The sequence below is a fragment of the Pelecanus crispus genome, chromosome 18 (genome assembly GCF_030463565.1).
Source record: "Pelecanus crispus isolate bPelCri1 chromosome 18, bPelCri1.pri, whole genome shotgun sequence".
Lineage (NCBI taxonomy): Eukaryota > Metazoa > Chordata > Aves > Pelecaniformes > Pelecanidae > Pelecanus > Pelecanus crispus.
In genome coordinates, this window is record NC_134660.1 from 2,467,112 (window position 1) to 2,517,984 (window position 50,873).

Genomic DNA, 50,873 nt, shown 5'->3' on the forward strand with positions numbered 1-50,873 from the left:
CCCCGATCCCCCGTGGGAGCACCCCCGGCCCCCCCCGGGCGCTCGGCGCTGTGCACCGGCTCTGCCCCCGGGGCTCCCCCGCCGCCTCCGCAGCCCCTCGGGGGGAGCAGGACCCCCACCCCCACCCCGGCGGGGCCAAGGTGCCCCCTCCCGCCGCAGCCTCCCCGCCCGGTACCGGCATCGCTTACTCGGGGAAACCCGAGCCGCGGCGGGCAGCGGGGCGGGCAGCAGCCTGCCGGTGCCCCCGGGGGGGCCGGAGCGGGCCCCCAGCCCCACCCCGAGCTGCCCGGGCCGGGGGTCGCTGGGCCGGGCAAGGGCTCGGCGCTGCTCGGGTCCCACCCCGCCCCCGCCGCCCCGGGACACCGGTGGGGCCGGCTCAGGACCATGGAGAGCGGCCGCCGTTACCGGGCCGGGCCCCGGTGCTCCCGGGACGCCCCGAGAGGGGCCAGGGCTCCCGCTGCCCTGCCCGGGGGTCGTCGTCTCCCCCCTCCCGCTGCTCGGGGCATCGCTGGGGCCGCTCCCTGCACCCCACCAGCACCGGGGGGGTTCGCCCCGGTGGGACACCGGGCAGCGGGGCCGGGGGCCGTGCCCTTGCCGTGCCGCAGCAAGGACGGCGGCGGCCACCCGCGCCCCGTCCCCGGTTCTCTGTGGAGGGAGAGCCCAGCCCTGCGCGCTGGCATTCTCCCGCTGCTCGGGGAGGATAAACCGTTTACGAGGCGCCTGGCCTGGATCTCGGCTCAATTAGGAGAACAAAACCTGACGGGAGAGGTGCAGCCAGGCAAGGCCGGAGCCAGACGTTCCCCCGGGACCCCTGCACTCCCCCCGGGAGACCCCTGCCCTCCGGCTGGGGCCAGGCGGAGAGGACGGGGCCAAGGCCGAGCCGGTGGCGCAGCGGGAGCCCGGCTCCGCACCTCAAAGCGCTGCAGCCAGCGAAGGTTTGCCGGGGCGGAGGGTCGGCAACCACCGGCTTGCCTCCCGTCCGTGCGCCGGGGCCAGTGGTCCAGAGGGGCTCAGGGGCTGCCGACAGGGCCCGCGCCGGTCTGTCCATCGCTGGGGCTGGCACCGGAGCCAAGCCCGACGCCAGGCTGGGGCAGGGCTGGCTTGGAACGCGGCTGGGAGCCCGGTGGGCAGTAGCCGGTGGGCCACGGTCAGTGCTCTTGGGCACCTTTGCTGGCGTCTCCCCGTTTGGCCGGGGAGCGGAGAAGCCCTGCGCTGCCCGTCACCATCCCAGTGCTGCCGGGAGCTGTGCATGGAGCGGCAGCCGGGGCCAACTCCGGATGACACAGCTGCCTGCTGCTGGACGGAGCCTGCAGGGATCGAGGAGCCAAGGTGGCAGGCAAGGGCTTGGGAGTGCTCGAGCTTTCGGCGAGTCCCAGCTCACGCCGGGACCTAGAGAGGAGGAGGGTCACCGCCACCACAGCAGCGGGCAGAGACCCGGGAGCCGGAGCAGCACCACAAGGTCCCACATGTCGGGACACGGCACCCACCGGCCCAAAAACCCAGCGCCTGCAGTGCAGCACGACCCTGCGCGGACCCTTCCTCGCCGCAGCCGCGGCAGGGCTGGCTAAAAATAGCCGGCACTGGCTCCTTGCTGCCATCACGGTGCTAAATATAGCCGGCATCGACCAGGCAGCGGGACCGGCAGCCTGGGAGAGCGGGAGGGGAGCACGGCCCCCCAGCACGGAGGGAGGCCGGGAGCGAGCGAGGCCTGGGAATCCACATGGGAACAGCCCCACTGAGCACGGGGAAAATGCTGGTCCAGGCAGCTGCCAGCCGGCTGCAGATGGGGCCGGATCGTCCCCCGGGGAACCCCCCGCCCCCGGTGCTGGGGTTCCCTGGGTGGGTGAACCCAATTTGGGGGGAGCCCAGAGAGCGGGTGTCGTCCCCCCCGGCGCGCTCGCCCCAGCAGCGAAAGGCTGCCTGCTGCATCACTGAGAGGGATTAATATTTATGGGCGTTTAAAAATAGCTGTCGCATTGTGCTTCCCCCTCACGTGCGGAGTCAGCGGGGTGCGGGGAAGCTGCTAAATTAGATGTCACCGCGCAGAGGGAGCTGCTCAGTCAGGCAGGAGAGGCGATAAAAATAGAGCCTGCCGTGCATGCGTGGCTCTCCTGCAAAGCAGGGCCAGCTCCCGCGGGATCCCCCGCCTCCGCACGCCGGCATCCCCACACCTTGTCCTGCTGGCAAGGGCAACCGGAGAGGCCGGGCATGGACCGGGTCCTCCCAGCCGGTGGCTGCAGAGCCCGGCAGCGGCCCTGCAACTGCTTTAACCTTGTGTGCGTGTCCCACGGTGCCCAAAACCCTCCGGGAGCAGCGGCTGGGGAGCTCTGGCTCCGGGAAGCAGCCACGGCCCTGCCAGCAGCACGGTGCCAGCGTGTGGCACCCAGGCAGCCACGGCCCCGGCAGCCGGCGGGGTCTCCGTGCCCTCGCCGTGCCCAGCCGGCACAACCGCCCGCCGAGAGCCGGCTCAGGCCCGGGGCCGGGTGTGCAGCCGGTGCCGAGGCCAGATGGATGCACGCCGGGTCAGGACGCAGAGCTCAGCCTGGGAGCCCCGCGGGGACGCTGGCACGGGGGCCCCCGCCTCCGGGGAGCGCCAGGGGAATCCTCGATTTCCTCCGCGCAAAGCAGCGCTGCGAATCCACCCGGGCCAAACCCGAAATCCCACAAATGGGCTTTGCCGAGCGGCCAGGGAGGGCTGGGAGCGGCCGTGCGAGGCTGGGCGTCGTGAGCGGCGCTGGCAGAGCCACGCGGGCAGCCGGGGAGCACCACGCTGCCGGGCTCCGCACGCAGGGCCGGGGGCTCTGCTCGGCCTGGGACCCCAGCGCAGCTCGGGGCATGGGGTTTGGGGCACAAAGCGGCTTCGTCGTTGGGCACCGGCGCTGCACCCTCTCCTGCTCCCGGGCGGAAGAGCTGGCGGCGGCTGGCGCGCACAAAGCCCTGCACAGATGGCTGCGCGCGCCGAGGGGCCATGGCAGCACCACGCTATTAGCTTTGATCGCTGTGCAAACAAAAGCAGGGCCAGATGGTCTCCCCGCCGCGCTCCAGCGCAGGAATCCTACGCTCCCAACCCCTGACCTTGGCCGGCTGCCCCGGCAGCACCGTGCCTAACGCAGGTCGCTCGCACAACGCCGGCCGCTGTGGTTTTCCATTGGGAAGAGCGGCAGGGGAGGGAGCTGACCCTCCCCGAGCAGGGTGGGAGCACCCAGCTGGGCTCTGAGCCCCCCCACCCCGGGGTGCAGAGCGGGGTGGCCCCAACCCCCAGCGATCTCCCGGGGCCGCTCCCCCGGAGGGGGGGGCCAGGGAGGGCAGAGATGGGACCCCCGGTGCCCGGAGGAGCCACCGGACGGTAGCGGAGGGGCCGCGGACCCTTCCCTCGCCGCCCCCCCCCCCCCCCCCCAGGACCCGCACCCCGTCCCTAAAGCGGCCCCGCACGGTGAGCACGGCCCCGCCCCCGGGGCCGGGCCTCTCCCGGTGCTACCGGGACTACAGCTCCCGGCGTGCCGCGGCGGCGGGGCGGGCCGGGCCGCGGAGCCCGCCGGGAGCAGAGCCGGGGCGGCGGGGTGCGCGACGGAGGCAGCCCCGGCCCCGCCGAACCGGGCCGGGCCGGGCCGAGCAGCGGTGAGTACGGGCCGGGAGCGGTGGCTTCTTCTGCGGCTCCCCCGGGGGTGCGGGGCCGGCCCGGAGCCCGGCGGGCCCGGGCGGGAGAGGCCTCGCCCCCTCCCCGGGAGAAGGCGGCGGCCGAGCCCCGCAGCCGGGCCCGCGGGCGGGGGCAGCGGGAAGGTGCCTTGCGTGGGCCCCGGCCCGAAAGAAAAACGCCCGCTACAGAAAAAAACCCAAAAACCAACCGCCCCCCCCCCCCCCCCAAATAACCCCTAAAAAAAAGCAGCTGCCGCGATGGAGGCAGAAAGCTCCAGGGGAGCGGGGGTCCCCGCGGGGGGGGGGTCCCCGCAGGCACGGGGGTCCCCGCGGGGAGCCCCGGTAGGAGCGGGTCCTGCCCCAGCACCCCGGGGCGCGGGACCTTGCCACGTCCTTGTGTCGAGGCAAGCGGGGTCCGGGACCCCGAGCAGCCACGCGCGCCTGGAGAAAGCCAACGCGCGGCGTTCCCCGCGCGTCAAAACTCTCCCTCTCAATTTCGCAGAAAAGGCTGAGAGGGAGGCAGAGCCCCAGCTGCCCCCGCTCCCATCTGGGACGGGCTCGCCCTTCTCATCCCCGCGCCCCATCCCGGGAGCTGCGCCGCAGCTCTGCAGCCCCAGCTTTCTGCTCGCTCTTCTGCCAACTCTGCCAGCTCCGGGCCCTCCCTGCTTCCCGAGGAGGAACCTGGCAGCTCTGGAGTTCCGAGGTGTTAAAGTCCGTCAGCGACTCCGGGCTGGACCGGGACGTAAAGCAGCGCTGCCTTCGTCTTAACCTATCGCTCGGCTCCCTCCCTATCAGCTGCCTCTAAACACAGCCGTGCTCGCTCCCATCTTTGATGTACTTGATGCTCTGGTTGAAATGCTGATGCCATCTTGCAAAGAAGGGTTTAAAATATTTATTTGCTTGGGAGACGGTGATTGCTGATGCTGCCAGAGATAGGGATCTCAGCTCCTCGGCGGCTCTGTGGGATCATAATTGCTTGCATTCTGGGAACACTCAGGAAGATGGACCAAGATAAGCACCTGCAGCCCTCCTTCCCTCCGCCGGCCCAGATGAAGTTCCTGCAACAGGCTGAGGCACAACGGGGTGCCAGGCCCAGGGTGCGATCCTGCGGCACCCCGGGGAAGCGCTGCGGGAAGAGGGATGTCGTTGCCGAGCACTGATGGGGCCGGAGCGCCGCTGAAGCGCGAGAGGACGGGAACAGACGGTGGTCGCGCTCCCCTTGGGGCGAAAGCAAAGGTGGGGAAGGAGCTGCACCTTGGGGTGCTGGCAGCACGGCTGCAGTCAGAGGTTGCGGGTCCTCCAGCGGTGGATGGATGACAAAGTGAGCGGGGGAAACTGCTGATGTCGTTTTTGCTTCCCCTTTCCTCAAAAGCGGGGAGATGCTGTCACGCCAGACGCTGAGCTGGCAGCCCCCATGCTTGCTCTGAGCCCCAGAACGAGAATCTTTCCCAACAGAGCCGTGGACAGGGAGCTGGCGCAGCGGCGGCGGGCGGGAAGTCGGGAACAGGATGCGAAGGATCGGGCGGAGGAAGGGCCCAGCTTCATCACAGCTTGCTGTTTGCCTCTGACCACAGTTACAACTTTTCCCCTCCTTGGATGGACACCGTCCAACGTCAGCGCAGTCCCGACCTTCACACTCAGTTTGGTGAAACATTACAGCTTTTCTGTCCTGAAAAAACCGGTGCGCAACTGGGAAAGCAGAGCTTCGCAGCCAGCTGCTCCAGGCGGGGAGCTGGAGCTCCTTCCACCGTTGTTTTGCCTTGTTTTTCCTACAGGTGAACAAATCCCCAGTGTAAAATCAGAAAGCAAACAACATGGGATCTGGGATGGGGGTAGGAATCAGAGCTTTGAGATCTTGCGCTCCCTCAGCCAGGTTTTTGCAACGCCGTGCAGAGCTGCGCGTGCAATCTGAAGTGGGCACAGAGCTTGGGCAAGGGCTGCAAACACCAGTTCAGAAATGGAAAAGATTCGCAGATGAAGTATTTTTAAGGTGGGGAAGGACAGAACTGGAGAAACACACAGAATTATCCTCATCGTAGGACCTAACGCTCGACATCTTCCTCTCTCTCTTGCAAGAACGAATTAGCCTCTTGTACGTTCTAGCATTTCACCCGTCTAATCCTCGTTTTTCTAAGCAAGGAAACTGAGGCACAGGGAGGAGAATTGCTTCACATACAGCTTCTAAGTTTGGCCCTTTGCCACCCAGCTGCAAGTTTGCAACTGCCCTTGTCTGCAGAGGGGACCAAGTAAAAGTTGCTCATTACTTTTTGAAAAAATTACACTTGTGGTTGTCCTCAAATGGAAATTCCACTTTACTGCTACACAGGCAGGGCGCAGGAAGGTCTGCTAGCTGCTGTAGCCTTGGGATAACAGCATCATTTCAGGAAAAAGAGGGTCCTGAAGACGCCACCTGGTCAACCCCTCATTCCAAAAAGGAATCTTAATTTTTTAACTGTTGATGAAACTTGACGTTAAAGCCTCCAGTGAGACTAGCGATCGCTTTCCGTGGGCAGTCTGTTCCAACAGCCGCATTATCGCGTTGCTCCGCGTCTCAGTCGTGCGGTTCACTGCACAATTTGCCTCCCTTCTCAGCGCAGCTATCTGTTCAAAGCGCTTGAGGACTATTCCTCACGCCTCTCTCCAGCCTTCTTTAGACTAAACAAACCCACTTCCTTCAATCTGTCCTTGTGGGTCATGTTTTTCCTACACCTCTGCTCATTCTCACTGCTCTCCCCTGGACTCCCTCCAGCTCCTCCCAGAACTGGACAGTATTCTAGCTGAGGCCTTACCAATACCTAAGAGAGTTATTCCCTACGTCTGGCAAACAGCACTCCTGTTTATGCACTCCACAGGGGCGTTTCGTTTTTGGTTGGTTTTTTTTTTTTTTTTTTTGTTGCAACAATCTGACTTTTCGACTCATCTTATGCTTCCCTGCAACCCCTAGATTTCCTTCTGAAAGCCCTTAGGAATTGCACCAGATTAAGGCTGGAGCTGCTCCCCCTGCTAGGACTGGAGCGTTGAACTCCGGCTCCAAGTCCTGCTTCCAGACCAAGCTTCAGGCTTTTCTCTGGAATATCCAGTAGCCGATACCTTTGACCCAGGAAGATGGGTGACGAGAAAACGAGCACTCCGCAGGCCTGCAAGCCTCTTTTCTGGTAACAAAAACCCTCTCTAGATATAAATGCCCTGATCGACACCTGGATAGCAGAGGTAGGCGAGTGTCTGTTCAGCTCCCCTAGCAGCCCTGCCTCACCGGAGCTGCTGCCTGCAGCCCCGAGCAACAGCTGCCTGCACAGTTGAAAGAGGCTTGGAAGTTACAGCAAGCGTCCCGGGAGCTGCGGAGTCAAGCGTTCACTTTGTGTCCTAGCCCTGAGCAGGAACAGGGGAAAGCGCCAGCTTCTGAAACAAGCCAGACCCAGCGCTCTGCAAGGGAACTCGCAACAGCTGGCAGCGTAATGTTGGATCTGGCTCGGACTCGCCTCCTGAGACCGAAGACTGTGAGAGCTAGAGAGAACAGCAACGCCGTCTTCCAGCTGTGGGAACCAAAGCAGCAAAAACACAAGGCTAGACATCAGGAAACAGCCCTTGCCTTGGGGTCCTCCGTACAAGGAGGGACAGACCGTATCCTCTAATGAAACTACATTTCCGTGGGACACGGACAAAGATGATTTTACGCAAGAACCTCCCTGATCTTGGTGTAAAGATACTCAGCTTTACAGCAGTTCTAATTTGTGCTGTTTCCTGTAATCCCTGGAAACAGGTAAACCAGAGCTCTCGTCTTCCCAGAAAGCTTTAAAGCTGACCGATACCTGCTGCCGCTATCAGTGCGGCAGTCCAAAAAGCCACTCCGATACCTGTGCTGTCCCCAGGGCACCGCTCCAAAGACTCGCTCGGAGCGGATGACACTGTCTTGCTTCCTCGCATTGTTTAGAAAAACATCTCCCTGCATTCCTCGTACGCGGCAGCTGTTCCTTCCAGGTAGGGGAAGAGCCATCTCCTCTGCAGCTCTTGCTACTGAAACTTCCTCCTAATGCGCTTTTCTTTGTTATCTCTAACTTTTTATGTTCCTCAAGAAAAATCTCACTCGTTCCCTGTGGGGGAATTTTTTTGTTACTCTCCCCCCCCCCCCCCCCCCCCCCAAGTCTTAAATTGGAAGGCAAAACACGTAAGCCAGACCAGGAGACCAGCAAGTCTCTAGAGCTGTGCAGAACCCTGTTAATTCAGTTGAACTAATTGGGAGATCTGGTGATACAGAGCTGCTGTGCCTTTACTCTGCAAATACTTGTGTTCTCTTTTTGAGTTTAAGGTATGCCGAACCTGTAAACGTGCAAGAAGCTTCATGTGCAGAGTGCTTCTGTGATTAACACTGTGATGATGATTTAAAAAGCACTTAAAAGTATTCATTTGAGACTTGTCAGGCAATCGCAGGATCGAACCTTGACTTCTTGGTTCCAGGAAAACATTTCAGCAGATCACAAGTAGCTTCTGTCACAGGCAGGCTTCCCACACATTATTCCCAAACCTCAACCGCTCCTGGATTTATCTTCCCCTCAGAAACATCAGCTCTACAAATGGAAATAATGAGGTGCAGAGAACTGAACTGACTTGTAATTTTTATAGCAAACAAAAGATTTCAGGTTTGCTTAACAGCAAGAGGGTGCTCGAGCCCTGCCGTGCTTACCTGAGTCATTCAGATGGAGGGCTACTGCAATCCGAGTACTGACCAGACTCTGCTTTAGTTTCAGGGGTGCCCGTTTGACACAAGAGCCAACATGAACGTGGGAACAGCACACAGCGAGGTGAATCCCAACACCCGTGTCATGAACAGCCGGGGCATCTGGTTGTCCTACGTCCTTGGAATTGGCCTGCTGCACGTCGTGCTCCTGAGCATCCCCTTCTTCAGCGTCCCTGTGGTTTGGACTCTTACCAACATCATTCACAACATGGTAAGGGAACACGGCTGGCTGGCTTGACTTCCCGGGGCATGGAGAGGTAATCTCTCAGCACCAGCTGTTCTTTTGAGAGCAATCTAGTTAAAGAGTCTTTTTGAAACGATTCCTTTCTCTGTATTTCCAAAGATGCAGGGTAAGTTACTCAACCTCCACCCCTCAGACTGCACCTTTGCCTCTAGGTCATGTATTTAAATCCAGCCTAGGTAGCGATGAGACAGCAAACATCTGGTGAGGCTGCTCAGAGGGGACACTAAATTCATTTGACTGCAGGGTAAGTCCCTTTGTCACGTCCCCCTTAACAGAGGACTAGCTGTGACAGGCCACAGAAACTGGCAAGGCAGCTTTCACTTTGGTTGATACTATCTGAATTGGTCTCATCAGAGTTAAGAAAACAAGATTAAAACCCGCACTTTGTTCTGCTTAAAGGAAAAGATTAGTCCAGGAACAGATTCTTCCCTTCTAAGGATCAGGTACCCAAATGAACAGGTGTCAGAGCGTTGTGCTAGGGCTGCACAGGTAAGCACACCAGACAGACACACATGCAGACAGACACAGGACACCTGAGCTCTCTGCAATGCCAGAAGCTTCTGTGTTTGCGCAGCGCTGTCCTGTGCTGTGCCCTGACAAAGCTGCGGCCACAGAGTGACAGCTTCCCTAGCGAGCAGGAGAAAACCGTGCTCCGTGTAACTGCTCGCTTCTGTGCCTCTGCCATCCCACTGCGCAAGTCCTGGCACGCTTGGGTCCTACAGCTGAGAAGACCTCTGGGCAGCTGTCCACCCTTAGGCATAGAGGACAGAATACTTCAGAGATGCAGCAATCGATTTTGTATCCTTTATTTTAAGTAATATCTCAGGCTGAGACTATTCCAGAGACAAAAATTACACCCTTATTGGGGACCCTCATGCTCGTGTTATTGATGTTGCTAGCGGGGCGGGGGGGGAAAAACCCAAAAAACCACTCACAGAACCACCAACTAGAGCTGCTTGGGGCTCAGTTCACAAGCTGCCTGCTTCCCCTTCTCTGGCAGCTTAAACAATTAGGTCCTGGAAACAGAAAGGAGTTTAAAGGCCAGCAATGGCTACACTTAAAAGACACGTGATGTAGCCAGGCACTTGCAATCAGAATGGTAACAGACCGTCGGGGCCTCAAGTTCTACCAGCACTTTTTTAGAAAGCATTTAGCATTGCTGCTGCATGGTAGAGCAAGTCCATGCTAATCTCCTGATCCCAGAGATCTGAGTGCCGTAATCTTGCAACCACCTTCTTGGCTTATGCCCAGGAGCTGAACAAGAGGCCTCGCGTTTAACGGCCAAGCCTGAGCTAGCCCCAGCTAGCGGTCTTCCTCCCGAACTCTCGCTGCTTTGTTAGCTGCTGTGAGTTCGAGCGCCTTTTCCAGCAGCGACGATACATCCCTCTAGTGGAACAGCGCGCTGGTGCAAGCTCCCACAACTGTGCTGTCCTTGCTGAAGTTGAACACTTGTGGTGGCGTGGCAAGGGGCGTAGAGAACGCTGTGCATGCCTCACACTGCGTTTGTATTTGCTACAGAGTATGTACATCTTCCTACATACCGTGAAAGGAACTCCTTTTGAGACTCCGGACCAGGGGAAGGCTCGGCTGCTCACACACTGGGAGCAGATGGACTACGGCGTGCAGTTCACAGCATCGCGCAAGTTCCTGACCATCACACCCATTGTCCTGTGAGTACTTCGGGGCAGCTGAGCTCCCTCATGCGCCTGTACCGGTCAATGCTTCTGCTGCATGTGCTGTCCTGGGAAACAAAAAACACAAAGTGCTATAATTCAGTTCCACCCCCCCCTCTCTTTTCCCCTCCTTTCTAGGTATTTTCTAACCAGCTTTTACACAAAGTATGACCGGATACACTTCATAATCAACACCATCTCCCTTATGAGCGTCCTGATCCCCAAACTGCCTCAGTTTCATGGAGTCCGGATCTTTGGGATCAACAAGTACTGAACTGCGTGGCTAGAGCGAATTGAAGAGGAGCAGGGGAGAGGGGGAAGTTCCTTCTCTCTAGTCCTGTTTCTTCACCCCCACACACACTGGGATATAATTTCACAGCGGCTGTTTAAATGCAGTATCCAATAGACATATACCGCATGCTGGATCCTCATGCCCAATAAACCTAAACAAGCTCCAGAGTAGAGTTTAGTGCGGAGCAGGATGCATGACGCTGGGTTTCTTTTATTCCAGTGTCATAAATAGATGCAGATACACTGAGACTTCAAGGTACAAAGAGGATGAATTCTGGGGAGATTTTCATCTATCCCAGACATTGACAAGACTAGGGATGAGGGGAAAAGCTTTTAGTGCTGGTACTATTGCTGTGGTAAATGCACTTTAAAATACATTTCCCCTTCTGAAGCTAGGTGCTTTAAGCGATACGTGGGGGAAATTCAAAGGGATACAGCCAGACTTTCCCAATACTTGATTGTTTCAGGGTTTGAGTTCCATTTTTGGGCAGGGGAGCAGGAGGGGGAAGAGAATGACAGATTTTTATTTTGCAATCTTTTACACCATCAAGAAAGGAAGTTCTTTTACTAAAACCAGTATGGGAAGGAATGACCTGCAATTTGACAAAGCTTTCAGTTTTCTGCGGTACTATTCATGTGGTTCAGGGAAAAGGTCAATAGATCCTAAATCATACTTGTTATTTTCAGCTTATACCAGAAGCTGTCTGGGTAACTCTGCTCCCCACCCCAAATCGCTAATTTTTTTAAGTGCAGTCTGAGTGCTCAGGCAGTACAGCATTTGGATTAAGGGCTGGGGTGCAGGTCATTTTAATGATTGACAACAGATGCCACTGAGCTACTTGGTACATGGAGACTGCACAAGCATGGGAGAAGCTGAAGACTGATAGGTATAGGCCAAACAAGAGATGGATGGCTGCTTGCTCTAATCAGTTAGTGACTAGAATTGGAATTTTTCTCCTCAGTCCAGCTCCTTGGTCTCTTAAGTCTGTGTACGTGTCACTGAGTTAAGTCCACTGGCAAATCCCATTATCTGACTCAAGGCAAGTGAGCGTTTGATTTCTGGCTTACCTGGAAGTCTGTCACCCAGCTCCACGCACAAGTGCTGCGGCAGCATCCCCTCAGCCCTTAGGTGATCGCTGGCCAGGGCGAGGGAGCTGCGGGAGGGCAACGCTAACGAGCAGCGCCAGCAGCAGACTGAATTGACCAACACAAGGATGCAATGGCTCGCTGGAAGATAATAGATTATTTAGTATAGGAACAAAATTGAGCCTTTTTCCCATAAAGTTACCACCTAAATAAAGGAGGTTTGCAGGTTTAGATTTCCTGGCTGAGATAGCTTTCTACTGTTCAAAGCAATCAGTTTTTCTTTTGGGTTGTGTGCCAGATGAAATGTGTTTTTCCTCATGCTTCCCCTGTAAACTCATGAAAGCCTGTATTTTTGTTGTCTTAGTGCTTATATTGGCTCACACTTTTGACAATGGTATAAACATTTTAAATATGCTATTTTTGTTCCTGCATTAGCCTATTCTAGCTTTAGAGGTCATAGTGGATATTGTTGAGTTCTGTTTGATGGTCTGAGCATAGGACATGGCTAGGGGAACTTCAGGTTTGCATATAAGATCTAGTGCTACTCCATGCATAATTTTAGGCAAGCTACTTTACTTCTCTATCTCGGACTTACTATCGGACTGCTGCAGAGAAGGGAAAAAACCATTTAGTGTACCTCAGAGGGCTGCTGGAACGCATAGAGAATCATTACCTAATATGTTTGAAAAGTGGAAATATTTTAAGTGAAAAGGAAGTTTTCAAGAAGGTAGAAAGAGAAAAGAATCTGGCTTGATACCCAAGTGCTGTTCTCGAGCAAGGGAGTTTGACAGATGTGCAATTTACTTGATTGGGGAGTTAAACCTTTTAACCACCATGACATAAGGACTGCTGCTTTAGTTAAGGTACTATATACCCTAAAGCAAAGATACTCTTTAAGCTACTAGACAATGACTTTTGAGAAAAAAAATACCGTTTTCAAAATAGAGCTATTTCCTCAATCAGCTAAGTACCTTTGAAATGACTAAGAAATCCACAGTGTCAATGCCCAGAACGCTTATGGAAAGACCGCTGCCCTCAGAGCTCTTGAGTCTTGTCCTTAACGTGACGGCTACGGCTGTATCCGTAATGCAGACTGTATGTTGCTTAACAGATCTGAATGTCTGCCTGCAGACACAGCTTACGTGCCAATGGTAAATCTCCAGAGGAAAGAAAACTATGTATTTATTTTGTTAGAAGACAAGGGGAGAAACATCAACTTTTTTGCAACAGAAGCAGTTGCTATATGCTTAAAATCGTTACTCCTATATAGACAGATATATACTGACTACTCCTAAGTATAGGCACATTACACAAAGTCAAAGCAGTTTTGATATTTTCAGCATAAGCATAAACTGCAGGTAGGGGTCAGCTCTTTCGATGAAGCACAGCACTTCACACCATTTCGTTGAAGGCCTTGGCATTACAACAGCTGAGAATTTGAACATGATATTTGTGCTGTTAACTGACACTATGGGCATCTGATTCTGTTTTGATAAATTAAAGATCAACTGCAAAACCAGAATGGGATTATCAACTTCTCAAAAAGGCAGTTTTTAAAGCCTAAAGTCTAAAACTTGTTAGACAAAGCCTTAATTTTAATAGTAAGCTTTTCTGATTTATCTTGTTCACACGAAAGATTAAAATAGCCGTTACGCAGATATGTGTTACATGGCAAATGAAGTTCTTTAAAACGCAGGGATAGGATTTTTGCCACGCAATAACTGAAGTTAACTTGGACTCATACAGTTAAACCAATCAAGGGAAACATAAATGAAAACTGGAGAAATATGGAAAGAAGTGAGAGAGTTGAAGAAAGTTTTCATGTTAATGTGGTGTGTTAAGTATCTACTTAATTGATAATTACTTGAACAATTACACATCTGATAGTATCTTCCTTAAGATCCCATCTTAAGGGCAAGTATCAGAATTAATTAAACATAGAAAAGAAACCATACATTAATTGTAATTAAACCAAAGTTGCTACTTGTTAGCTGTACCTAAGATAATTTTAAGTGAAAGAGCTTTGGGTACTGCTGGTCAAGCCACCCTCATACGCTAGCTGCATGGCTCCTTCCTGTCAGTGTCACAGGAGCCAGCTGCACCCGACTAAGTTTCCACTTGGAAACCACCACTGCAGTGGTGTGGAAGTAATGGACACAGTTCTGGGTCTCCTGGAACTCTGTACTGAATCCACTTCTACTGCATTTGTGTTTGCTGAATTCATGGAGAAGCGAGTTCAGCACTCAAAGGCTCATCTTGCACACACGCAAGTTACACAGCAGAGTCAAGACACTGAAACTCTCACGGGATAACTAATTTCTGAGGAAAGGGAGATCGGGACAGCGTGGGCAGGATGAGGGATTTTCAGACGCGCACTTGCAGCTAACATAGCAGCGATCCAAGGGTGAAGCCTACCTTTTGCCTGGAGAACCAGAACGCGAGTACAAGGACTGTCCGTTTATTCTTTTAGACTGTAGAATTTTCTCCAAGTACCTGTGTGAAGGAGATAATTGATTGTTATTGATTTTAAATGGGATTTTGATCACATCGCACTTAAGACAGATTTTCCTCTCAAAGATGTACTGGCTTCCTGTATAGTGATTAGGGCAAACCTCAGCTGGAGAATGAAAGGTGGGCTCCACCCTGTGACTGAGAAACAATTACTAGATAAATAGGTACTTAAAATGCTTTTCTGCTTTGTTCTGCAATGAAAGCCAAAGGAGAAAAGCTTTTGAAAACCACCACTTGACCTGGCAGAAGCCTTTGCTCTGCCCATCTTGTCCTGGGCAAAGCCTCTCCTAAGCCACTGGCAAGACCAGCATGGATTCACACAGGACAGCAGTCACTGCAACAGGAAAGTCAGAAAACAAGTCCAGGCTAATCAAGTGATTTGTTTAACATAGCTAACAGGATGTCAAACAGCCCAACCCTGCCTAGGAAAAAGCCTTTAAAAAAAAAAAAAAAAAAACCCACTGAGATCTAGGGCTACTGAATTCCTGAGTACTTTTTTTTTTTTTTAATAATTGTTTAATTTTTTGTTTAACAGAAGCATGGTACTGGCCCTGGGAAAGGGGACAGCAGCTGGTTACCATTGTTAACACATTCATATTTCTCATTGTGACTTACGTTGCTTTAACATTGCCTATAATATCTTTTAAGCATGCAAGTGTTTGTGTCTATGCATCCTCCTTGCATCAGTTTAAACTGAGCTAAATTAGTTGGGGTTTTTTTAATGCAACGTTCTGACATTGTACACAGTTCTGGGTTTTTTTTTTTCCCAGTAGCCCTTCTTTTTGCTGTGTATACACAAGTCTCATGTAGAGAACTTTCTAAAATAAAGTGTGAATATTTTTATTACTCCTTTGTACAGTATTCTAAGAGAAACTAATAAAGTGAGTATTCATGTAAAAACTTGTGTTTGATTCCTTGAATTTTCACACGGACAGGGCTTGCTTTTAAACAAGCACAGCAAATGAATCCTGTATGGCAATTCCAAGCCCACCAAGTGATGGACTGCACTAAAGCAAAGAGCTTGCAGCCCACTGCCTGGATCCCTTCGCAGGGTACCACACCGGTGAGTCACGCAAACCCTCTGCTGCTAACAACGAGCCAGAAAGCATGGCAACGTGTGTGCATCACTGGTCAATGTAAGTTAATAAAAGGGTCTCCAATAACATAATACTCTCCCCTGGCCTACACCACGCCTAATTAGTTAGCTCTCTCACAGGTTTAGTGAAATCCTCCTAAATCGGAACACACCGTTCCTCATCCTAACAGAGCAGAACTATAAATGAAAACAAGAACCAGGCTAGAAATTAAACAAATCTTACAGGATCGATACATCTGTAGAACAAGTTAAGGTTATTATCCACAGCCACTGTAACAAGTCATGACAGGCTGACTCAGGTCAATGACTGAAACTTTTTGGAGGAAAAATTGTGCAAGCAAAAGGCTTTTTGTGCCCTAACTTCACAGATGTTTCCGGATCTCTGAAAGGAAAGGCAGCAAGAGTGTATTTCCCCCGCCTTGCTGCTTTAGAGAGGCCACATCACTTCAGAAGCACAGCAGACTGCTCTGCACATTGCCCAGGGACGGCAGAGGAGAAGCCCTTCACTCCACAAACAGGCAAGTACATTTTTAAGAGCTTTCAGTCTGGAAGAGGGATGGAGCAAACTGCCTGTTAAGTGTTCTGGTTTAGTTTTTATTCCCTTGGGAGACTTCAAAAAGAGATGAGCCCTGCAGGCACCACTAAAGGGATCCTACACTGAGCACACAAGACTATCTCCCCTCCCCAGCTCCATCGCATACAAACACCATCCTTTGTGGTGTGACAGTCTTCCTACTTTCTGGAAGAATCAGACTAGGTCACCCTTTTATTCAGATCCCTGTGGGACATTAGGGAGGGGCAAGATACCCCCCCACATCCACTCATCTCTTCTCTAACAAGACTTGATAACCTAGGGTGCAGAAGAGGGGAGAGACCTGCACACCTTTTTCTTCTTCTTCGTCTTGGTAAGTACAGGAAGTTTTTTTGTTTGTAGATCAAAGTTATTCTTCAACATATTTTATGTACACCAACTGAAGCAAGAAGCAAAACCGAAACCTTGGAGTAAAACCAAGCTGCAACAGGAAGCCACAGTGATTTTGTTTCTGCCCCTCAAACATCCAGCTTTCCTCTGCAGGGGATACAGGCAGAGCACCAGGGCATACCCAAGTAGCTCTGCTGGGATGACTTTTATATTTTGGGGGAGATCTGCCATAGAACAAGCTCTCCTACTTCCCCCCTCAACCCTCAATTCAGCTCTCGGCACTTTCACTTCCTTGCTGTAACACTTTGACTAAACCATTTTTCTAATGCTCTATTTCAAAACAATGCTAAACCATTCCTGTCTGCCAGGCAACAAGAAGCAAGCAGAAAATGGCAAAGCAGTGCAAAACAGCACGAAATTGCTCAAGCTTTTTTCTTTTTCAACTTCCACCAGGGCAATGGCATTAATTAAAGATTAAAGCATTTTGAACAATGATAGGGCCTAACTTAAGGAGCAATGTCTACTTTACTCAGGAAAATTATTATAGTATGTACTGCTATAGGCAACAAAACAGCTTAACTGAAAGAACAGTAACAGACTCCAGTGCTGAAGATCCGTACGCTCAGAAACTGCTCGCTGCGTTCTCAGTCTGCACGATGACTGGGAGTTACCAGCAAAGGGGGACGAGTCTAAGCCAGCCTCATTAGCAAGCCACAGCTCGTACTCCTACCTCTCCAAATCCTCCCCTATACCCAATCCCGTCAAAGTGCCGTCCTTGTACTAATGTGGGCTTCTTTGGGTTATCATCAACTGTGAAAAGTTCTTAAGAATTAAAGCAACACATTTTGTTACAGCCTTCTGCTTGTATTTCAAGTAATCTTGCTTAACTTGTCTTGCCTCTTTCCTAAGGCACAAGTACACTTTCCTTTGGTTCAAAAACTCATCCAGCCGCAGCAGAAATGTTTAAACAAGTCACCCAATCCGTAGTACATCAGATGGATCCAAAAGGAGACCTGGTCCCGGTTCATGGCATCTTCGACCATGAACATTTCAGACCCCTCTGTCTACTGACAAGAAAAAGAGAAGCCATATTCCGCCCATCTCCCCGCTACAAACCGTCAAGGTACAGACTTGACGACGTGCTGCTGTCTGGAGAAGACAATAAAAGCACAGGTAAAGCCCACGTTTATCAATCTTAAGTTCACCATTTCCATAGACAAAACATCTGGATCATTTGTGGCTGAACTCTACCATGTTTCATCCTTCTTGTGTGTGCAATAGTTACAATATTGAGTCGGTATAAACATGCTTAAGCTTATCCATCAAATTATTTCAGAGTCCCTCTTTCCCAACGGAGGTGGTGAAGCTTCAGGGCAATTTGCAGTCAATAAAAGCACCACCGACAGAGTTGATGGGAGTCTAAGCCTTTCTGTTGCGCCTGCAAGCATAGACGTGAAAGGAGCTGCCTCCTTGTCCAAAGGGTGGTCCATCAAGCTGGATAAGAAGTACATACCACTACCAAAACTTGAGGCACTGAAAACAGTAAGGTAAGTGTCGTGGTTTAACCCCAGCCAGCAACTAAGCACACCGCAGCCGCTCGCTCACTCCCCCTACCCTGATGGGATGGCAGAGAGAATCGGAGGAGAAAGAGTGAGAAACACTCCTGGGTTAAGAACAGTTTAAAAATTGAAATAAAGTAAAATGGTAATGATAATAATAACAATATAATAATAATAATAATAATAATATACAAAGCAAGTGATGCACAATGCAATTGCTCACCACCTGCCGACCGATACCCAGACAGTTCCTGAGCAGCGATCGCTGCTCCCCGGCCAACCCCCCCCAGTTTATATACTGGGCATGATGTCACATGCTATGGAATGGCCCTTTGGGCAGTTTGGATCAACTCTTCTGGCTGTGCCCCCTCCCAGTTTCTTGTGTACCTGGCAGAGCATGAAAGCTGAAAAGTCCTTGACTAGCATAAGCAGTACTTAGCAACAACTAAAAACATCAGCGTGTTACCAACATTCTTCTCCGACTAAATCCAAAATACAGCACTATGCCTGCTACTAGGAAGAAAATTAACTCTATCCCAGCCGAAACCAGGACAGTAAGGCAGACACAAAGGGACAACGCGCTCCTCCTCTCCTCCTCATCCTCCTCTACCCCACCCCAGGTCATGCAATGTTTTTTCAGCAGCCGCAAACCAAGATTAAGACCCGAGAGCATGCATTCTCCCTAACTGTGCATACTTCTGGGAGACAGGACAGAGAGGTGATAAAGATTCCTTGCACAGCTCTCATGCTTATAGGTGTCTTTGTAATTCAGAAAGTGGGAACACCTCAACACAGTCTCAAGCCATCTTTTCTCATGGTTGGTACCTAGACAGGCGCACACAGATCAGGACAGGTCACCTGTATGACCAGCCAGGCCACGGCCTCGCTGCCCCGCTCCCCCTCAGACACAGAAAGGGGATGCGTTGAGGACAGCAAGAATTGCAGCCCTTTCTCTGCCGCCTTTTTCCCCCAGAAGCCCCTTATATTGTGACATTTCCATGTACTCATGCAATGTGAAGGGATGCAACCATGTGGCTTTTGGCTCTAAGCAGGCTACAGTACTTTTGTCATAACTCACAGGAAAACAGACACTTTCAGCCAGGATATTGCATCCTTTTTCTCTTTTAGAAAAATAAATGTGAATCACTCCTTCATTCAACAACTAAAGAAAACACGACAACATTTATACGTGGTCCATGAAATAATAGAAACCTTAGAAGAGGCCAGCTGCGAGGAATCCACCATGGCACAAGGGAGCTTCATGGCCCGGATCTACACCAAATTTTGTGCAAAGGTTTGATTTCTCTCCAGCCTCAGGAGTCAGTCCTTCCCAAACACCTGCATGCCAGCCAGGCCTAGTAACACGATTTTTTTTTTTTTTTTCTTCATTGACCAGGGCACCAGAGAGGACAAACAAAGCATAACTATACCCAAGGGCTGCACCCTGGCATTCAGGGCAATCCAGCTGGACATTAGAGACGCACTATGGGGTAAGTAATGATCGGACTGATGATCTTAGAGGTCCTTTCCAACCTTAATGGTTCCTAGTTTTTACTTTCATTATAAATAATCCAGCCACCAAGGCAGGAAACATGAAATTGCTACTCTACCCTTACTTAGTTTAGTGGCAGACTTGGTAATGTTAGGTTAATGGTTGGACTAGATGATCTTAAAGGTCTTTTCCAACCTAAACCATTCTATGATTCTGTGACTCCTCCATTCAGGAGACAACACAGAAGAAAACCATTTTCTCAAGTACCCCTCAGCCTCATGGCCACCCTTCACTCATTTTCAAGGGCATGAGCACATGCAATATGAGCAGCAGAAGTCACCTGGGAAAGGGCCGTACGCAGGACCTAGGTTACTTGGGAAAGAGATGCAGTTTCAGGGCAGGGGGTGCTGCAGAAATGGAAGGGGGATACTGGAAGTCTCAGCTCTGAACTTGAGGAACTGCAGAGCTCCTGCTGAAAAACAGCACGGGGACAGAGGTTTGGTTTGTTTTCCTTTCTCTACCTACTCAGAAGAAGAGAGCCAGGCAGAAAACAGGGTGCCCGACCCTTCCACCCTTCCAGGTGGCAAGGCTGGTGTAAAAGACACTTATGCTGGAGAGGTAGAGAAAGAGAGGACCGAGATACACAAAACCTGCTGCAGCATTGGAGAGACCACATTTGCCTTGCTTCCCCTGTGCTCTGTGCTTCCCACGTCTGCATGCATCTGGTTGAGCATAAGTTTTCATTTCAATTTACCGGTCTTTTAACACACCTATTGGCCAATACAGACCCTAACATAAGGCGCACCACAGCAGGGAATGAGGTCTAGAAATAACGAGCTTTAAATGAACGGGCAGAAGACAGATGTGCTGCAGGAGAGTGCAAACACCAGTCTGACCTACAACTGGCATGTGAGATTTCAGACCTGGCACACCAGTATCTTCAGACTTCAAAACAACAAATCTGGTTAAAAAAAGAAACATACCTATCCAGCTTTAAGTATTTCTCTTAATCAGTAATGTCTTCTTTCTCTTGTGACAGACCTTTACTATTTCAAACAAGAAAGCTTAATGTTCGTATCTGACGGTAAGCAATGTATTTTACTACTTTGACTTGTACTACTTTTAACCCCTCTGGATACGATAGAATCCCTCAGGATAAACACAAACCACCAAGAGAGATGTGTTTACTGTACATTACCTGAGACGTGACAATTGACCAACTCAAAATTGCGTATCGCTTTTGAAAATATTCATAGAAATGTTTCAAATTCTAAATTTAGGGGTGCCAGGGAACTTACTGTGGGCTTCTCCAGTTTACAAGTGACATATTTGGACTCTGGTCCAACCTGAAATCTGGTTTTCAGGTTCCTCACGAGGAAGATTAGGAGAAGTGGAGAAAGAAGTTAAAGAGAATTGTCAAATTCTCTCCAACTTGTCTTCTAAGCTGTTCGTTGCAGTTTTAAAAGCCATCAAAGCTGTGATGAGAGACAGGAACCTCTTTCAAGAGCTGACCCAGAAAGTAAGCAAAGTTTTTCTTACTGCCAGCACTTATACAGACATCCAGGTTCATACCTCTTGCCCCAGAAGTCCTCTCTCCTATGCCACAACCATCAATCCAAAAATCCCTCACTCAGCACGTCTGTCTGCTCTTCATCCCCATGCAGGGAAAGCAGGTGCTCAGGACAGAGTCAACTGCTGAACTATGTCCTGAATATAGCCCAGCACATGTACCTGAAGGCTCCAAACCATTTAAATTTCATATTCCATCTTTAACTGGAGCCAGCGTGAATGCTAAAGCCTCAATTACAGCCTCATAAATAGCTTAGGGAGGGGAGACACATACTACATGACCGGTCATATGCTTCTGTAGTTAGATTGCAAGGGACTAGCAGCAGCCTCTTCTCTGAAATCCTGACATTTACTTTTTCTTATCCCCTTAGATGGAAGCAGTTCTTGATGAAACTGGTAGTTGTGAGCTGAAAACAGAAAGCCCGGACTTAAAAGACCTGCTGAGCAGCCTACAGGATTCAAGTCCTCTTGTCCTCAAGCTGGCAGAAGCCATCACCTACACTCTTGACGCATTAGATGGTAAGGCTTTCTGGCATTTTAATAGAGAAATCCGGCAGCACCAGAATACATGAAGAGCATTCCTACCGACAACACTAGCAGAATACAGAAAGCTTGCAGAGGATTTATGCAATATCATTTCCTAGATTGTGGGAACGAAGGGGGTTTATGCCAAGAGCAGAGACCTGACTGTAGCAGCCGCTGTTCAGCAGCAGTTGGAGAGTCGCAAAGCAGCGACTGCCAGGAGCATGACACCGAGTTACCACTCGGTCCAGGAACAGCGTACACGAGGGGATCCTTGAAAAGAGGGCTTGAAAGCAGAATTAAAGCCTGGGTAGAGGCAGCAAGATCACCTTACAGAAAGAGCAGCGCACATTCCAGGGTTCTTCTTCCCAAGGCTGCCACAAAACATGGTTTGAACCTCCCCTCAACCCCCTTGGTCTCTACATGCGATGGTACAGTTGTCCGTACACAGTAACAGCTGTGTTCCTCTCACAGGGAAGCTGTACTAATAATTGAGTTTAAAACATCTGAAGAACTTTTGACCAACCAGGCACTCCCTGCAAGACAGTTGATGGTCACCCTTCACATCTCACCAGTTGTCTCTCAAACACTGGGGGGGGGGTGTGGGGGTGTGGTGGTACAAACCTGTTTTAATTCTGCAGAGCTAAAGGAGGATCAGCTGCTGCTATTGCTGGAGTCTTTGGAAGAGAAGATTGTGTCCCAACAGCTCAAGCTGGTGAGTGAGCATGCATCACATTGGGCTGAAAATGAAGGGGCAGGGGAGTGTTACTTTAAGTAAAGAAGAAGAAAAAAAAAACAACAAAAAAACCCCACCACCACAAAAACAAGCTACAATTTTAATTTCTTGGAAATAATTACTTCACAAGAAACTGGGAACTGAATACATGAACATGAGGGTCTTTCAGGGTGAAAAGTCCTATATATAAACGTGGATTATTTAGTGCTCCTGTAAGACAGTAAAGCACCTCACCAGTCAAAGGCATCACTGACTGACTTAACAACTTCCACAGACAGCACTATTAAAATACTGATTCTGCTCTTTTTTCTGTTGCTGCAAAGGTTGGGAACATCTTGGAACACGACATAAAACGTGGCAAGGGGCCTTTCAGCATGGATACCACCTTGCTCTCCTTCTCACGAGAGGAGCAACAAAAATTAACCTTTGCAATGGTTGAGATGAGTGGAGTGAAGCTCCAGAAGGACGGATCTGCTGTCTGTACAGGAAATGCCTTCCCAGCCACAGCAGCCCTGTACACATCTCTCTACGTCCTTAACCTTCTGAGTAACTCAGGTTAGGTTGCAGGTGTCCTCCCATCAGGAATCATTTAAAGGGAATCACCTGGCACCATATTTGAAGGTCTCTTACTGCAAGCCAGCTTCTCCCTCCAAGCTTCACCCCTAAATAGCTGAGGCATTCTTATCAGTACAGAAAGCAGCAGTGGGATCTCAGAGCATTTTAATGATGCTCACCTGGTAAAACCACACCTCCCTCACATGATTACACACCCCACCAGCAAGGAATAACTTACAGCATCTCAGAACAACATTACAAATGCTCTGATGACTGCTTTAGAAATAACGAGAGCCATTTCTTACTCAATAAACTTAAAGGCAGGTTTTTTTAATCTGCAGGTACTTTCAGCCACTTAGCAGTGCTGCCTGCCCGGAGGTACGCGTTTAGCAAAAGCCACCTGGCTGGTCCACAGGAGGGGATCTGCGGATCCAGCGGCCCTGCCCAATCAATACTGGCTTCCTGTATAGCGATTAGGGCAAACCTCAGCTGGAGAATGAAAGGTGGGCTCCACCCTGTGACTGAGAAACAATTACTAGATAAATAGGTACTTAAAATGCTTTTCTGCTTTGTTCTGCAATGAATGCCAAAGGAGAAAAGCTTTTGAAAACCACCACTTGACCTGGCAGAAGCCTTTGCTCTGCCCATCTTGTCCTGGGCAAAGCCTCTCCTAAGCCACTGGCAAGACCAGCATGGATTCACACAGGACAGCAGTCACTGCAACAGGAAAGTCAGAAAACAAGTCCAGGCTAATCAAGTGATTTGTTTAACATAGCTAACAGGATGTCAAACAGCCCAACCCTTCCTAGGAAAAAGCCTTTAAAAAAAAAAAACAACCCACTGAGATCTAGGGCTACTGAATTCCTGAGTACTTTTTTTTTTTTTAATAATTGTTTAATTTTTTGTTTAACAGAAGCATGGTACTGGCCCTGGGAAAGGGGACAGCAGCTGGTTACCATTGTTAACACATTCATATTTCTCATTGTGACTTACGTTGCTTTAACATTGCCTATAATATCTTTTAAGCATGCAAGTGTTTGTGTCTATGCATCCTCCTTGCATCAGTTTAAACTGAGCTAAATTAGTTGGGGTTTTTTTAATGCAACGTTCTGACATTGTACACAGTTCTGGGGTTTTTTTTTCCCAGTAGCCCTTCTTTCTGCTGTGTATACACAAGTCTCATGTAGAGAACTTTCTAAAATAAAGTGTGAATATTTTTATTACTCCTTTGTACAGTATTCTAAGAGAAACTAATAAAGTGAGTATTCATGTAAAAACTTGTGTTTGATTCCTTGAATTTTCACACGGACAGGGCTTGCTTTTAAACAAGCACAGCAAATGAATCCTGTATGGCAATTCCAAGCCCACCAAGTGATGGACTGCACTAAAGCAAAGAGCTTGCAGCCCACTGCCTGGATCCCTTCGCAGGGTACCACACCGGTGAGTCACGCAAACCCTCTGCTGCTAACAACGAGCCAGAAAGCATGGCAACGTGTGTGCATCACTGGTCAATGTAAGTTAATAAAAGGGTCTCCAATAACATAATACTCTCCCCTGGCCTACACCACGCCTAATTAGTTAGCTCTCTCACAGGTTTAGTGAAATCCTCCTAAATCGGAACACACCGTTCCTCATCCTAACAGAGCAGAACTATAAATGAAAACAAGAACCAGGCTAGAAATTAAACAAATCTTACAGGATCGATACATCTGTAGAACAAGTTAAGGTTATTATCCACAGCCACTGTAACAAGTCATGACAGGCTGACTCAGGTCAATGACTGAAACTTTTTGGAGGAAAAATGTGCAAGCAAAAGGCTTTTTGTGCCCTGATTTAGAAGATACTTCCGGATCTCTGAAAGGAAAGGCGGGGACAGAGCATTTCCCCCGCCTTGCTGCTTTAGAGAGGCCATATCACTTCAGAAGCACAGCAGACTGCTCTGCACATTGCCCAGGGACGGCAGAGGAGAAGCCCTTCACTCCACAAACAGGCAAGTACATTTTTAAGAGCTTTCAGTCTGGAAGAGGGATGGAGCAAACTGTCTGTTAAGTGTTCTGGTTTAGTTTTTCTCTCTTTTTCAAGTCTCCCAAGGGAATGAGATTAAAGTATTTCAGACCATGATAGGGCCTAACTTAAGGAGCAATGTCTACTTTACTCATGAAAATTATTATAGTATGTACTGGTATAGGCAACAAAACAGCTTAACTGAAAGAACAGTAACAGACTCCAGTGCTGAAGATCCGTACGCTCAGAAACTGCTCGCTGCGTTCTCAGTCTGCACGATGACTGGGAGTTACCAGCAAAGGGGGACGAGTCTAAGCCAGCCTCATTAGCAAGCCACAGCTCGTACTCCTACCTCTCCAAATCCTCCCCTATACCCAATCCCGTCAAAGTGCCGTCCTTGTACTAATGTGGGCTTCTTTCGGTTATCATCAACTGTGAAAAGTTCTTAAGAATTAAAGCAACACATTTTGTTACAGCCTTCTGCTTGTATTTCAAGTAATCTTGCTTAACTTGTCTTGCCTCTTTCCTAAGGCACAAGTACACTTTCCTTTGGTTCAAAAACTCATCCAGCCGCAGCAGAAATGTTTAAACAAGTCACCCAATCCGTAGTACATCAGATGGATCCAAAAGGAGACCTGGTCCCGGTTCATGGCATCTTCAGTCATGAACATTTCAGACCCCTCTGTCTACTGACAAGAAAAAGAGAAGCCATATTCTTCACATCTCCCCGCTACAAACCGTCAAGGTACAGACTTGACGACGTGCTGCTGTCTGGAGAAGACAATAAAAGCACAGGTAAAGCCCACGTTTATCAATCTTAAGTTCACCATTTCCATAGACAAAACATCTGGATCATTTGTGGCTGAACTCTACCATGTTTCATCCTTCTTGTGTGTGCAATAGTTACAATATTGAGTTGGTGTAATCATGCTTAAGCTCATCCATCAAATTATTTCAGAGTCCCTCTTTCCCAACGGAGGTGGTGAAGCTTCAAGTAAATTTACAGTCATGATCACAAGCAACACCATTGGCAGAGGTGATGGGAGTCTAAGCGTTTCTGTTGACCCTGCAAGCATAGACGTGAAAGGAGCTGCCTCCTTGTCCAGAGGGTGGTCCATCAAGCTGGATAAGAAGTACATACCACTACCAAAACTTGAGGCACTGAAAACAGTAAGGTAAGGCAAACACAAAGAGACAACGCGCTCCTCCTCTCCTCCTCTACCCCACCCCAGGTCATGCAATGTTTTTTCAGCAGCCGCAAACCAAGATTAAGACCCGAGAGCATGCATTCTCCCTAACTGTGCATACTTCTGGGGGACAGGACCGAGAGGCGATAAAGATTCCTTGCACAGCTCTCATGCTTATAGGTGTCTTTGTAATTCAGAAAGCGGGAACACCTCAACACAGTCTCAAGCCATCTTTTCTCATGGTTGGTACCTAGACAGGCGCACACAGATCAGGACAGGTCACCTGTATGACCAGCCAGGCCACGGCCTCGCTGCCCCGCTCCCCCTCAGACACAGAAAGGGGATGCGTTGAGGACAGCAAGAATTGCAGCCCTTTCTCTGCCGCCTTTTTCCCCCAGAAGCCCCTTATATTGTGACATTTCCATGTACTCATGCAATGTGAAGGGATGCAACCATGTGGCTTTTGGCTCTAAGCAGGCTACAGTACTTTTGTCATAACTCACAGGAAAACAGACACTTTCAGCCAGGATATTGCATCCTTTTTCTCTTTTAGAAAAATAAATGTGAATCACTCCTTCATTCAACAACTAAAGAAAACACGGGAAAACTTATACCTGGTCCATGAAATAATAGAAACCTTAGAGGAGACCAGCTGCGAGGAATCCACCATGGCACAAGGGAGCTTCATGGCCCAGATTTACACCAAGTTTCATGCAAAGGTTTGATTTCTCTCCAGCCTCAGGAGTCAGTCCTTCCCAAACACCTGCATGCCAGCCAGGCCTAGTAACACCATTTTTTTTTTTTTTTCCTTCATTGACCAGGGCACCAGAGAGGACAAACAAAGCATAACTATACCCAAGGGCTGCACCCTGGCATTCAGGGCAATCCAGCTGGACATTAGAGACGCACTATGGGGTAAGTAATGATCGGACTGATGATCTTAGAGGTCCTTTCCAACCTTAATGATTCCTAGTTTTTACTTTCATTATAAATGAAATGCTAGCCCTTGTTCTTGTGGGGGACTTCAACTTGCCGGACATCTGCTGGAAATACCACACAGCAGAGAGGCAGCAGTCTTGGAAGTTCCTAGAGTATGTGGGGGATAACTTTCTAATGCAGCTGGTAAGCGAGCCTACCAGGGGAGGTGCCCCGCTTGACCTGCTGTTTACCAACAGAGAAGGGCTTGTGGGAAATGTCGAGGTCGGAGGCCGTCTCGGGCTTAGCGACCACGACATGATAAAGTTCTCAATTTTGGGTGATGCTAAGCGGAGGGGCAGCAAAACTATTACCATGGACTTCCGGAGGGCAGACTTTGGCCTCTTCAGGACCCTGGTTGGGAAAGTCCCTTGGGAGGCGGTCCTGAAGGGCAAAGGGGTCCAGGAAGGCTGGGCCCTCTTCAAGAAGGAAGTCTTAAGGGCGCAGGAGCGGGCTGTCCCCGTGTGTCGGAAGACCAACCGGCGGGGAAATCGACCGGCCTGGCTGAATAGGGAGCTTTTGCGGGGACTCAGGGAAAAAAAGAGAGTCTTACCGCCTTTGGAAGAAGGGGCGGGCAACTCAGGAGGTGTACAGGGATCTTGTTAGGTCCTGCAGGGAGGAAATTAGAAAAGCAAAAGCCCAGCTAGAACTCAATCTGGCCAGTGCTGTAAAAGACAATAAAAAATGCTTTTATAAGTACATCAGCAATAAAAGGAGAGCCAAGGAGGATCTCCATTCTTTGCTGGATGTGGGGGGGAACATTGTCACCGAGGACAAGGAAAAGGCTGAAGTACTTAACGCCTTCTTTGCCTCTGCGTTTAACAGCCAGACCGGTCATCCCCAGGGTACTCAGGCCCCTGAGCTAGAGGATAGGGATGGGGACCAGAATGGAGCCCACATAGTCCAGGAGGAAGCAGTTAATGACCTGCTACGCCACCTGGACGCTCACAAGTCTATGGGGCCGGATGGGATCCACCCGAGAGTACTGAGGGAGCTGGCGGAGGAGCTTGCCAAGCCACTCTCCATCATCTATCAGCAGTCCTGGTTAACAGGGGAGGTCCCTGATGACTGGAGGCTTGCCAATGTGACGCCCATCTACAAGAAGGGCCGGAAGGAGGACCCGGGGAACTACAGGCCTGTCAGCCTGACCTCGGTGCCGGGGAAGATTATGGAGAGGTTCATCTTGAGCGAACTCCACAGGCAAGTACAGGTCAACCAGGGGATCAGACCCAGCCAGCATGGGTTCACAAAAGGCAGGTCCTGCTTGACCAACCTGATCTCCTTCTATGACCTGGTGACCCGCCTGGTAGATGATGGAAAGGCTGTGGATGTCATCTACCTGGACTTTAGCAAAGCTTTTGACACAGTCTCGCATAATATCCTCCTCGGGAAGCTGGCAGCTCACGGCTTGGACAGGCATATTCTTCGCTGGGTAAAGAACTGGTTGGGTGGCTGAGCCCAGAGAGTTGTGGTAAATGGTGTTAAGTCCAGTTGGCAGCCGGTCACGAGCGGTGTTCCCCAGGGCTCTGTTTTAGGGCCAGTCTTGCTCAATATCTTTATCAATGATCTGGATGAGGGGATCAAGTGTGCCCTCAGTAAGTTTGCAGGCGACACCAAATTGGGTGGGAGTGTCGATCTGCTCGAGGGTAGGATGGCCCTGCAGAGGGACCTGGACAGGCTGGATCGATGGGCCGTGGCCGACTGTATGAGGTTCAACAAGGCCAAGTGCCGGGTCCTGCACTTCGGCCACAACAACCCCATGCAACGCTACAGGCTTGGGGAGGAGTGGCTGGAAAGCTGCCTGGCCGAAAAGGATCTGGGGGTGTTGGTAGACAGCCGGCTGAACATGAGCCAGCAGTGTGCCCAGGTGGCCAAGAAGGCCAACAGCATCCTGGCTTGTATCAGGAATGCTGTGGCCAGCAGGAGCAGGGAGGTGATTGTGCCCCTGTACTTGGCACTGGTGAGGCCGCACCTCGAATACTGTGTCCAGTTTTGGGCCCCTCAATACAAGAAACACATTGAGGTGCTGGAGCGTGTTCAGAGACGGGCAACAAGGCTGGTGAAGGGTCTGGAGAACAAGTCTTATGAGGAGCGGCTGAGGGAACTGGGGTTGTTTAGCCTGGAGAAGAGGAGGCTGAGGGGAGACCTTATCGCTCTCTACAACTACCTGAAAGGAGGTAGTAGTGAGGTGGGTGTTGGTCTCTTCTCCCAAGTAGCTAGCGATAGGACAAGAGGAAATGGGCTCAAGCTGCGCCAGGGGAGGTTTAGGCTGGAAATTAGGAAAAATTTCTTTACGGAAAGGGTGGTCAAGCATTGGAACAGGCTGCCCAGAGAGGTGGTGGAGTCACCATCCCTGGAAGTGTTCAAAAAACAGGTAGATGTGGCACTTCGGGATATGGTCTAGTCTAGTCTACCCTTGATTGGTTTAGGTGGGCTTGGTAGTGTAGGTTAATGGTTGGACTGGATGATCTTAAAGGTCTTTTCCAACCTAGACGATTCTATGATTCTATGAAATAATCCAGCCACCAAGGCAGGAAACATGAAATTGCTACTCTACCCTTACTTAGTTTAGTGGCAGACTTGGTAATGTTAGGTTAATGGTTGGACTGGATGATCTTAAAGGTCTTTTCCAACCTAAACCATTCTATGATTCTGTGACTCCTCCATTCAGGAGACAACACAGAAGAAAACCATTTTCTCAAGTACCCCTCAGCCTCATGGCCACCCTTCACTCATTTTCAAGGACATGAGCACATGCAATATGAGCAGCAGAAGTCACCTGGGAAAGGGCCGTACGCAGGACCTAGGTTACTTGGGAAAGAGATGCAGTTTCAGGGCAGGGGGTGCTGCAGAAATGGAAGGGGGATACTGGAAGTCTCAGCTCTGAACTTGAGGAACTGCAGAGCTCCTGCTGAAAAACAGCACGGGGACAGAGGTTTGGTTTGTTTTCCTTTCTCTACCTACTCAGAAGAAGAGAGCCAGGCAGAAAACAGGGTGCCCGACCCTTCCACCCTTCCAGGTGGCAAGGCTGGTGTAAAAGACACTTATGCTGGAGAGGTAGAGAAAGAGAGGACCGAGATACACAAAACCTGCTGCAGCATTGGAGAGACCACATTTGCCTTGCTTCCCCTGTGCTCTGTGCTTCCCACGTCTGCATGCATCTGGTTGAGCATAAGTTTTCATTTCAATTTACCGGTCTTTTAACACACCTATTGGCCAATACAGACCCTAACATAAGGCACACCACAGCAGGGAATGAGGTCTAGAAATAACGAGCTTTAAATGAACGGGCAGAAGACAGATGTGCTGCAGGAGAGTGCAAACACCAGTCTGACCTACAACTGGCATGTGAGATTTCAGACCTGGCACACCAGTATCTTCAGACTTCAAAACAACAAATCTGGTTAAAAAAAGAAACATACCTATCCAGCTTTAAGTATTTTTCTAAATGAGTCATGCCTTTTTTTCTCCTGTGACAGATTTTAACCATTTCAAACTACGACAAATGACAGAGACCATATCTTACGGTAAGCAACATAGTTTACTACTTTTAACCCCTCTGGATACGATAGAATCCCTCAGGATAAACACAAACCACCAAGAGAGATGTGTTTACTGTACATTACCTGAGACGTGACAATTGACCAACTCAAAATTGCGTATCGCTTTTGAAAATATTCATAGAAATGTTTCAAATTCTAAATTTAGGGGTGCCAGGGAACTTACTGTGGGCTTCTCCAGTTTACAAGTGACATATTTGGACTCTGGTCCAACCTGAAATCTGGTTTTCAGGTTCCTCACGAGGAAGATTAGGAGAAGTGGAGAAAGAAGTTAAAGAGAATTGTCAAATTCTCTCCAACTTGTCTTCTAAGCTGTTCGTTGCAGTTTTAAAAGCCATCAAAGCTGTGATGAGAGACAGGAACCTCTTTCAAGAGCTGACCCAGAAAGTAAGCAAAGTTTTTCTTACTGCCAGCACTTATACAGACATCCAGGTTCATACCTCTTGCCCCAGAAGTCCTCTCTCCTATGCCACAACCATCAATCCAAAAATCCCTCACTCAGCACGTCTGTCTGCTCTTCATCCCCATGCAGGGAAAGCAGGTGCTCAGGACAGAGTCAACTGCTGAACTATGTCCTGAATATAGCCCAGCACATGTACCTGAAGGCTCCAAACCATTTAAATTTCATATTCCATCTTTAACTGGAGCCAGCGTGAATGCTAAAGCCTCAATTACAGCCTCATAAATAGCTTAGGGAGGGGAGACACATACTACATGACCGGTCATATGCTTCTGTAGTTAGATTGCAAGGGACTAGCAGCAGCCTCTTCTCTGAAATCCTGACATTTACTTTTTCTTATCCCCTTAGATGGAAGCAGTTCTTGATGAAACTGGTAGTTGTGAGCTGAAAACAGAAAGCCCGGACTTAAAAGACCTGCTGAGCAGCCTACAGGATTCAAGTCCTCTTGTCCTCAAGCTGGCAGAAGCCATCACCTACACTCTTGACGCATTAGATGGTAAGGCTTTCTGGCATTTTAATAGAGAAATCCGGCAGCACCAGAATACATGAAGAGCATTCCTACCGACAACACTAGCAGAATACAGAAAGCTTGCAGAGGATTTATGCAATATCATTTCCTAGATTGTGGGAACGAAGGGGGTTTATGCCAAGAGCAGAGACCTGACTGTAGCAGCCGCTGTTCAGCAGCAGTTGGAGAGTCGCAAAGCAGCGACTGCCAGGAGCATGACACCGAGTTACCACTCGGTCCAGGAACAGCGTGCACGAGGGGATCCTTGAAAAGAGGGCTTGAAAGCAGAATTAAAGCCTGGGTAGAGGCAGCAAGATCACCTTACAGAAAGAGCAGCGCACATTCCAGGGTTCTTCTTCCCAAGGCTGCCACAAAACATGGTTTGAACCTCCCCTCAACCCCCTTGGTCTCTACATGCGATGGTACAGTTGTCTGTACACAGTAACAGCTGTGTTCCTCTCACAGGGAAGCTGTACTAATAATTGAGTTTAAAACATCTGAAGAACTTTTGACCAACCAGGCACTCCCTGCAAGACAGTTGATGGTCACCCTTCACATCTCACCAGTTGTCTCTCAAACACTGGGGGGGGGGTGTGGGGGTGTGGTGGTACAAACCTGTTTTAATTCTGCAGAGCTAAAGGAGGATCAGCTGCTGCTATTGCTGGAGTCTTTGGAAGAGAAGATTGTGTCCCAACAGCTCAAGCTGGTGAGTGAGCATGCATCACATTGGGCTGAAAATGAAGGGGCAGGGGAGTGTTACTTTAAGTAAAGAAGAAGAAAAAAAAAACAACAAAAAAACCCCACCACCACAAAAACAAGCTACAATTTTAATTTCTTGGAAATAATTACTTCACAAGAAACTGGGAACTGAATACATGAACATGAGGGTCTTTCAGGGTGAAAAGTCCTATATATAAACGTGGATTATTTAGTGCTCCTGTAAGACAGTAAAGCACCTCACCAGTCAAAGGCATCACTGACTGACTTAACAACTTCCACAGACAGCACTATTAAAATACTGATTCTGCTCTTTTTTCTGTTGCTGCAAAGGTTGGGAACATCTTGGAACACGACATAGAACGTGGCAAGGGGCCTTTCAGCATGGATACCACCTTGCTCTCCTTCTCACGAGAGGAGCAACAAAAATTAACCTTTGCAATGGTTGAGATGAGTGGAGTGAAGCTCCAGAAGGACGGATCTGCTGTCTGTACAGGAAATGCCTTCCCAGCCACAGCAGCCCTGTACACATCTCTCTACGTCCTTAACCTTCTGAGTAACTCAGGTTAGGTTACAGGTGTCCTCCCATCAGGAATCATTTAAAGGGAATCACCTGGCACCATATTTGAAGGTCTCTTACTGCAAGCCAGCTTCTCCCTCCAAGCTTCACCCCTAAATAGCTGAGGCATTCTTATCAGTACAGAAAGCAGCAATAATCCACTTACCCTGGTCACACCTGTGATTCAGGTGTAACTCAATCCCTGATAAATGTTAGAAAGCTGTAGGATCTCAGAGCATTTTAATGATGCTCACCTGGTAAAACCACACCTCCCTCACATGATTACACACCCCACCAGCATAGAATAACTTACAGCATCTCAGAACAACATTACAAATGCTTTGATGACTGCTTTAGAAATAAAGAGAGCCATTTCTTACTCAATAAACTTAAAGGCAGGGGTTTTTTAATCTGCAGGTACTTTCAGCCACCCAGCAGTGCTGCCTGCCCGGAGGCCCGGCTCCCCTCAGGCTCCCGGGGGAAGGGGGTGCCCTCGGCGAGGGGCAGCCCTGCTTACCTGGCCCGTCACTGATGGCACCGCCAGCACCAGTGGCCTGGCCATGCCCTGCACCGGCCACGGCGGAGCCCACACCCGCCCCACACACCCCCAAAGGCCGGCGCGGGGGGGAACGGCGGCCGCTCCGTGGGGCAGAGGCCGCAGACGAGCCCGGGCAGCGCCAGGGCCTCGGGCCTCGCGCCTCGCCTCAGCGTGGCACGCCACAAACGCCCGCGCATGCGCCGCGACACGTGCTGCAGGAACACCTGAGCGCCCGCCGGAAACACCCGAGAGGGTCTCGGAAACACCCGAGCGCCTGCCGGAAACACCCGAGAGGGTCTCGGAAATACCCGAGCGCCCGCCGGAAACACCCGAGTGCCCGCCGGAAACACCCGAGAGGGTCTCGGAAATACCCGAGCGCCTGCCGGAAACACCCGAGCGCCCGCCGGAAACACCCGAGAGGGTCTCGGAAACACCTGAGCGCCCGCCGGAAACACCCGAGAGGGTCTCGGAAACAGCCGAACGGTGCCGTGCTCGGCGCTCGACCGCCCGGGCCTGTGAACTCCTGGCGCGCCCCGCGGTTGTTGCAGTGTCACGGCCGGCCCGGCGCATCCGGCCATGAAGCAGGAGGGCGCGTCCCGCCGCCGCGGTGACAAGGCCAAGGCCCCCCCCCGACGTGGAGATGCAGGAGGAGGCAGCGGCAGCCGGGGAGCGGCAGCCGCGGCGAGAGTTGACACCGTCACCTTGGAGGGTGAGGGGAGGGGCGCGGGGGCCCCGGGTTGGAAGACAGTCTGGGCTATCCCTGCCTCGGGCGAAGGCAAACCCATCCCTGGGATTGCTTTTCCTCAAGGACCGGGGTGCGCTTGGTGGGTGACGCCGAAGGATGGGGAAGACCAGTGTGTACCTCAAGGGAATCTGATTTTGGGTGAAAACAGCCAATGAACCCAACTGTATGGTGTTAATTACCACATAATAGTTTGTCATCGCTACTGTGGGTGCTACATGCCGTATCAACGGGATTACAGGCAGAATCACCCAGATTAACCAAGAATGAACTTTGAGGAAACCGAGCAAAGCGCACCGGCGATGGAACCAGAACTGGCTTTAGCATGCAACAGCCCAACGCCGCGCAGCATCTCTGCTGCCCCGAAAACTCTGATGACAGATGGAGCCCAAGGTCACGGACTGACTGAACTCAACGGACATTTCAGAGGCACAGCCCACGGACGAAGGGAACGGTATCTGTGCGTACATATCAAAAGACAGGGAAAGTGGTGGTGATTCGTGGGAATGTATCGGAAAGGGTAGGACCTGGGCATGACGGAGATGGTACAGAATAAAGGGTGGATACTGTCCCGGTTTCAGCTGGGATAGAGTTAATTTTCTTCCTAGTAGCTGGTTTTGGACTTAGTATGAGAACAATATTGACAACACACTGATGTTTTAGCTGTTGCTAAGTAGTGTTTACACTCATCAAGGACTTCTCCGCTTGCCGATGCACAAGAAGCTGGGAGGGGGCACAGCCAGGAGAGCTGACCCCAACTGCCCAAAGGGCCATTCCATACCATACAGCATCATGCCCAGTATAGAAACTGGGGGGGCTGGCCGGGGGGCAGCAATCGCTGCTTAGGGACTGGCTGGGCATCGGTCAGCGGGTGGTGAGCAATTGCATTGTGCATCACTTGCTTTGTATATTCCTGTGTTGTTGTTATTGTTACTATTATTTTCTCTTCCTCTGCTCTCCTATTAAACTGCCTTTACCTCAGCCCATGGGTTTTAGGTTTTTTTTCCCCAATTCTCTCCCCCATCCCACCTGGGGGGGTAGGGTGAGTGAGCAGATGTGCGGTGCTTGGCTGCTGACTGGGGTTAAACCACCGCTGCAGTGGTGTGGAAATAATGGACACAGTTCTGGGTCTCCTGGAACTCTGTACTGAATCCACTTCTACTGCATTTGTGTTTGCTGAATTCATGGAGAAGCGAGTTCAGCACTCAAAGGCTCATCTTGCACACACGCAAGTTACACAGCAGAGTCAAGACACTGAAACTCTCACGGGATAACTCATTTCTGAGGAAAGGGAGATCGGGACAGCGTGGGCAGGATGAGGGATTTTCAGACGCGCACTTGCAGCTAACATAGCAGCGATCCAAGGGTGAAGCCTACCTTTTGCCTGGAGAACCAGAACGCGAGTACAAGGACTGTCCGTTTATTCTTTTAGACTGTAGAATTTTCTCCAAGTACCTGTGTGAAGGAGATAATTGATTGTTATTGATTTTAAATGGGATTTTGATCACATCGCACTTAAGACAGATTTTCCTCTCAAAGATGTACTGGCTTCCTGTATAGCGATTAGGGCAAACCTCAGCTGGAGAATGAAAGGTGGGCTCCACCCTGTGACTGAGAAACAATTACTAGATAAATAGGTACTTAAAATGCTTTTCTGCTTTGTTCTGCAATGAATGCCAAAGGAGAAAAGCTTTTGAAAACCACCATTCGTGTAACATAGCTAACAGGATGTCAAACAGCCTTAAAAAAAAAAAAAAAAAAAAGCCTGAGATCTAGGGCTACTGAATTCCTGAGTACTTTTTTTTTTTTTAATAATTGTTTAATTTTTTGTTTAACAGAAGCATGGTACTGGCCCTGGGAAAGGGGACAGCAGCTGGTTACCATTGTTAACACATTCATATTTCTCATTGTGACTTACGTTGCTTTAACATTGCCTATAATATCTTTTAAGCATGCAAGTGTTTGTGTCTATGCATCCTCCTTGCATCAGTTTAAACTGAGCTAAATTAGTTGGGGTTTTTTTAATGCAACGTTCTGACATTGTACACAGTTCTGGGGTTTTTTTTTCCCAGTAGCCCTTCTTTCTGCTGTGTATACACAAGTCTCATGTAGAGAACTTTCTAAAATAAAGTGTGAATATTTTTATTACTCCTTTGTACAGTATTCTAAGAGAAACTAATAAAGTGAGTATTCATGTAAAAACTTGTGTTTGATTCCTTGAATTTTCACACGGACAGGGCTTGCTTTTAAACAAGCACAGCAAATGAATCCTGTATGGCAATTCCAAGCCCACCAAGTGATGGACTGCACTAAAGCAAAGAGCTTGCAGCCCACTGCCTGGATCCCTTCGCAGGGTACCACACCGGTGAGTCACGCAAACCCTCTGCTGCTAACAACGAGCCAGAAAGCATGGCAACGTGTGTGCATCACTGGTCAATGTAAGTTAATAAAAGGGTCTCCAATAACATAATACTCTCCCCTGGCCTACACCACGCCTAATTAGTTAGCTCTCTCACAGGTTTAGTGAAATCCTCCTAAATCGGAACACACCGTTCCTCATCCTAACAGAGCAGAACTATAAATGAAAACAAGAACCAGGCTAGAAATTAAACAAATCTTACAGGATCGATACATCTGTAGAACAAGTTAAGGTTATTATCCACAGCCACTGTAACAAGTCATGACAGGCTGACTCAGGTCAATGACTGAAACTTTTTGGAGGAAAAATGTGCAAGCAAAAGGCTTTTTGTGCCCTGATTTAGAAGATACTTCCGGATCTCTGAAAGGAAAGGCGGGGAGAGAGCATTTCCCCCGCCTTGCTGCTTTAGAGAGGCCATATCACTTCAGAAGCACAGCAGACTGCTCTGCACATTGCCCAGGGACGGCAGAGGAGAAGCCCTTCACTCCACAAACAGGCAAGTACATTTTTAAGAGCTTTCAGTCTGGAAGAGGGATGGAGCAAACTGCCTGTTAAGTGTTCTGGTTTAGTTTTTATTCCCTTGGGAGACTTCAAAAAGAGATGAGCCCTGCAGGCACCACTAAAGGGATCCTATACTGAGCACACAAGACTATCTCCCCTCCCCAGCTCCATCGCATACAAACACCATCCTTTGTGGTGTGACAGTCTTCCTACTTTCTGGAAGAATCAGACTAGGTCACCCTTTTATTCAGATCCCTGTGGGACATTAGGGAGGGGCAAGATACCCCCCCACATCCACTCATCTGAACCGGAATCAGTGTCTCTTCTCTAACAAGACTTGATAACCTAGGGTGCAGAAGAGGGGAGAGACCTGCACACCTTTTTCTTCTTCTTCGTCTTGGTAAGTACAGGAAGTTTTTTTGTTTGTAGATCAAAGTTATTCTTCAACATATTTTATGTACACCAACTGAAGCAAGAAGCAAAACCGAAACCTTGGAGTAAAACCAAGCTGCAACAGGAAGCCACAGTGATTTTGTTTCTGCCCCTCAAACATCCAGCTTTCCTCTGCAGGGGATACAGGCAGAGCACCAGGGCATACCCAAGTAGCTCTGCTGGGATGACTTTTATATTTTGGGGGAGATCTGCCATAGAACAAGCTCTCCTACTTCCCCCCTCAACCCTCAATTCAGCTCTCGGCACTTTCACTTCCTTGCTGTAACACTTTGACTAAACCATTTTTCTAATGCTCTATTTCAAAACAATGCTAAACCATTCCTGTCTGCCAGGCAACAAGAAGCAAGCAGAAAATGGCAAAGCAGTGCAAAACAGCACGAAATTGCTCAAGCTTTTTTCTTTTTCAACTTCCACCAGGGCAATGGCATTAATTAAAGATTAAAGCATTTTGAACAATGATAGGGCCTAACTTAAGGAGCAATGTCTACTTTACTCAGGAAAATTATTATGCTATGTACTGCTATAGGCAACAAAACAGCTTAACTGAAAGAACAGTAACAGACTCCAGTGCTGAAGATCCGTACGCTCAGAAACTGCTCGCTGCGTTCTCAGTCTGCACGATGACTGGGAGTTACCAGCAAAGGGGGACGAGTCTAAGCCAGCCTCATTAGCAAGCCACAGCTCGTACTCCTACCTCTCCAAATCCTCCCCTATACCCAATCCCGTCAAAGTGCCGTCCTTGTACTAATGTGGGCTTCTTTGGGTTATCATCAACTGTGAAAAGTTCTTAAGAATTAAAGCAACACATTTTGTTACAGCCTTCTGCTTGTATTTCAAGTAATCTTGCTTAACTTGTCTTGCCTCTTTCCTAAGGCACAAGTACACTTTCCTTTGGTTCAAAAACTCATCCAGCCGCAGCAGAAATGTTTAAACAAGTCACCCAATCCGTAGTACATCAGATGGATCCAAAAGGAGACCTGGTCCCGGTTCATGGCATCTTCAGTCATGAACATTTCAGACCCCTCTGTCTACTGACAAGAAAAAGAGAAGCCATATTCTTCACATCTCCCCGCTACAAACCGTCAAGGTACAGACTTGACGACGTGCTGCTGTCTGGAGAAGACAATAAAAGCACAGGTAAAGCCCACGTTTATCAATCTTAAGTTCACCATTTCCATAGACAAAACATCTGGATCATTTGTGGCTGAACTCTACCATGTTTCATCCTTCTTGTGTGTGCAATAGTTACAATATTGAGTTGGTGTAATCATGCTTAAGCTCATCCATCAAATTATTTCAGAGTCCCTCTTTCCCAACGGAGGTGGTGAAGCTTCAAGTAAATTTACAGTCATGATCACAAGCAACACCATTGGCAGAGGTGATGGGAGTCTAAGCGTTTCTGTTGACCCTGCAAGCATAGACGTGAAAGGAGCTGCCTCCTTGTCCAGAGGGTGGTCCATCAAGCTGGATAAGAAGTACATACCACTACCAAAACTTGAGGCACTGAAAACAGTAAGGTAAGGCAAACACAAAGAGACAACGCGCTCCTCCTCTCCTCCTCTACCCCACCCCAGGTCATGCAATGTTTTTTCAGCAGCCGCAAACCAAGATTAAGACCCGAGAGCATGCATTCTCCCTAACTGTGCATACTTCTGGGGGACAGGACAGAGAGGCGATAAAGATTCCTTGCACAGCTCTCATGCTTATAGGTGTCTTTGTAATTCAGAAAGCGGGAACACCTCAACACAGTCTCAAGCCATCTTTTCTCATGGTTGGTACCTAGACAGGCGCACACAGATCAGGACAGGTCACCTGTATGACCAGCCAGGCCACGGCCTCGCTGCCCCGCTCCCCCTCAGACACAGAAAGGGGATGCGTTGAGGACAGCAAGAATTGCAGCCCTTTCTCTGCCGCCTTTTTCCCCCAGAAGCCCCTTATATTGTGACATTTCCATGTACTCATGCAATGTGAAGGGATGCAACCATGTGGCTTTTGGCTCTAAGCAGGCTACAGTACTTTTGTCATAACTCACAGGAAAACAGACACTTTCAGCCAGGATATTGCATCCTTTTTCTCTTTTAGAAAAATAAATGTGAATCACTCCTTCATTCAACAACTAAAGAAAACACAGGAAAACTTATACCTGGTCCATGAAATAATAGAAACCTTAGAGGAGACCAGCTGCGAGGAATCCACCATGGCACAAGGGAGCTTCATGGCCCAGATTTACACCAAGTTTCATGCAAAGGTTTGATTTCTCTCCAGCCTCAGGAGTCAGTCCTTCCCAAACACCTGCATGCCAGCCAGGCCTAGTAACACCATTTTTTTTTTTTTTTCCTTCATTGACCAGGGCACCAGAGAGGACAAACAAAGCATAACTATACCCAAGGGCTGCACCCTGGCATTCAGGGCAATCCAGCTGGACATTAGAGACGCACTATGGGGTAAGTAATGATCGGACTGATGATCTTAGAGGTCCTTTCCAACCTTAATGATTCCTAGTTTTTACTTTCATTATAAATGAAATGCTAGCCCTTGTTCTTGTGGGGGACTTCAACTTGCCGGACATCTGCTGGAAATACCACACAGCAGAGAGGCAGCAGTCTTGGAAGTTCCTAGAGTATGTGGGGGATAACTTTCTAATGCAGCTGGTAAGCGAGCCTACCAGGGGAGGTGCCCCGCTTGACCTGCTGTTTACCAACAGAGAAGGGCTTGTGGGAAATGTCGAGGTCGGAGGCCGTCTCGGGCTTAGCGACCACGACATGATAAAGTTCTCAATTTTGGGTGATGCTAAGCGGAGGGGCAGCAAAACTATTACCATGGACTTCCGGAGGGCAGACTTTGGCCTCTTCAGGACCCTGGTTGGGAAAGTCCCTTGGGAGGCGGTCCTGAAGGGCAAAGGGGTCCAGGAAGGCTGGGCCCTCTTCAAGAAGGAAGTCTTAAGGGCGCAGGAGCGGGCTGTCCCCGTGTGTCGGAAGACCAACCGGCGGGGAAATCGACCGGCCTGGCTGAATAGGGAGCTTTTGCGGGGACTCAGGGAAAAAAAGAGAGTCTTACCGCCTTTGGAAGAAGGGGCGGGCAACTCAGGAGGTGTACAGGGATCTTGTTAGGTCCTGCAGGGAGGAAATTAGAAAAGCAAAAGCCCAGCTAGAACTCAATCTGGCCAGTGCTGTAAAAGACAATAAAAAATGCTTTTATAAGTACATCAGCAATAAAAGGAGAGCCAAGGAGGATCTCCATTCTTTGCTGGATGTGGGGGGGAACATTGTCACCGAGGACAAGGAAAAGGCTGAAGTACTTAACGCCTTCTTTGCCTCTGCGTTTAACAGCCAGACCGGTCATCCCCAGGGTACTCAGGCCCCTGAGCTAGAGGATAGGGATGGGGACCAGAATGGAGCCCACATAGTCCAGGAGGAAGCAGTTAATGACCTGCTACGCCACCTGGACGCTCACAAGTCTATGGGGCCGGATGGGATCCACCCGAGAGTACTGAGGGAGCTGGCGGAGGAGCTTGCCAAGCCACTCTCCATCATCTATCAGCAGTCCTGGTTAACAGGGGAGGTCCCTGATGACTGGAGGCTTGCCAATGTGACGCCCATCTACAAGAAGGGCCGGAAGGAGGACCCGGGGAACTACAGGCCTGTCAGCCTGACCTCGGTGCCGGGGAAGATTATGGAGAGGTTCATCTTGAGCGAACTCCACAGGCAAGTACAGGTCAACCAGGGGATCAGACCCAGCCAGCATGGGTTCACAAAAGGCAGGTCCTGCTTGACCAACCTGATCTCCTTCTATGACCTGGTGACCCGCCTGGTAGATGATGGAAAGGCTGTGGATGTCATCTACCTGGACTTTAGCAAAGCTTTTGACACAGTCTCGCATAATATCCTCCTCGGGAAGCTGGCAGCTCACGGCTTGGACAGGCATATTCTTCGCTGGGTAAAGAACTGGTTGGGTGGCTGAGCCCAGAGAGTTGTGGTAAATGGTGTTAAGTCCAGTTGGCAGCCGGTCACGAGCGGTGTTCCCCAGGGCTCTGTTTTAGGGCCAGTCTTGCTCAATATCTTTATCAATGATCTGGATGAGGGGATCAAGTGTGCCCTCAGTAAGTTTGCAGGCGACACCAAATTGGGTGGGAGTGTCGATCTGCTCGAGGGTAGGATGGCCCTGCAGAGGGACCTGGACAGGCTGGATCGATGGGCCGTGGCCGACTGTATGAGGTTCAACAAGGCCAAGTGCCGGGTCCTGCACTTCGGCCACAACAACCCCATGCAACGCTACAGGCTTGGGGAGGAGTGGCTGGAAAGCTGCCTGGCCGAAAAGGATCTGGGGGTGTTGGTAGACAGCCGGCTGAACATGAGCCAGCAGTGTGCCCAGGTGGCCAAGAAGGCCAACAGCATCCTGGCTTGTATCAGGAATGCTGTGGCCAGCAGGAGCAGGGAGGTGATTGTGCCCCTGTACTTGGCACTGGTGAGGCCGCACCTCGAATACTGTGTCCAGTTTTGGGCCCCTCAATACAAGAAACACATTGAGGTGCTGGAGCGTGTTCAGAGACGGGCAACAAGGCTGGTGAAGGGTCTGGAGAACAAGTCTTATGAGGAGCGGCTGAGGGAACTGGGGTTGTTTAGCCTGGAGAAGAGGAGGCTGAGGGGAGACCTTATCGCTCTCTACAACTACCTGAAAGGAGGTAGTAGTGAGGTGGGTGTTGGTCTCTTCTCCCAAGTAGCTAGCGATAGGACAAGAGGAAATGGGCTCAAGCTGCGCCAGGGGAGGTTTAGGCTGGAAATTAGGAAAAATTTCTTTACGGAAAGGGTGGTCAAGCATTGGAACAGGCTGCCCAGAGAGGTGGTGGAGTCACCATCCCTGGAAGTGTTCAAAAAACAGGTAGATGTGGCACTTCGGGATATGGTCTAGTCTAGTCTACCCTTGATTGGTTTAGGTGGGCTTGGTAGTGTAGGTTAATGGTTGGACTGGATGATCTTAAAGGTCTTTTCCAACCTAGACGATTCTATGATTCTATGAAATAATCCAGCCACCAAGGCAGGAAACATGAAATTGCTACTCTACCCTTACTTAGTTTAGTGGCAGACTTGGTAATGTTAGGTTAATGGTTGGACTGGATGATCTTAAAGGTCTTTTCCAACCTAAACCATTCTATGATTCTGTGACTCCTCCATTCAGGAGACAACACAGAAGAAAACCATTTTCTCAAGTACCCCTCAGCCTCATGGCCACCCTTCACTCATTTTCAAGGACATGAGCACATGCAATATGAGCAGCAGAAGTCACCTGGGAAAGGGCCGTACGCAGGACCTAGGTTACTTGGGAAAGAGATGCAGTTTCAGGGCAGGGGGTGCTGCAGAAATGGAAGGGGGATACTGGAAGTCTCAGCTCTGAACTTGAGGAACTGCAGAGCTCCTGCTGAAAAACAGCACGGGGACAGAGGTTTGGTTTGTTTTCCTTTCTCTACCTACTCAGAAGAAGAGAGCCAGGCAGAAAACAGGGTGCCCGACCCTTCCACCCTTCCAGGTGGCAAGGCTGGTGTAAAAGACACTTATGCTGGAGAGGTAGAGAAAGAGAGGACCGAGATACACAAAACCTGCTGCAGCATTGGAGAGACCACATTTGCCTTGCTTCCCCTGTGCTCTGTGCTTCCCACGTCTGCATGCATCTGGTTGAGCATAAGTTTTCATTTCAATTTACCGGTCTTTTAACACACCTATTGGCCAATACAGACCCTAACATAAGGCACACCACAGCAGGGAATGAGGTCTAGAAATAACGAGCTTTAAATGAACGGGCAGAAGACAGATGTGCTGCAGGAGAGTGCAAACACCAGTCTGACCTACAACTGGCATGTGAGATTTCAGACCTGGCACACCAGTATCTTCAGACTTCAAAACAACAAATCTGGTTAAAAAAAGAAACATACCTATCCAGCTTTAAGTATTTTTCTAAATGAGTCATGCCTTTTTTTCTCCTGTGACAGATTTTAACCATTTCAAACTACGACAAATGACAGAGACCATATCTTACGGTAAGCAACATAGTTTACTACTTTTAACCCCTCTGGATACGATAGAATCCCTCAGGATAAACACAAACCACCAAGAGAGATGTGTTTACTGTACATTACCTGAGACGTGACAATTGACCAACTCAAAATTGCGTATCGCTTTTGAAAATATTCATAGAAATGTTTCAAATTCTAAATTTAGGGGTGCCAGGGAACTTACTGTGGGCTTCTCCAGTTTACAAGTGACATATTTGGACTCTGGTCCAACCTGAAATCTGGTTTTCAGGTTCCTCACGAGGAAGATTAGGAGAAGTGGAGAAAGAAGTTAAAGAGAATTGTCAAATTCTCTCCAACTTGTCTTCTAAGCTGTTCGTTGCAGTTTTAAAAGCCATCAAAGCTGTGATGAGAGACAGGAACCTCTTTCAAGAGCTGACCCAGAAAGTAAGCAAAGTTTTTCTTACTGCCAGCACTTATACAGACATCCAGGTTCATACCTCTTGCCCCAGAAGTCCTCTCTCCTATGCCACAACCATCAATCCAAAAATCCCTCACTCAGCACGTCTGTCTGCTCTTCATCCCCATGCAGGGAAAGCAGGTGCTCAGGACAGAGTCAACTGCTGAACTATGTCCTGAATATAGCCCAGCACATGTACCTGAAGGCTCCAAACCATTTAAATTTCATATTCCATCTTTAACTGGAGCCAGCGTGAATGCTAAAGCCTCAATTACAGCCTCATAAATAGCTTAGGGAGGGGAGACACATACTACATGACCGGTCATATGCTTCTGTAGTTAGATTGCAAGGGACTAGCAGCAGCCTCTTCTCTGAAATCCTGACATTTACTTTTTCTTATCCCCTTAGATGGAAGCAGTTCTTGATGAAACTGGTAGTTGTGAGCTGAAAACAGAAAGCCCGGACTTAAAAGACCTGCTGAGCAGCCTACAGGATTCAAGTCCTCTTGTCCTCAAGCTGGCAGAAGCCATCACCTACACTCTTGACGCATTAGATGGTAAGGCTTTCTGGCATTTTAATAGAGAAATCCGGCAGCACCAGAATACATGAAGAGCATTCCTACCGACAACACTAGCAGAATACAGAAAGCTTGCAGAGGATTTATGCAATATCATTTCCTAGATTGTGGGAACGAAGGGGGTTTATGCCAAGAGCAGAGACCTGACTGTAGCAGCCGCTGTTCAGCAGCAGTTGGAGAGTCGCAAAGCAGCGACTGCCAGGAGCATGACACCGAGTTACCACTCGGTCCAGGAACAGCGTGCACGAGGGGATCCTTGAAAAGAGGGCTTGAAAGCAGAATTAAAGCCTGGGTAGAGGCAGCAAGATCACCTTACAGAAAGAGCAGCGCACATTCCAGGGTTCTTCTTCCCAAGGCTGCCACAAAACATGGTTTGAACCTCCCCTCAACCCCCTTGGTCTCTACATGCGATGGTACAGTTGTCTGTACACAGTAACAGCTGTGTTCCTCTCACAGGGAAGCTGTACTAATAATTGAGTTTAAAACATCTGAAGAACTTTTGACCAACCAGGCACTCCCTGCAAGACAGTTGATGGTCACCCTTCACATCTCACCAGTTGTCTCTCAAACACTGGGGGGGGGGTGTGGGGGTGTGGTGGTACAAACCTGTTTTAATTCTGCAGAGCTAAAGGAGGATCAGCTGCTGCTATTGCTGGAGTCTTTGGAAGAGAAGATTGTGTCCCAACAGCTCAAGCTGGTGAGTGAGCATGCATCACATTGGGCTGAAAATGAAGGGGCAGGGGAGTGTTACTTTAAGTAAAGAAGAAGAAAAAAAAAACAACAAAAAAACCCCACCACCACAAAAACAAGCTACAATTTTAATTTCTTGGAAATAATTACTTCACAAGAAACTGGGAACTGAATACATGAACATGAGGGTCTTTCAGGGTGAAAAGTCCTATATATAAACGTGGATTATTTAGTGCTCCTGTAAGACAGTAAAGCACCTCACCAGTCAAAGGCATCACTGACTGACTTAACAACTTCCACAGACAGCACTATTAAAATACTGATTCTGCTCTTTTTTCTGTTGCTGCAAAGGTTGGGAACATCTTGGAACACGACATAGAACGTGGCAAGGGGCCTTTCAGCATGGATACCACCTTGCTCTCCTTCTCACGAGAGGAGCAACAAAAATTAACCTTTGCAATGGTTGAGATGAGTGGAGTGAAGCTCCAGAAGGACGGATCTGCTGTCTGTACAGGAAATGCCTTCCCAGCCACAGCAGCCCTGTACACATCTCTCTACGTCCTTAACCTTCTGAGTAACTCAGGTTAGGTTACAGGTGTCCTCCCATCAGGAATCATTTAAAGGGAATCACCTGGCACCATATTTGAAGGTCTCTTACTGCAAGCCAGCTTCTCCCTCCAAGCTTCACCCCTAAATAGCTGAGGCATTCTTATCAGTACAGAAAGCAGCAATAATCCACTTACCCTGGTCACACCTGTGATTCGGGTGTAACTCAATCCCTGATAAATGTTAGAAAGCTGTAGGATCTCAGAGCATTTTAATGATGCTCACCTGGTAAAACCACACCTCCCTCACATGATTACACACCCCACCAGCATAGAATAACTTACATCTCAGAACAACATTACAAATGCTTTGATGACTGCTTTAGAAATAAAGAGAGCCATTTCTTACTCAATAAACTTAAAGGCAGGGGTTTTTTAATCTGCAGGTACTTTCAGCCACCCAGCAGTGCTGCCTGCCCGGAGGCCCGGCTCCCCTCAGGCTCCCGGGGGAAGGGGGTGCCCTCGGCGAGGGGCAGCCCTGCTTACCTGGCCCGTCACTGATGGCACCGCCAGCACCAGTGGCCTGGCCATGCCCTGCACCGGCCACGGCGGAGCCCACACCCGCCCCACACACCCCCAAAGGCCGGCGCGGGGGGGAACGGCGGCCGCTCCGTGGGGCAGAGGCCGCAGACGAGCCCGGGCAGCGCCAGGGCCTCGGGCCTCGCGCCTCGCCTCAGCGTGGCACGCCACAAACGCCCGCGCATGCGCCGCGACACGTGCTGCAGGAACACCTGAGCGCCCGCCGGAAACACCCGAGAGGGTCTCGGAAACACCCGAGCGCCTGCCGGAAACACCCGAGAGGGTCTCGGAAATACCCGAGCGCCCGCCGGAAACACCCGAGTGCCCGCCGGAAACACCCGAGAGGGTCTCGGAAATACCCGAGCGCCTGCCGGAAACACCCGAGCGCCCGCCGGAAACACCCGAGAGGGTCTCGGAAACACCTGAGCGCCCGCCGGAAACACCCGAGAGGGTCTCGGAAACAGCCGAACGGTGCCGTGCTCGGCGCTCGACCGCCCGGGCCTGTGAACTCCTGGCGCGCCCCGCGGTTGTTGCAGTGTCACGGCCGGCCCGGCGCATCCGGCCATGAAGCAGGAGGGCGCGTCCCGCCGCCGCGGTGACAAGGCCAAGGCCCCCCCCGACGTGGAGATGCAGGAGGAGGCAGCGGCAGCCGGGGAGCGGCAGCCGCGGCGAGAGTTGACACCGTCACCTTGGAGGGTGAGGGGAGGGGCGCGGGGGCCCCGGGTTGGAAGACAGTCTGGGCTATCCCTGCCTCGGGCGAAGGCAAACCCATCCCTGGGATTGCTTTTCCTCAAGGACCGGGGTGCGCTTGGTGGGTGACGCCGAAGGATGGGGAAGACCAGTGTGTACCTCAAGGGAATCTGATTTTGGGTGAAAACAGCCAATGAACCCAACTGTATGGTGTTAATTACCACATAATAGTTTGTCATCGCTACTGTGGGTGCTACATGCCGTATCAACGGGATTACAGGCAGAATCACCCAGATTAACCAAGAATGAACTTTGAGGAAACCGAGCAAAGCGCACCGGCGATGGAACCAGAACTGGCTTTAGCATGCAACAGCCCAACGCCGCGCAGCATCTCTGCTGCCCCGAAAACTCTGATGACAGATGGAGCCCAAGGTCACGGACTGACTGAACTCAACGGACATTTCAGAGGCACAGCCCACGGACGAAGGGAACGGTATCTGTGCGTACATATCAAAAGACAGGGAAAGTGGTGGTGATTCGTGGGAATGTATCGGAAAGGGTAGGACCTGGGCATGACGGAGATGGTACAGAATAAAGGGTGGATACTGTCCCGGTTTCAGCTGGGATAGAGTTAATTTTCTTCCTAGTAGCTGGTTTTGGACTTAGTATGAGAACAATATTGACAACACACTGATGTTTTAGCTGTTGCTAAGTAGTGTTTACACTCATCAAGGACTTCTCCGCTTGCCGATGCACAAGAAGCTGGGAGGGGGCACAGCCAGGAGAGCTGACCCCAACTGCCCAAAGGGCCATTCCATACCATACAGCATCATGCCCAGTATAGAAACTGGGGGGGCTGGCCGGGGGGCAGCAATCGCTGCTTAGGGACTGGCTGGGCATCGGTCAGCGGGTGGTGAGCAATTGCATTGTGCATCACTTGCTTTGTATATTCCTGTGTTGTTGTTATTGTTACTATTATTTTCTCTTCCTCTGCTCTCCTATTAAACTGCCTTTACCTCAGCCCATGGGTTTTAGGTTTTTTTTCCCCAATTCTCTCCCCCATCCCACCTGGGGGGGTAGGGTGAGTGAGCAGATGTGCGGTGCTTGGCTGCTGACTGGGGTTAAACCACCGCTGCAGTGGTGTGGAAATAATGGACACAGTTCTGGGTCTCCTGGAACTCTGTACTGAATCCACTTCTACTGCATTTGTGTTTGCTGAATTCATGGAGAAGCGAGTTCAGCACTCAAAGGCTCATCTTGCACACACGCAAGTTACACAGCAGAGTCAAGACACTGAAACTCTCACGGGATAACTCATTTCTGAGGAAAGGGAGATCGGGACAGCGTGGGCAGGATGAGGGATTTTCAGACGCGCACTTGCAGCTAACATAGCAGCGATCCAAGGGTGAAGCCTACCTTTTGCCTGGAGAACCAGAACGCGAGTACAAGGACTGTCCGTTTATTCTTTTAGACTGTAGAATTTTCTCCAAGTACCTGTGTGAAGGAGATAATTGATTGTTATTGATTTTAAATGGGATTTTGATCACATCGCACTTAAGACAGATTTTCCTCTCAAAGATGTACTGGCTTCCTGTATAGCGATTAGGGCAAACCTCAGCTGGAGAATGAAAGGTGGGCTCCACCCTGTGACTGAGAAACAATTACTAGATAAATAGGTACTTAAAATGCTTTTCTGCTTTGTTCTGCAATGAATGCCAAAGGAGAAAAGCTTTTGAAAACCACCATTCGTGTAACATAGCTAACAGGATGTCAAACAGCCTTAAAAAAAAAAAAAAAAAAAGCCTGAGATCTAGGGCTACTGAATTCCTGAGTACTTTTTTTTTTTTTAATAATTGTTTAATTTTTTGTTTAACAGAAGCATGGTACTGGCCCTGGGAAAGGGGACAGCAGCTGGTTACCATTGTTAACACATTCATATTTCTCATTGTGACTTACGTTGCTTTAACATTGCCTATAATATCTTTTAAGCATGCAAGTGTTTGTGTCTATGCATCCTCCTTGCATCAGTTTAAACTGAGCTAAATTAGTTGGGGTTTTTTTAATGCAACGTTCTGACATTGTACACAGTTCTGGGGTTTTTTTTTCCCAGTAGCCCTTCTTTCTGCTGTGTATACACAAGTCTCATGTAGAGAACTTTCTAAAATAAAGTGTGAATATTTTTATTACTCCTTTGTACAGTATTCTAAGAGAAACTAATAAAGTGAGTATTCATGTAAAAACTTGTGTTTGATTCCTTGAATTTTCACACGGACAGGGCTTGCTTTTAAACAAGCACAGCAAATGAATCCTGTATGGCAATTCCAAGCCCACCAAGTGATGGACTGCACTAAAGCAAAGAGCTTGCAGCCCACTGCCTGGATCCCTTCGCAGGGTACCACACCGGTGAGTCACGCAAACCCTCTGCTGCTAACAACGAGCCAGAAAGCATGGCAACGTGTGTGCATCACTGGTCAATGTAAGTTAATAAAAGGGTCTCCAATAACATAATACTCTCCCCTGGCCTACACCACGCCTAATTAGTTAGCTCTCTCACAGGTTTAGTGAAATCCTCCTAAATCGGAACACACCGTTCCTCATCCTAACAGAGCAGAACTATAAATGAAAACAAGAACCAGGCTAGAAATTAAACAAATCTTACAGGATCGATACATCTGTAGAACAAGTTAAGGTTATTATCCACAGCCACTGTAACAAGTCATGACAGGCTGACTCAGGTCAATGACTGAAACTTTTTGGAGGAAAAATGTGCAAGCAAAAGGCTTTTTGTGCCCTGATTTAGAAGATACTTCCGGATCTCTGAAAGGAAAGGCGGGGAGAGAGCATTTCCCCCGCCTTGCTGCTTTAGAGAGGCCATATCACTTCAGAAGCACAGCAGACTGCTCTGCACATTGCCCAGGGACGGCAGAGGAGAAGCCCTTCACTCCACAAACAGGCAAGTACATTTTTAAGAGCTTTCAGTCTGGAAGAGGGATGGAGCAAACTGCCTGTTAAGTGTTCTGGTTTAGTTTTTATTCCCTTGGGAGACTTCAAAAAGAGATGAGCCCTGCAGGCACCACTAAAGGGATCCTACACTGAGCACACAAGACTATCTCCCCTCCCCAGCTCCATCGCATACAAACACCATCCTTTGTGGTGTGACAGTCTTCCTACTTTCTGGAAGAATTGGACTAGGTCACCCTTTTATTCAGATCCCTGTGGGACATTAGGGAGGGGCAAGATACCCCCCCACATCCACTCATCTGAACCGGAATCAGTGTCTCTTCTCTAACAAGACTTGATAACCTAGGGTGCAGAAGAGGGGAGAGACCTGCACACCTTTTTCTTCTTCTTCGTCTTGGTAAGTACAGGAAGTTTTTTTGTTTGTAGATCAAAGTTATTCTTCAACATATTTTATGTACACCAACTGAAGCAAGAAGCAAAACCGAAACCTTGGAGTAAAACCAAGCTGCAACAGGAAGCCACAGTGATTTTGTTTCTGCCCCTCAAACATCCAGCTTTCCTCTGCAGGGGATACAGGCAGAGCACCAGGGCATACCCAAGTAGCTCTGCTGGGATGACTTTTATATTTTGGGGGAGATCTGCCATAGAACAAGCTCTCCTACTTCCCCCCTCAACCCTCAATTCAGCTCTCGGCACTTTCACTTCCTTGCTGTAACACTTTGACTAAACCATTTTTCTAATGCTCTATTTCAAAACAATGCTAAACCATTCCTGTCTGCCAGGCAACAAGAAGCAAGCAGAAAATGGCAAAGCAGTGCAAAACAGCACGAAATTGCTCAAGCTTTTTTCTTTTTCAACTTCCACCAGGGCAATGGCATTAATTAAAGATTAAAGCATTTTGAACAATGATAGGGCCTAACTTAAGGAGCAATGTCTACTTTACTCAGGAAAATTATTATGCTATGTACTGCTATAGGCAACAAAACAGCTTAACTGAAAGAACAGTAACAGACTCCAGTGCTGAAGATCCGTACGCTCAGAAACTGCTCGCTGCGTTCTCAGTCTGCACGATGACTGGGAGTTACCAGCAAAGGGGGACGAGTCTAAGCCAGCCTCA

At 49.6% G+C, this 50,873-nt stretch overlaps 4 protein-coding genes across 4 annotated transcripts; all 4 read left to right on the top strand.

Annotated features, from left to right (window-relative positions):
- Positions 1-3,584: 3,584 nt before the first annotated feature.
- Positions 3,585-15,020, top strand: ORMDL3 (ORMDL sphingolipid biosynthesis regulator 3). The gene is made up of 4 exons (XM_075722608.1): positions 3,585-3,618; positions 8,376-8,582; positions 10,134-10,285; positions 10,427-15,020. Exons 2-4 carry the CDS (start codon positions 8,409-8,411, stop codon positions 10,560-10,562), a joined length of 462 nt encoding a protein of 153 aa, XP_075578723.1. The 5' UTR covers positions 3,585-3,618; positions 8,376-8,408; the 3' UTR covers positions 10,563-15,020.
- Positions 15,021-17,099: 2,079 nt separating this feature from the next.
- LOC142595135 (gasdermin-A-like) lies at positions 17,100-23,839 on the top strand. The gene is made up of 9 exons (XM_075722607.1): positions 17,100-17,367; positions 17,531-17,741; positions 18,882-19,047; positions 19,150-19,243; positions 20,285-20,329; positions 20,610-20,764; positions 21,186-21,333; positions 21,978-22,051; positions 22,396-23,839. Exons 1-9 carry the CDS (start codon positions 17,154-17,156, stop codon positions 22,630-22,632), a joined length of 1,344 nt encoding a protein of 447 aa, XP_075578722.1. The 5' UTR covers positions 17,100-17,153; the 3' UTR covers positions 22,633-23,839.
- A 1,328-nt stretch (positions 23,840-25,167) lies between these two features.
- Positions 25,168-32,792, top strand: LOC142595279 (gasdermin-A-like). Its single transcript, XM_075723016.1, has 9 exons — positions 25,168-25,426; positions 25,590-25,806; positions 26,372-26,537; positions 26,640-26,733; positions 30,273-30,320; positions 30,586-30,740; positions 31,162-31,309; positions 31,954-32,027; positions 32,372-32,792. The coding sequence occupies exons 1-9, from the start codon at positions 25,213-25,215 to the stop codon at positions 32,606-32,608; spliced, it is 1,353 nt and encodes a 450-aa protein (XP_075579131.1). The 5' UTR covers positions 25,168-25,212; the 3' UTR covers positions 32,609-32,792.
- Positions 32,793-38,128: 5,336 nt separating this feature from the next.
- LOC142595280 (gasdermin-A-like) lies at positions 38,129-45,836 on the top strand. The gene is made up of 9 exons (XM_075723017.1): positions 38,129-38,387; positions 38,551-38,767; positions 39,333-39,498; positions 39,601-39,694; positions 43,234-43,281; positions 43,547-43,701; positions 44,123-44,270; positions 44,915-44,988; positions 45,333-45,836. Exons 1-9 carry the CDS (start codon positions 38,174-38,176, stop codon positions 45,567-45,569), a joined length of 1,353 nt encoding a protein of 450 aa, XP_075579132.1. The 5' UTR covers positions 38,129-38,173; the 3' UTR covers positions 45,570-45,836.
- Positions 45,837-50,873: the final 5,037 nt, after the last annotated feature.

What these genes read in the sequence shown, in the direction of transcription:
- ORMDL3 (XM_075722608.1), top strand. Translation starts at nt 8,409, where the DNA reads ATGAACGTGGGAACAGCACACAGCGAGGTGAATCCCAACACCCGTGTC. An exon ending in CCAACATCATTCACAACATG is followed by an intron (nt 8,583 to 10,133) that starts GTAAGGGAACAC and finishes TATTTGCTACAG; the next exon opens with AGTATGTACATCTTCCTACA. An exon ending in ACCATCACACCCATTGTCCT is followed by an intron (nt 10,286 to 10,426) that starts GTGAGTACTTCG and finishes CCTCCTTTCTAG; the next exon opens with GTATTTTCTAACCAGCTTTT.
- LOC142595279 (XM_075723016.1), top strand. Translation starts at nt 25,213, where the DNA reads ATGTTTAAACAAGTCACCCAATCCGTAGTACATCAGATGGATCCAAAA. An exon ending in CATTAGAGACGCACTATGGG is followed by an intron (nt 26,734 to 30,272) that starts GTAAGTAATGAT and finishes CTCCTGTGACAG; the next exon opens with ATTTTAACCATTTCAAACTA. An exon ending in TTCAAGAGCTGACCCAGAAA is followed by an intron (nt 30,741 to 31,161) that starts GTAAGCAAAGTT and finishes TTATCCCCTTAG; the next exon opens with ATGGAAGCAGTTCTTGATGA.
- LOC142595135 (XM_075722607.1), top strand. Translation starts at nt 17,154, where the DNA reads ATGTTTAAACAAGTCACCCAATCCGTAGTACATCAGATGGATCCAAAA. An exon ending in CTTAATGTTCGTATCTGACG is followed by an intron (nt 20,330 to 20,609) that starts GTAAGCAATGTA and finishes TCTGGTTTTCAG; the next exon opens with GTTCCTCACGAGGAAGATTA. An exon ending in TGTCCCAACAGCTCAAGCTG is followed by an intron (nt 22,052 to 22,395) that starts GTGAGTGAGCAT and finishes GTTGCTGCAAAG; the next exon opens with GTTGGGAACATCTTGGAACA.
- LOC142595280 (XM_075723017.1), top strand. Translation starts at nt 38,174, where the DNA reads ATGTTTAAACAAGTCACCCAATCCGTAGTACATCAGATGGATCCAAAA. An exon ending in ACACCAAGTTTCATGCAAAG is followed by an intron (nt 39,499 to 39,600) that starts GTTTGATTTCTC and finishes TTCATTGACCAG; the next exon opens with GGCACCAGAGAGGACAAACA. An exon ending in TTCAAGAGCTGACCCAGAAA is followed by an intron (nt 43,702 to 44,122) that starts GTAAGCAAAGTT and finishes TTATCCCCTTAG; the next exon opens with ATGGAAGCAGTTCTTGATGA.